Below are 72,089 nucleotides of genomic sequence, written 5' to 3'. Positions count from 1 at the left end.
GTAATACGTCATAACGTTATACCATATAACGTAATACGTTATAACGTTATACCATATTACGGTATACCATATAACGTATTACGTTATAACGTTATATCATATGACGTTATACCATATAACGTAATACGTTATAACGTTATACCATATAACGTAATACGTTATAACGTTACACCATATAACGTAATGCGTTATAACTTTATACCATATGACGTTACACCATATAACGTAATACGTTATAACGTTATACCATATAACTTAATACGTTATAACTTTATATCATATGACGTTATACCATATAACGTAATGCGTTATAACGTTATACCATATAGCGTAATACGTTATAACGTTATACCATATAACGTAATACGTTATAACGTTATACCATATAACGTAATACGTTATAACGTTATACCATATAACGTAACGCGTTATAACTTTATACCATATGACCTTATACCATATAACGTAATACGTTATAACGTTATACCATATTACAGTATACCATATAACGTAATACGTTATAACTTTATACCATATGACGTTATACCATATAACGTAATACGTTCTAACGTTACAGCATATAACGTAATACATTATAACGTTATACCATATATCGTAATACGTTATAACGTTATACCATATAACGTAATACGTTATAACGTTATATCATATAACGTAATACGTTATAACGTTATAAAATATTACGGTATACCATATAACGTAATACGTTATAACTTTATACCATATGACGTTATACCATATAACGTAATACGTTATAACGTTATCCCATATAACGTAATACGTTCTAACGTTATACCCTATAACGTAATACGTCATAACGTTATACCATATAACGTAATACGTTATAACGTTATACCATATTACGGTATACCATATAACATATTACGTTATAGCGTTATATCATATGACGTTATACCATATAACGTAATACGTTATAACGTTATACCATATAACGTAATACGTTATAACGTTACACCATATAACGTAATACGTTCTAACGTTACAGCATATAACGTAATACGTTCTAACGTTATACCATATAACGTAATACGTCATAACGTTATACCATATAACGTAATACGTTATAACGTTATACCATATTACGGTATACCATATAACGTATTACGTTATAACGTTATATCATATGACGTTATACCATATAACGTAATACGTTATAACGTTATACCATATAACGTAATACGTTATAACGTTACACCATATAACGTAATGCGTTATAACTTTATACCATATGACGTTACACCATATAACCTAATACGTTATAACGTTATACCATATAACTTAATACGTTATAACTTTATATCATATGACGTTATACCATATAACGTAATGCGTTATAACGTTATACCATATAGCGTAATACGTTATAACGTTATACCATATAACGTAATACGTTATAACGTTATACCATATAACGTAATACGTTATAACGTTATACCATATAACGTAATACGTTATAACGTTACACCATATAACGTAATGCGTTATAACTTTATACCATATGACGTTACACCATATAACGTAATACGTTATAACGTTATACCATATAACTTAATACGTTATAACTTTATATCATATGACGTTATACCATATAACGTAATGCGTTATAACGTTATACCATATAGCGTAATACGTTATAACGTTATACCATATAACGTAATACGTTATAACGTTATACCATATAACGTAATACGTTATAACGTTATACCATATAACGTAACGCGTTATAACTTTATACCATATGACGTTATACCATATAACGTAATACGTTATAACGTTATACCATATAACGTAATACGTTACAACGTTATAACATATTACGGTATACCATATAACGTATTACGTTATAACGTTATACCATATTACGGTATACCATATAACGTAATACGTTATAACGTTATACCATATAACGTAATACGTTATAACGTTATACCATATAACGTTATACGTTATAACGTTATACCATATAACGTAATACGTTATAACGTTATACCATATAACGTAATACGTTATAACGTTATACCATATTACAGTATACCATATAACGTAATACGTTATAACTTTATACCATATGACGTTATACCATATAACGTAATACGTTCTAACGTTACAGCATATAACGTAATACGTTATAACGTTATACCATATATCGTAATACGTTATAACGTTATACCATATAACGTAATACGTTATAACGTTATATCATATAACGTAATACGTTATAACGTTATAAAATATTACGGTATACCATATAACGTAATACGTTATAACTTTATACCATATGACGTTATACCATATAACGTAATACGTTATAACGTTATCCCATATAACGTAATACGTTCTAACGTTATACCCTATAACGTAATACGTCATAACGTTATACCATATAACGTAATACGTTATAACGTTATACCATATTACGGTATACCATATAACATATTACGTTATAACGTTATATCATATGACGTTATACCATATAACGTAATACGTTATAACGTTATACCATATAACGTAATACGTTATAACGTTACACCATATAACGTAATACGTTATAACTTTATTCCATATGACGTTACACCATATAACGTAATACGTTATAACGTTATACCATATAACTTAATACGTTATAACTTTATATCATATGACGTTATACCATATAACGTAATGCGTTATAACGTTATACCATATAGCGTAATACGTTATAACGTTATACCATATAACGTAATACGTTATAACGTTATACCATATAACGTAATACGTTATAACGTTATACCATATAACGTAACGCGTTATAACTTTATACCATATGACGTTATACCATATAACGTAATACGATATAACGTTATACCATATAACGTAATACGTTACAACGTTATACCATATTACGGTATACCATATAACGTAATACGTTATAACGTTATACCATATTACGGTATACCATATAACGTAATACGTTATAACGTTATACCATATAACGTAATACGTTATAACGTTATACCATATACCGTAATACGTTATAACGTTATACCATATGACGATATACCATATAACGTAATACGTTATAACGTCATACCATATAACGTAATACGTTATAACGTTATACCATATGACGTTATACCATATAACGTAATACGTTATAACGTTATACCATATAACGTAATACGTTATAACGTTACACCATATAACGTAATACGTCATAACGTTATACCATATAACTTAATACGTTATAACTTTATATCATATGACGTTATAGCATATAACGTAATACGTTATAACGTTATACCATATAACGTAATACGTCATAACGTTATACCATATAACGTAATACGTTATAACGTTATATCATATAACGTAATACGTTATAACGTTATACCATATTACGGTATACCATATAACGTAATACGTTATAACTTTATACCATATGACGTTATACCATATAACGTAATACGTTATAACGTTATCCCATATAACGTAATACGTTCTAACGTTATACCATATAACGTAATACGTCATAACGTTATACCATATAACGCAATACGTTATAACGTTATACCATATTACGGTATACCATATAACGTATTACGTTATAACGTTATATCATATGACGTTATACCATATAACGTAATACGTTATAACGTTATACCATATAACGTAATACGTTATAACGTTACACCATATAACGTAATACGTTATAACTTTATACCATATGACGTTACACCATATAACGTAATACGTTACAACGTTATACCATATTACGGTATACCATATAACGTAATACGTTATAACGTTATACCATATTACGGTATACCATATAACGTAATACGTTATAACGTTATACCATATAACGTAATACGTTATAACGTTATACCATATACCGTAATACGTTATAACGTTATACCATATGACGATATACCATATAACGTAATACGTTATAACGTCATACCATATAACGTAATACGTTATAACGTTATACCATATGACGTTATACCATATAACGTAATACGTTATAACGTTATACCATATAACGTAATACGTTATAACGTTACACCATATAACGTAATACGTCATAACGTTATACCATATAACTTAATACGTTATAACTTTATATCATATGACGTTATAGCATATAACGTAATACGTTATAACGTTATACCATATAACGTAATACGTTATAACGTTATACCATATAACGTAATACGTTATAACGTTATATCATATAACGTAATACGTTATAACGTTATACCATATTACGGTATACCATATAACGTAATACGTTATAACTTTATACCATATGACGTTATACCATATAACGTAATACGTTATAACGTTATCCCATATAACGTAATACGTTCTAACGCTATACCATATAACGTAATACGTCATAACGTTATACCATATAACGTAATACGTTATAAAGTTATACCATATTACGGTATACCATATAACGTAATACGTTATAACGTTATATCATATGACGTTATACCATATAGCGTAATACGTTATAACGTTATACCATATAACGTAATACGTTATAACGTTACACCATATAACGTAATACGTTATAACTTTATACCATATGACGTTACACCATATAACGTAATACGTTATAACGTTATACCATATAACTTAATACGTTATAACTTTATATCATATGACGTTATACCATATAACGTAATGCGTTATAACGTTATACCATATAGCGTAATACGTTATAACGTTATACCATATAACGTAATACGTTATAACGTTATACCATATAACGTCATACGTTATAACGTTATACCATATAACGTAACGCGTTATAACTTTATACCATATGACGTTATACCATATAACGTAATACGTTATAACGTTATACCATATAACGTAATACGTTACAACGTTATACCATATTACGGTATACCATATAACGTAATACGTTATAACGTTATACCATATTACGGTATACCATATAACGTTATACGTTATAACGTTATACCATATAACGTAATACGTTATAACGTTATGCCATATACCGTAATACGTTATAACGTTATACCATATAACGTAATACGTTATAACGTTATATCATATGACGTTACACCATATAACGTAATACGTTATAACGTTATACCTTATAACGTAATACGTTATAACGTTATACCATATAACGTAATACGTTATAACGTTATACCATATAACGTAATACGTTATAACGTTATACCATATTACGGTATACCATATAACGTAATACGTTATAACTTTATACCATATATCGTAATACGTTATAAAGTTATACCATATAACGTAATACGTTATAACGTTATATCATATAACGTAATACGTTATAACGTTATAAAATATTACGGTATACCATATAACGTAATACGTTATAACTTTATACCATATGACGTTATACCATATAACGTAGTACGTTATAACGTTATACCATATAACGTAATACGTTATAACGTTACACAATATAACGTAATACGTTATAACTTTATACCATATGACGTTACACCATATAACGTAATACGTTATAACGTTATACCATATAACTTAATACGTTATAACTTTATATCATATGACGTTATACCATATAACGTAATGCGTTATAACGTTATACCATATAGCGTAATACGTTATAACGTTATACCATATAACGTAATACATTATAACGTTATACCATATAACGTAATACGTTATAACGTTATACCATATTACGGTATACCATATAACGTAATACGTTATAACGTTATACCATATAACGTAATACGTTATAACGTTATACCATATTACGGTATACCATATAACGTAATACGTTATAACTTTATAGCATATGACGTTATACCATATAACGTAATACGTTCTAACGTTATACCATATAACGTAATACGTTATAACGTTATACCATATAACGTAATACGTTACAACGTTATACCATATTACGGTATACCATATAACGTAATACGTTATAACGTTATACCATATTACGGTATACCATATAACGTAATACGTTATAACGTTATACCATATAACGTAATACGTTATAACGTTATACCATATTACGGTATACCATATAACGTAATACGTTATAACTTTATAGCATATGACGTTATACCATATAACGTAATACGTTCTAACGTTATAGCATATAACGTAATACGTTATAACGTTATACCATATATCGTAATACGTTATAACGTTATACCATATAACGTAATACGTTATAACGTTATATCATATAACGTAATACGTTATAACGTTAAAAAATATTACGGTATACCATATAACGTAATACGTTATAACTTTATACCATATGACGTTATACCATATAACGTAATACGTTATAACGTTATCCCATATAACGTAATACGTTCTAACGTTATACCCTATAACGTAATACGTCATAACGTTATACCATATAACGTAATACGTTATAACGTTATACCATATTACGGTATACCATATAACGTATTACGTTATAACGTTATGTCATATGACGTTATACCATATAACGTAATACGTTATAACGTTATACCATATAACGTAATACGTTATAACGTTACACCATATAACGTAATACGTTATAACTTTATACCATATGATGTTACACCATATAACGTAATACGTTATAACGTTATACCATATAACTTAATACGTTATAACTTTATATCATATGACGTTATACCATATAACGTAATGCGTTATAACGTTATACCATATAGCGTAATACGTTATAACGTTATACCATATAACGTAATACGTTATAACGTTATACCATATAACGTAATACGTTATAACGTTATACCATATAACGTAACGCGTTATAACTTTATACCATATGACGTTATACCATATAACGTAATACGATATAACGTTATACCATATAACGTAATACGTTACAACGTTATACCATATTACGGTATACCATATAACGTAATACGTTATAACGTTATACCATATTACGGTATACCATATAACGTAATACGTTATAACGTTATACCATATAACGTAATACGTTATAACGTTATACCATATACCGTAATACGTTATAACGTTATACCATATGACGTTATACCATATAACGTAATACGTTATAACGTCATACGATATAACGTAATACGTTATAACGTTATACCATATGACGTTATACCATATAACGTAATACGTTATAACGTTATACCATATAACGTAATACGTTATAACGTTACACCATATAACGTAATACGTCATAACGTTATACCATATAACTTAATACGTTATAACTTTATATCATATGACGTTATAGCATATAACGTAATACGTTATAACGTTATACCATATAACGTAATACGTTATAACGTTATACCATATAACGTAATACGTTATAACGTTATATCATATAACGTAATACGTTATAACGTTATACCATATTACGGTATACCATATAACGTAATACGTTATAACTTTATACCATATGACGTTATACCATATAACGTAATACGTTATAACGTTATCCCATATAACGTAATACGTTCTAACGTTATACCATATAACGTAATACGTCATAACGTTATACCATATAACGTAATACGTTATAACGTTATACCATATTACGTTATAACGTTATATCATATGACGTTATACCATATAACGTAATACGTTATAACGTTATACCATATAACGTAATACGTTATAACGTTACACCATATAACGTAATACGTTATAACTTTATACCATATGACGTTACACCATATAACGTTATACGTTATAACGTTATACCATATAACTTAGTACGTTATAACTTTATATCATATGACGTTATACCATATAACGTAATGCGTTATAACGTTATACTATATAGCGTAATACGTTATAACGTTATACCATATAACGTAATACGTTATAACGTTATACCATATAACGTAATACGTTATAACGTTATACCATATAACGTAACGCGTTATAACTTTATACCATATGACGTTATACCATATAACGTAATACGTTATAACGTTATACCATATAACGTAATACGTTACAACGTTATACCATATTACGGTATACCATATAACGTAATACGTTATAACGTTATACCATATTACGGTATACCATATAACGTAATACGTTATAACGTTATACCATATAACGTAATACGTTATAACGTTATACCATATACCGTAATACGTTAGAACGTTATACCATATGACGATATACCATATAACGTAATACGTTATAACGTCATACCATATAACGTAATACGTTATAACGTTATACCATATGACGTTATACCATATAACGTAATACGTTATAACGTTATACCATATAACGTAATACGTTATAACGTTACACCATATAACGTAATACGTCATAACGTTATACCATATAACTTAATACGTTATAACTTTATATCATATGACGTTATAGCATATAACGTAATACGTTATAACGTTATACCATATTTCGTAATACGTTATAACGTTATACCATATAACGTAATACTTTATAACGTTATATCATATAACGTAATACGTTATAACGTTATACCATATTACGGTATACCATATAACGTAATACGTTATAACTTTATACCATATGACGTTATACCATATAACGTAATACGTTATAACGTTATCCCATATAACGTAATACGTTCTAACGCTATACCATATAACGTAATACGTCATAACGTTATACCATATAACGTAATACGTTATAACGTTATACCATATTACGGTATACCATATAACGTAATACGTTATAACGTTATATCATATGACGTTATACCATACAACGTAATACGTTATAACGTTATACCATATAACGTAATACGTTACAACGTTATACCATATTACGGTATACCATATAACGTAATACGTTATAACGTTATACCATATTACGGTATACCATATAACGTAATACGTTATAACGTTATACCATATAACGTAATACGTTATAACGTTATACCATATAACGTAATACGTTATAACGTTATACCATATAACGTAATACGTTATAACGTTATACCATATTACGTTATAACGTTATATCATATGACGTTATACCATATAATGTAATACGTTATAACGTTATACCATATAACGTAATACGTTATAACGTTACACCATATAACGTAATACGTTATAACTTTATACCATATGACGTTACACCATATAACGTAATACGTTATAACGTTATACCATATAACTTAGTACGTTATAACTTTATATCATATGACGTTATACCATATAACGTAATGCGTTATAACGTTATACTATATAGCGTAATACGTTATAACGTTATACCATATAACGTAATACGTTATAACGTTATACCATATAACGTAATACGTTATAACGTTATACCATATAACGTAACGCGTTATAACTTTATACCATATGACGTTATACCATATAACGTAATACGTTATAACGTTATACCATATAACGTAATACGTTACAACGTTATACCATATTACGGTATACCATATAACGTAATACGTTATAACGTTATACCATATTACGGTATACCATATAACGTAATACGTTATAACGTTATACCATATAACGTAATACGTTATAACGTTATACCATATACCGTAATACGTTATAACGTTATACCATATGACGATATACCATATAACGTAATACGTTATAACGTCATACCATATAACGTAATACGTTATAACGTTATACCATATGACGTTATACCATATAACGTAATACGTTATAACGTTATACCATATAACGTAATACGTTATAACGTTACAGCATATAACGTAATACGTCATAACGTTATACCATATAACTTAATACGTTATAACGTTATACCATATTTCGTAATACGTTATAACGTTATACCATATAACGTAATACGTTATAACGTTATATCATATAACGTAATACGTTATAACGTTATACCATATAACGTAATACGTTCTAACGCTATACCATATAACGTAATACGTCATAACGTTATACCATATAACGTAATACGTTATAACGTTATACCATATTACGGTATACCATATAACGTAATACGTTATAACGTTATATCATATGACGTTATACCATACAACGTAATACGTTATAACGTTATACCATATAACGTAATACGTTACAACGTTATACCATATTACGGTATACCATATAACGTAATACGTTATAACGTTATACCATATAACGTAATACGTTATAACGTTATACCATATAACGTAATACGTTATAACGTTATAAAATATTACGGTATACCATATAACGTAATACGTTATAACTTTATACCATATGACGTTATACCATATAACGTAATACGTTATAACGTTAGCCCATATAACGTAATACGTTCTAACGTTATACCATATAACGTAATACGTTATAACGTTATACCATATAACGTAATACGTTACAACGTTATACCATATTACGGTATACCATATAACGTAATACGTTATAACGTTATACCATATTACGGTATACCATATAACGTAATACGTTATAACGTTATACACTATTACGGTATACCATATAACGTAATACGTTATAACTTTATAGCATATGACGTTATACCATATAACGTAATACGTTCTAACGTTATAGCATATAACGTAATACGTTATAACGTTATACCATATATCCTAATACGTTATAACGTTATACCATATAACGTAATACGTTATAACGTTATATCATATAACGTAATACGTTATAACGTTAAAAAATATTACGGTATACCATATAACGTAATACGTTATAACTTTATACCATATGACGTTATACCATATAACGTAATACGTTATAACGTTATCCCATATAACGTAATACGTTCTAACGTTATACCCTATAACGTAATACGTCATAACGTTATACCATATAACGTAATACGTTATAACGTTATACCATATTACGGTATACCATATAACGTATTACGTTATAACGTTATATCATATGACGTTATACCATATAACGTAATACGTTATAACGTTATACCATATAACGTAATACGTTATAACGTTACACCATATAACGTAATACGTTATAACTTTATACCATATGACGTTACACCATATAACGTAATACGTTATAACGTTATACCATATAACTTAATACGTTATAACTTTATATCATATGACGTTATACCATATAACGTAATGCGTTATAACGTTATACCATATAGCGTAATACGTTATAACGTTATACCATATAACGTAATACGTTATAACGTTATACCATATAACGTAATACGTTATAACGTTATACCATATAACGTAACGCGTTATAACTTTATACCATATGACGTTATACCATATAACGTAATACGATATAACGTTATACCATATAACGTAATACGTTACAACGTTATACCATATTACGGTATACCATATAACGTAATACGTTATAACGTTATACCATATTACGGTATACCATATAACGTAATACGTTATAACGTTATACCATATAACGTAATACGTTATAACGTTATACCATATACCGTAATACGTTATAACATTATACCATATGACGTTATACCATATAACGTAATACGTTATAACGTCATACGATATAACGTAATACGTTATAACGTTATACCATATGACGTTATACCATATAACGTAATACGTTATAACGTTATACCATATAACGTAATACGTTATAACGTTACACCATATAACGTAATACGTCATAACGTTATACCATATAACTTAATACGTTATAACTTTATATCATATGACGTTATAGCATATAACGTAATACGTTATAACGTTATACCATATAACGTAATACGTTATAACGTTATACCATATAACGTAATACGTTATAACGTTATATCATATAACGTAATACGTTATAACGTTATACCATATTACGGTATACCATATAACGTAATACGTTATAACTTTATACCATATGACGTTATACCATATAACGTAATACGTTATAACGTTATCCCATATAACGTAATACGTTCTAACGTTATACCATATAACGTAATACGTCATAACGTTATACCATATAACGTAATACGTTATAACGTTATACCATATTACGTTATAACGTTATATCATATGACGTTATACCATATAACGTAATACGTTATAACGTTATACCATATAACGTAATACGTTATAACGTTACACCATATAACGTAATACGTTATAACTTTATACCATATGACGTTACACCATATAACGTAATACGTTATAACGTTATACCATATAACTTAGTACGTTATAACTTTATATCATATGACGTTATACCATATAACGTAATGCGTTATAACGTTATACTATATAGCGTAATACGTTATAACGTTATACCATATAACGTAATACGTTATAACGTTATACCATATAACGTAATACGTTGTAACGTTATACCATATTACGGTATACCATATAACGTAATACGTTATAACGTTATACCATATTACGGTATACCATATAACGTAATACGTTATAACGTTATACCACATAACGTAATACGTTATAACGTTATACCATATTACGGTATACCATATAACGTAATACGTTATAACTTTATAGCATATGACGTTATACCATATAACGTAATACGTTCTAACGTTATAGCATATAACGTAATACGTTATAACGTTATACCATATATCGTAATACGTTATAACGTTATACCATATAACGTAATACGTTATAACGTTATATCATATAACGTAATACGTTATAACGTTATACCATATTACGGTATACCATATAACGTATTACGTTATAACGTTATATCATATGACGTTATACCATATAACGTAATACGTTATAACGTTATACCATATAACGTAATACGTTATAACGTTATACCCTATAACGTAATACGTCATAACGTTATATCATATAACGTAATACGTTATAACGTTAAAAAATATTACGGTATACCATATAACGTAATACGTTATAACTTTATACCATATGACGTTATACCATATAACGTAATACGTTATAACGTTATACCATATTACGGTATACCATATAACGTATTACGTTATAACGTTATATCATATGACGTTATACCATATATCGTAATACGTTATAACGTTATACCATATAACGTAATACGTTATAACGTTATATCATATAACGTAATACGTTATAACGTTAAAAAATATTACGGTATACCATATAACGTAATACGTTATAACTTTATACCATATGACGTTATACCATATAACGTAATACGTTATAACGTTATCCCATATAACGTAATACGTTCTAACGTTATACCCTATAACGTAATACGTCATAACGTTATACCATATAACGTAATACGTTATAACGTTATACCATATTACGGTATACCATATAACGTATTACGTTATAACGTTATATCATATGACGTTATACCATATAACGTAATACGTTATAACGTTATACCATATAACGTAATACGTTATAACGTTACACCATATAACGTAATACGTTATAACTTTATACCATATGACGTTACACCATATAACGTAATACGTTATAACGTTATACCATATAACTTAATACGTTATAACTTTATATCATATGACGTTATACCATATAACGTAATGCGTTATAACGTTATACCATATAGCGTAATACGTTATAACGTTATACCATATAACGTAATACGTTATAACGTTATACCATATAACGTAATACGTTATAACGTTATACCATATAACGTAACGCGTTATAACTTTATACCATATGACGTTATACCATATAACGTAATACGATATAACGTTATACCATATAACGTAATACGTTACAACGTTATACCATATTACGGTATACCATATAACGTAATACGTTATAACGTTATACCATATGACGTTATACCATATAACGTAATACGTTATAACGTTATACCATATAACGTAATACGTTCTAACGTTATACCATATAACGTAATACGTCATAACGTTATACCATATAACGTAATACGTTATAACGTTATACCATATTACGTTATAACGTTATATCATATGACGTTATACCATATAACGTAATACGTTATAACGTTATACCATATAACGTAATACGTTATAACGTTACACCATATAACGTAATACGTTATAACTTTATACCATATGACGTTACACCATATAACGTAATACGTTATAACGTTATACCATATAACTTAGTACGTTATAACTTTATATCATATGACGTTATACCATATAACGTAATGCGTTATAACGTTATACTATATAGCGTAATACGTTATAACGTTATACCATATAACGTAATACGTTATAACGTTATACCATATAACGTAATACGTTATAACGTTATACCATATAACGTAACGCGTTATAACTTTATACCATATGACGTTATACCATATAACGTAATACGTTATAACGTTATACCATATAACGTAATACGTTACAACGTTATACCATATTACGGTATACCATATAACGTAATACGTTATAACGTTATACCATATTACGGTATACCATATAACGTAATACGTTATAACGTTATACCATATAACGTAATACGTTATAACGTTATACCATATACCGTAATACGTTATAACGTTATACCATATGACGATATACCATATAACGTAATACGTTATAACGTCATACCATATAACGTAATACGTTATAACGTTATACCATATGACGTTATACCATATAACGTAATACGTTATAACGTTATACCATATAACGTAATACGTTATAACGTTACACCATATAACGTAATACGTCATAACGTTATACCATATAACTTAATACGTTATAACTTTATATCATATGACGTTATAGCATATAACGTAATACGTTATAACGTTATACCATATTTCGTAATACGTTATAACGTTATACCATATAACGTAATACGTTATAACGTTATATCATATAACGTAATACGTTATAACGTTATACCATATTACGGTATACCATATAACGTAATACGTTATAACTTTATACCATATGACGTTATACCATATAACGTAATACGTTATAACGTTATCCCATATAACGTAATACGTTATAACGTTATACCATATAACGTAATACGTTACAACGTTATACCATATTACGGTATACCATATAACGTAATACGTTATAACGTTATACCATATTACGGTATACCATATAACGTAATACGTTATAACGTTATACCATATAACGTAATACGTTATAACGTTATACCATATAACGTAATACGTTATAACGTTATACCATATAACGTAACGCGTTATAACTTTATACCATATGACGTTATACCATATAACGTAATACGTTATAACGTTATACCATATAACGTAATACGTTACAACGTTATACCATATTACGGTATACCATATAACGTAATACGTTATAACGTTATACCATATTACGGTATACCATATAACGTAATACGTTATAACGTTATACCATATAACGTAATACGTTATAACGTTATACCATATACCGTAATACGTTATAACGTTATACCATATAACGTAATACGTTATAACGTTATATCATATGACGTTACACCATATAACGTAATACGTTATAACGTTATACCTTATAACGTAATACGTTATAACGTTATACCATATAACGTAATACGTTATAACGTTATATCATATAACGTAATACGTTATAACGTTATAAAATATTACGGTATACCATATAACGTAATACGTTATAACTTTATACCATATGACGTTATACCATATAACGTAGTACGTTATAACGTTATCCCATATAACGTAATACGTTCTAACGTTATACCATATAACGTAATACGTCATAACGTTATACCATATAACGTAATACGTCATAACGTTATACCATATAACGTAATACGTTATAACGTTATACCATATTACGGTATACCATATAACGTAATACGTTATAACTTTATAACATATGACGTTATACCATATAACGTAATACGTTCTAACGTTATAGCATATAACGTAATACGTCATAACGTTATACCATATATCGTAATACGTTATAACGTTATACCATATAACGTAATACGTTATAACGTTATATCATATAACGTAATACGTTATAACGTTATAAAATATTACGGTATACCATATAACGTAATACGTTATAACTTTATACCATATGACGTTATACCATATAACGTAGTACGTTATAACGTTATCCCATATAACGTAATACGTTCTAACGTTATACCATATAACGTAATACGTCATAACGTTATACCATATAACGTAATACGTTATAACGTTATACCATATTACGGTATACCATATAACGTATTACGTTATAACGTTATATCATATGACGTCATACCATATAACGTAATACGTTATAACGTTATACCATATAACGTAATACGTTATAACGTTACACCATATAACGTAATACGTTATAACTTTATAACATATGACGTTACACCATATAACGTAATACGTTATAACGTTATACCATATAACTTAATACGTTATAACTTTATATCATATGACGTTATACCATATAACGTAATGCGTTATAACGTTATACCATATAGCGTAATACGTTATAACGTTATACCATATAACGTAATACGTTATAACGTTATACCATATTACGGTATACCATATAACGTAATACGTCATAACGTTATACCATATAACGTAATACGTTATAACGTTATACCATATTACGGTATACCATATAACGTAATACGTTATAACGTTATATCATATGACGTTATACCATATAACGTAATACGTTATAACGTTATACCATATAACGTAATACGTTATAACGTTACACCATATAACGTAATACGTTATAACTTTATACCATATGACGTTACACCATATAACGTAATACGTTATAACGTTATACCATATAACTTAATACGTTATAACATTATATCATATGACGTTATACCATATAACGTAATACGTTATAACGTTATACCATATAACGTAATACGTTATAACGTTATACCATATAACGTAATACGTTATAATTATATACCATATGACGTTATACCATATAACGTAATACGTTATAACTATATACCATATGACGTTATACCATATAACGTAATACGTTATTACGATATACAATATAACGTAATACGTTATAACGTTATATCATATGACGTTATACCATATAACGTAATACGTTATAACGTTATACCATATAACGTAATACGTTCTAACGTTATAGCATATAACGTAATACGTTATAACGTTATACCATATATCGTAATACGTTATAACGTTATACCATATAACGTAATACGTTATAACGTTATATCATATAACGTAATACGTTATAACGTTATACCATATTACGGTATACCATATAACGTAATACGTTATAACGTTATACCATATTACGGTATACCATATAACGTAATACGTTATAACGTTATACCATATTACGGTATACCATATAACGTAATACGTTATAACGTTATACCATATAACGTAATACGTTATAACGTTATACCATATACCGTAATACGTTATAACGTTATACCATATGACGATATACCATATAACGTAATACGTTATAACGTCATACCATATAACGTAATACGTTATAACGTTATACCATATGACGTTATACCATATAACGTAATACGTTATAACGTTATACCATATAACGTAATACGTTATAACGTTACACCATATAACGTAATACGTCATAACGTTATACCATATAACTTAATACGTTATAACTTTATATCATATGACGTTACAGCATATAACGTAATACGTTATAACGTTATACCATATAACGTAATACGTTATAACGTTATACCATATAACGTAATACGTTATAACGTTATATCATATAACGTAATACGTTATAACGTTATACCATATTACGGTATACCATATAACGTAATACGTTATAACTTTATACCATATGACGTTATACCATATAACGTAATACGTTATAACGTTATACCATATAACGTAATACGTTATAACGTTACACCATATAACGTAATGCGTTATAACTTTATACCATATGACGTTACACCATATAACGTAATACGTTATAACGTTATACCATATAGCGTAATATGTTATAACGTTATACCATATAACGTAATACGTTATAACGTTATACCATATAACGTAATACGTTATAACGTTATACCATATAACGTAACGCGTTATAACTTTATACCATATGACGTTATACCATATAACGTAATACGTTATAACGTTATACCATATAACGTAATACGTTATAACGTTATACCATATACCGTAATACGTTATAACGTTATACCATATGACGATATACCATATAACGTAATACGTTATAACGTCATACCATATAACGTAATACGTTATAACGTTATACCATATGACGTTATACCATATAACGTAATACGTTATAACGTTGTACCATATAACGTAATACGTTATAACGTTACACCATATAACGTAATACGTCATAACGTTATACCATATAACTTAATACGTTATAACTTTATATCATATGACGTTACAGCATATAACGTAATACGTTATAACGTTATACCATATAACGTAATACGTTATAACGTTATACCATATAACGTAATACGTTATAACGTTATACCATATAACGTAACGCGTTATAACTTTATACCATATGACGTTATACCATATAACGTAATACGATATAACGTTATACCATATAACGTAATACGTCATAACGTTATACCATATAACTTAATACGTTATAACTTTATATCATATGACGTTATAGCATATAACGTAATACGTTATAACGTTATACCATATAACGTAATACGTTATAACGTTATACCATATAACGTAATACGTTATAACGTTATATCATATAACGTAATACGTTATAACGTTATACCATATTACCTTATACCATATAACGTAATACGTTATAACTTTATACCATATGACGTTATACCATATAACGTAATACGTTATAACGTTATCCCATATAACGTAATACGTTCTAACGTTATACCATATAACGTAATACGTCATAACGTTATACCATATAACGTAATACGTTATAACGTTATACCATATTACGTTATAACGTTATATCATATGACGTTATACCATATAACGTAATACGTTATAACGTTATACCATATAACGTAATACGTTATAACGTTACACCATATAACGTAATACGTTATAACTTTATACCATATGACGTTACACCATATAACGTAATACGTTATAACGTTATACCATATAACTTAGTACGTTATAACTTTATATCATATGACGTTATACCATATAACGTAATGCGTTATAACGTTATACTATATAGCGTAATACGTTATAACGTTATACCATATAACGTAATACGTTATAACGTTATACCATATAACGTAATACGTTATAACGTTATACCATATAACGTAACGCGTTATAACTTTATACCATATGACGTTATACCATATAACGTAATACGTTATAACGTTATACCATATAACGTAATACGTTACAACGTTATACCATATTACGGTATACCATATAACGTAATACGTTATAACGTTATACCATATTACGGTATACCATATAACGTAATACGTTATAACGTTATACCATATAACGTAATACGTTATAACGTTATACCATATACCGTAATACGTTATAACGTTATACCATATGACGATATACCATATAACGTAATACGTTATAACGTCATACCATATAACGTAATACGTTATAACGTTATACCATATGACGTTATACCATATAACGTAATACGTTATAACGTTATACCATATAACGTAATACGTTATAACGTTACACCATATAACGTAATACGTCATAACGTTATACCATATAACTTAATACGTTATAACTTTATATCATATGACGTTATAGCATATAACGTAATACGTTATAACGTTATACCATATTTCGTAATACGTTATAACGTTATACCATATAACGTAATACGTTATAACGTTATATCATATAACGTAATACGTTATAACGTTATACCATATTACGGTATACCATATAACGTAATACGTTATAACTTTATACCATATAACGTAATACGTTATAACGTTATACCATATTACGGTATACCATATAACGTAATACGTTATAACGTTATACCATATAACGTAATACGTTATAACGTTATACCATATAACGTAATACGTTATAACGTTATACCATATAACGTAACGCGTTATAACTTTATACCATATGACGTTATACCATATAACGTAATACGTTATAACGTTATACCATATAACGTAATACGTTACAACGTTATACCATATTACGGTATACCATATAACGTAATACGTTATAACGTTATACCATATTACGGTATACCATATAACGTAATACGTTATAACGTTATACCATATAACGTAATACGTTATAACGTTATACCATATACCGTAATACGTTATAACGTTATACCATATAACGTAATACGTTATAACGTTATATCATATGACGTTACACCATATAACGTAATACGTTATAACGTTATACCTTATAACGTAATACGTTATAACGTTATACCATATAACGTAATACGTTATAACGTTATATCATATAACGTAATACGTTATAACGTTATAAAATATTACGGTATACCATATAACGTAATACGTTATAACTTTATACCATATGACGTTATACCATATAACGTAGTACGTTATAACGTTATCCCATATAACGTAATACGTTCTAACGTTATACCATATAACGTAATACGTCATAACGTTATACCATATAACGTAATACGTCATAACGTTATACCATATAACGTAATACGTTATAACGTTATACCATATTACGGTATACCATATAACGTAATACGTTATAACTTTATAACATATGACGTTATACCATATAACGTAATACGTTCTAACGTTATAGCATATAACGTAATACGTTATAACGTTATACCATATATCGTAATACGTTATAACGTTATACCATATAACGTAATACGTTATAACGTTATATCATATAACGTAATACGTTATAACGTTATAAAATATTACGGTATACCATATAACGTAATACGTTATAACTTTATACCATATGACGTTATACCATATAACGTAGTACGTTATAACGTTATCCCATATAACGTAATACGTTCTAACGTTATACCATATAACGTAATACGTCATAACGTTATACCATATAACGTAATACGTTATAACGTTATACCATATTACGGTATACCATATAACGTATTACGTTATAACGTTATATCATATGACGTCATACCATATAACGTAATACGTTATAACGTTATACCATATAACGTAATACGTTATAACGTTACACCATATAACGTAATACGTTATAACTTTATAACATATGACGTTACACCATATAACGTAATACGTTATAACGTTATACCATATAACTTAATACGTTATAACTTTATATCATATGACGTTATACCATATAACGTAATGCGTTATAACGTTATACCATATAGCGTAATACGTTATAACGTTATACCATATAGCGTAATACGTTATAACGTTATACCATATAACTTAATACGTTATAACTTTATATCATATGACGTTATACCATATAACGTAATGCGTTATAACGTTATACCATATAGCGTAATACGTTATAACGTTATACCATATAACGTAATACGTTATAACGTTATACCATATTACGGTATACCATATAACGTAATACGTCATAACGTTATACCATATAACGTAATACGTTATAACGTTATACCATATTACGGTATACCATATAACGTAATACGTTATAACGTTATATCATATGACGTTATACCATATAACGTAATACGTTATAACGTTATACCATATAACGTAATACGTTATAACGTTATACCATATAACGTAATACGTTATAACGTTATACCATATAACGTAACGCGTTATAACTTTATACCATATGACGTTATACCATATAACGTAATACGTTATAACGTTATACCATATAACGTAATACGTTACAACGTTATACCATATTACGGTATACCATATAACGTAATACGTTATAACGTTATACCATATTACGGTATACCATATAACGTAATACGTTATAACGTTATACCATATAACGTAATACGTTATAACGTTATACCATATACCGTAATACGTTATAACGTTACACCATATAACGTAATACGTTATAACGTTATATCATATGACGTTACACCATATAACGTAATACGTTATAACGTTATACCTTATAACGTAATACGTTATAACGTTATACCATATAACGTAATACGTTATAACGTTATATCATATAACGTAATACGTTATAACGTTATAAAATATTACGGTATACCATATAACGTAATACGTTATAACTTTATACCATATGACGTTATACCATATAACGTAGTACGTTATAACGTTATCCCATATAACGTAATACGTTCTAACGTTATACCATATAACGTAATACGTCATAACGTTATACCATATAACGTAATACGTCATAACGTTATACCATATAACGTAATACGTTATAACGTTATACCATATTACGGTATACCATATAACGTAATACGTTATAACTTTATAACATATGACGTTATACCATATAACGTAATACGTTCTAACGTTATAGCATATAACGTAATACGTTATAACGTTATACCATATATCGTAATACGTTATAACGTTATACCATATAACGTAATACGTTATAACGTTATATCATATAACGTAATACGTTATAACGTTATAAAATATTACGGTATACCATATAACGTAATACGTTATAACTTTATACCATATGACGTTATACCATATAACGTAGTACGTTATAACGTTATCCCATATAACGTAATACGTTCTAACGTTATACCATATAACGTAATACGTCATAACGTTATACCATATAACGTAATACGTTATAACGTTATACCATATTACGGTATACCATATAACGTATTACGTTATAACGTTATATCATATGACGTCATACCATATAACGTAATACGTTATAACGTTATACCATATAACGTAATACGTTATAACGTTACGCCATATAACGTAATACGTTATAACTTTATAACATATGACGTTACACCATATAACGTAATACGTTATAACGTTATACCATATAACTTAATACGTTATAACTTTATATCATATGACGTTATACCATATAACGTAATGCGTTATAACGTTATACCATATAGCGTAATACGTTATAACGTTATACCATATAACGTAATACGTTATAACGTTATACCATATAACTTAATACGTTATAACTTTATATCATATGACGTTATACCATATAACGTAATGCGTTATAACGTTATACCATATAGCGTAATACGTTATAACGTTATACCATATAACGTAATACGTTATAACGTTATACCATATTACGGTATACCATATAACGTAATACGTCATAACGTTATACCATATAACGTAATACGTTATAACGTTATACCATATTACGGTATACCATATAACGTAATACGTTATAACGTTATATCATATGACGTTATACCATATAACGTAATACGTTATAACGTTATACCATATAACGTAATACGTTATAACGTTACACCATATAACGTAATACGTTATAACTTTATACCATATGACGTTACACCATATAACGTAATACGTTATAACGTTATACCATATAACTTAATACGTTATAACATTATATCATATGACGTTATACCATATAACGTAATACGTTATAACGTTATACCATATAACGTAATACGTTATAACGTTATACCATATAACGTAATACGTTATAATTATATACCATATGACGTTATACCATATAACGTAATACGTTATAACTATATACCATATGACGTTATACCATATAACGTAATACGTTATTACGATATACAATATAACGTAATACGTTATAACGTTATATCATATGACGTTATACCATATAACGTAATACGTTATAACGTTATACCATATAACGTAATACGTTCTAACGTTATAGCATATAACGTAATACGTTATAACGTTATACCATATATCGTAATACGTTATAACGTTATACCATATAACGTAATACGTTATAACGTTATATCATATAACGTAATACGTTATAACGTTATACCATATTACGGTATACCATATAACGTAATACGTTATAACGTTATACCATATTACGGTATACCATATAACGTAATACGTTATAACGTTATACCATATTACGGTATACCATATAACGTAATACGTTATAACGTTATACCATATAACGTAATACGTTATAACGTTATACCATATACCGTAATACGTTATAACGTTATACCATATGACGATATACCATATAACGTAATACGTTATAACGTCATACCATATAACGTAATACGTTATAACGTTATACCATATGACGTTATACCATATAACGTAATACGTTATAACGTTATACCATATAACGTAATACGTTATAACGTTACACCATATAACGTAATACGTCATAACGTTATACCATATAACTTAATACGTTATAACTTTATATCATATGACGTAACAGCATATAACGTAATACGTTATAACGTTATACCATATAACGTAATACGTTATAACGTTATACCATATAACGTAATACGTTATAACGTTATATCATATAACGTAATACGTTATAACGTTATACCATATTACGGTATACCATATAACGTAATACGTTATAACTTTATACCATATGACGTTATACCATATAACGTAATACGTTATAACGTTATACCATATAACGTAATACGTTATAACGTTACACCATATAACGTAATGCGTTATAACTTTATACCATATGACGTTACACCATATAACGTAATACGTTATAACGTTATACCATATAGCGTAATATGTTATAACGTTATACCATATAACGTAATGCGTTATAACGTTATACCATATAACGTAATACGTTATAACGTTATACCATATAACGTAACGCGTTATAACTTTATACCATATGACGTTATACCATATAACGTAATACGTTATAACGTTATACCATATAACGTAATACGTTACAACGTTATACCATATTACGGTATACCATATAACGTATTACGTTATAACGTTATACCATATTACGGTATACCATATAACGTAATACGTTATAACGTTACACCATATAACGTAATACGTCATAACGTTATACCATATAACTTAATACGTTATAACTTTATATCATATGACGTTACAGCATATAACGTAATACGTTATAACGTTATACCATATAACGTAATACGTTATAACGTTATACCATATAACGTAATACGTTATAACGTTATACCATATAACGTAATACGTTATAACGTTATACCATATAACGTAATACGTTATAACGTTATACCATATTACAGTATACCATATAACGTAATACGTTATAACTTTATACCATATGACGTTATACCATATAACGTAATACGTTATAACGTTATACCATATAACGTAATACGTTACAACGTTATACCATATTACGGTATACCATATAACGTATTACGTTATAACGTTATACCATATTACGGTATACCATATAACGTAATACGTTATAACGTTATACCATATAACGTAATACGTTATAACGTTATACCATATAACGTAATACGTTATAACGTTATACCATATACCGTAATACGTTATAACGTTATACCATATGACGATATACCATATAACGTAATACGTTATAACGTCATACCATATAACGTAATACGTTATAACGTTATACCATATGACGTTATACCATATAACGTAATACGTTATAACGTTATACCATATAACGTAATACGTTATAACGTTACACCATATAACGTAATACGTCATAACGTTATACCATATAACTTAATACGTTATAACTTTATATCATATGACGTTACAGCATATAACGTAATACGTTATAACGCTATACCATATAACGTAATACGTTATAACGTTATACCATATAACGTAATACGTTATAACGTTATACCATATAACGTAATACGTTATAACGTTATACCATATAACGTAATACGTTATAACGTTATACCATATTACAGTATACCATATAACGTAATACGTTATAACTTTATACCATATGACGTTATGCCATATAACGTAATACGTTCTAACGTTACAGCATATAACGTAATACGTTATAACGTTATACCATATATCGTAATACGTTATAACGTTATACCATATAACGTAATACGTTATAACGTTATATCATATAACGTAATACGTTATAACGTTATAAAATATTACGGTATACCATATAACGTAATACGTTATAACTCTATACCATATGACGTTATACCATATAACGTAATACGTTATAACGTTATCCCATATAACGTAATACGTTATAACGTTATACCATATAACGTGACGCGTTATAACTTTATACCATATGACGTTATACCATATAACGTAATACGTTATAACGTTATACCATATAACGTAATACGTTACAACGTTATACCATATTACGGTATACCATTGAACGTAATACGTTATAACGTTATACCATATTACGGTATACCATATAACGTAATACGTTATAACGTTATACCATATAACGTAATACGTTATAACGTTATACCATATACCGTAATACGTTATAACGTTATACCATATGACGATATACCATATAACGTAATACGTTATAACGTCATACCATATAACGTAATACGTTATAACGTTATACCATATGACGTTATTCCATATAACGTAATACGTTATAACGTTATACCATATAACGTAATACGTTATAACGTTACACCATATAACGTAATACGTCATAACGTTATACCATATAACTTAATACGTTATAACTTTATATCATATGACGTTACAGCATATAACGTAATACGTTATAACGTTATACCATATAACGTAATACGTTATAACGTTATACCATATAACGTAATACGTTCTAACGTTATATCATATAACGTAATACGTTATAACGTTATACCATATTACGGTATACCATATAACGTAATACGTTATAACTTTATACCATATGACGTTATACCATATAACGTAATACGTTATAACGTTATCCCATATAACGTAATACGTTCTAACGTTATACCATATAACGTAATACGTCATAACGTTATACCATATAACGTAATACGTTATAACGTTATACCATATTACGGTATACCATATAACGTATTACGTTATAACGTTATATCATATGACGTTATACCATATAACGTAATACGTTATAACGATATACCATATAACGTAATACGTTATAACGTTACACCATATAACGTAATGCGTTATAACTTTATACCATATGACGTTACACCATATAACCTAATACGTTATAACGTTATACCATATAACTTAATACGTTATAACTTTATATCATATGACGTTATACCATATAACGTAATGCGTTATAACGTTATACCATATAGCGTAATACGTTATAACGTTATACCATATAACGTAATACGTTATAACGTTATACCATATAACGTAATACGTTATAACGTTATACCATATAACGTAACGCGTTATAACTTTATACCATATGACGTTATACCATATAACGTAATACGTTATAACGTTATACCATATAACGTAATACGTTACAACGTTATACCATATTACGGTATACCATATAACGTATTACGTTATAACGTTATACCATATTACGGTATACCATATAACGTAATACGTTATAACGTTATACCATATAACGTAATACGTTATAACGTTATACCATATACCGTAATACGTTATAACGTTATACCATATGACGATATACCATATAACGTAATACGTTATAACGTCATACCATATAACGTAATACGTTATAACGTTATACCATATGACGTTATACCATATAACGTAATACGTTATAACGTTATACCATATAACGTAATACGTTATAACGTTACACCATATAACGTAATACGTCATAACGTTATACCATATAACTTAATACGTTATAACTTTATATCATATGACGTTACAGCATATAACGTAATACGTTATAACGTTATACCATATAACGTAATACGTTATAACGTTATACCATATAACGTAATACGTTATAACGTTATACCATATAACGTAATACGTTATAACGTTATACCATATAACGTAATACGTTATAACGTTATACCATATAACGTAATACGTTATAACGTTATATCATATAACGTAATACGTTATAACGTTATAAAATATTACGGTATACCATATAACGTAATACGTTATAACTTTATACCGTATGACGTTATACCATATAACGTAATACGTTATAACGTTATCCCATATAACGTAATACGTTCTAACGTTATACCCTATAACGTAATACGTTATAACGTTATACCATATAACGTAATACGTTATAACGTCATACCATACAACGTAATACGTTATAACGTTATACCATATAACTTAATACGTTATAACTTTATATCATATGACGTTACAGCATATAACGTAATACGTTATAACGTTATACCATATAACGTAATACGTTATAACGTTATACCATATAACGTAATACGTTATAACGTTACACCATATAACGTAATACGTCATAACGTTATACCATATAACTTAATACGTTATAACTTTATATCATATGAAGTTACAGCATATAACGTAATACGTTATAACGTTATACCATATAACGTAATACGTTATAACGTTATACCATATAACGTAATACGTTATAACGTTATATCATATAACGTAATACGTTATAACGTTATACCATATTACGGTATACCATATAACGTAATACGTTATAACTTTATACCATATGACGTTATACCATATAACGTAATACGTTATAACGTTATCCCATATAACGTAATACGTTCTAACGTTATACCATATAACGTAATACGTCATAACGTTATACCATATAACGTAATACGTTATAACGTTATACCATATTACGGTATACCATATAACGTATTACGTTATAACGTTATATCATATGACGTTATACCATATAACGTAATACGTTATAACGTTATACCATATAACGTAATACGTTATAACGTTACACCATATAACGTAATACGTTATAACGTTATACCATATAACGTAATACGTTACAACGTTATACCATATTACGGTATACCATATAACGTAATACGTTATAACGTTATACCATATAACGTAATACGTTATAACGTTATACCATATACCGTAATACGTTATAACGTTATACCATATGACGATATACCATATAACGTAATACGTTATAACGTCATACCATATAACGTAATACGTTATAACGTTATACCATATGACGTTATACCATATAACGTAATACGTTATAACGTTATACCATATAACGTAATACGTTATAACGTTACACCATATAACGTAATACGTCATAACGTTATACCATATAACTTCATACGTTATAACTTTATATCATATGACGTTACAGCATATAACGTAATACGTTATAACGTTATACCATATAACGTAATACGTTATAACGTTATACCATATATCGTAATACGTTATAACGTTATACCATATAACGTAATACGTTATAACGTTATATCATATAACGTAATACGTTATAACGTTATAAAATATTACGGTATACCATATAACGTAATACGTTATAACTTTATACCATATGACGTTATACCATATAACGTAATACGTTATAACGTTATCCCATATAACGTAATACGTTCTAACGTTATACCCTATAACGTAATACGTCATAATGTTATACCATATAACGTAATACGTTATAACGTTATACCATATTACGGTATACCATATAACATATTACGTTATAACGTTATATCATATGACGTTATACCATATAACGTAATACGTTATAACGTTATACCATATAACGTAATACGTTATAACGTTACACCATATAACGTAATACGTTCTAACGTTACAGCATATAACGTAATACGTTATAACGTTATACCATATAACGTAATACGTTATAACGTTATCCCATATAACGTAATACGTTCTAACGTTATACCATATAACGTAATACGTCATAACGTTATACCATATAACGTAATACGTTATAACGTTATACCATATTACGGTATACCATATAACGTATTACGTTATAACGTTATATCATATGACGTTATACCATATAACGTAATACGTTATAACGTTATACCATATAACGTAATACGTTATAACGTTACACCATATAACGTAATGCGTTATAACTTTATACCATATGACGTTACACCATATAACGTAATACGTTATAACGTTATACCATATAACTTAATACGTTATAACTTTATATCATATGACGTTATACCATATAACGTAATGCGTTATAACGTTATACCATATAGCGTAATACGTTATAACGTTATACCATATAACGTAATACGTTATAACGTTATACCATATAACGTAATACGTTATAACGTTATACCATATAACGTAACGCGTTATAACTTTATACCATATGACGTTATACCATATAACGTAATACGTTATAACGTTATACCATATAACGTAATACGTTACAACGTTATACCATATTACGGTATACCATATAACGTATTACGTTATAACGTTATACCATATTACGGTATACCATATAACGTAATACGTTATAACGTTATACCATATAACGTAATACGTTATAACGTTATACCATATACCGTAATACGTTATAACGTTATACCATATGACGATATACCATATAACGTAATACGTTATAACGTCATACCATATAACGTAATACGTTATAACGTTATACCATATGACGTTATACCATATAACGTAATACGTTATAACGTTATACCATATAACGTAATACGTTATAACGTTACACCATATAACGTAATACGTCATAACGTTATACCATATAACTTAATACGTTATAACTTTATATCATATGACGTTATAGCATATAACGTAATACGTTATAACGTTATACCATATAACGTAATACGTTATAACGTTATACCATATAACGTAATACGTTATAACGTTATATCATATAACGTAATACGTTATAACGTTATACCATATTACGGTATACCATATAACGTAATACGTTATAACTTTATACCATATGACGTTATACCATATAACGTAATACGTTATAACGTTATCCCATATAACGTAATACGTTCTAACGTTATACCATATAACGTAATACGTCATAACGTTATACCATATAACGCAATACGTTATAACGTTATACCATATTACGGTATACCATATAACGTAATACGTTATAACGTTATACCATATAACGTAATACGTTATAACGTTATACCATATACCGTAATACGTTATAACGTTATACCATATGACGATATACCATATAACGTAATACGTTATAACGTCATACCATATAACGTAATACGTTATAACGTTATACCATATGACGTTATACCATATAACGTAATACGTTATAACGTTATACCATATTACGGTATACCATATAACGTAATACGTTATAACGTTATACCATATAACGTAATACGTTATAACGTTATACCATATACCGTAATACGTTATAACGTTATACCATATGACGATACACCATATAACGTAATACGTTATAACGTCATACCATATAACGTAATACGTTATAACGTTATACCATATGACGTTATACCATATAACGTAATACGTTATAACGTTATACCATATAACGTAATACGTTATAACGTTACACCATATAACGTAATACGTCATAACGTTATACCATATAACTTAATAGGTTATAACTTTATATCATATGACGTTATAGCATATAACGTAATACGTTATAACGTTATACCATATAACGTAATACGTTATAACGTTATACCATATAACGTAATACGTTCTAACGTTATACCATATAACGTAATACGTCATAACGTTATACCATATAACGCAATACGTTATAACGTTATACCATATTACGGTATACCATATAACGTATTACGTTATAACGTTATATCATATGACGTTATACCATATAACGTAATACGTTATAACGTTATACCATATAACGTAATACGTTATAACGTTACACCATATAACGTAATACGTTATAACTTTATACCATATGACGTTACACCATATAACGTAATACGTTATAACGTTATACCATATAACTTAATACGTTATAACTTTATATCATATGACGTTATACCATATAACGTAATGCGTTATAACGTTATACCATATAGCGTAATACGTTATAACGTTATACCATATAACGTAATACGTTATAACGTTATACCATATAACGTAATACGTTATAACGTTATACCATATAACGTAACGCGTTATAACTTTATACCATATGACGTTATACCATATAACGTAATACGTTATAACGTTATACCATATAACGTAATACGTTACAACGTTATACCATATTACGGTATACCATATAACGTAATACGTTATAACGTTATACCATATTACGGTATACCATATAACGTAATACGTTATAACGTTATACCATATAACGTAATACGTTATAACGTTATACCATATACCGTAATACGTTATAACGTTATACCATATGACGATATACCATATAACGTAATACGTTATAACGTCATACCATATAACGTAATACGTTATAACGTTATACCATATGACGTTATACCATATAACGTAATACGTTATAACGTTATACCATATAACGTAATACGTTATAACGTTACACCATATAACGTAATACGTTATAACGTTATATCATATAACGTAATACGTTATAACGTTATACCATATTACGGTATACCATATAACGTAATACGTTATAACTTTATACCATATGACGTTATACCATATAACGTAATACGTTATAACGTTATCCCATATAACGTAATACGTTCTAACGCTATACCATATAACGTAATACATCATAACGTTATACCATATAACGTAATACGTTATAACGTTATAAAATATTACGGTATACCATATAACGTAATACGTTATAACGTTATATCATATGACGTTATACCATATAGCGTAATACGTTATAACGTTATACCATATAACGTAATACGTTATAACGTTACACCATATAACGTAATACGTTATAACTTTATACCATATGACGTTACACCATATAACGTAATACGTTATAACGTTATACCATATAACTTAATACGTTATAACATTATATCATATGACGTTATACCATATAACGTAATGCGTTATAACGTTATACCAGATAAAGTAACACGTTATAACGTTATACCATATAACGTAATACGTTATAACGTTATACCATATAACGTAATACGTTATAACGTTATACCATATAACGTAACGCGTTATAACTTTATACCATATGACGTTATACCATATAACGTAATACGTTATAACGTTATACCATATAACGTAATACGTTACAACGTTATACCATATTACGGTATACCATATAACGTAATACGATATAACGTTATACCATATTACGGTATACCATATAACGTTATACGTTATAACGTTATACCATATAACGTAATACCTTATAACGTTATACCATATACCGTAATACGTTATAACGTTATACCATATAACGTAATACGTTATAACGTTATATCATATGACGTTACACCATATAACGTAATACGTTATAACGTTATACCTTATAACGTAATACGTTATAACGTTATACCATATAACGTAATACGTTATAACGTTATACCATATAACGTAATACGTTATAACGTTATATCATATTACGGTATACCATATAACGTAATACGTTATAACTTTATACCATATATCGTAATACGTTATAAAGTTATACCATATAACGTAATACGTTATAACGTTATATCATATAACGTAATACGTTCTAACGTTATAAAATATTACGGTATACCATATAACGTAATACGTTATAACTTTATACCATATGACGTTATACCATATAACGTAGTACGTTATAACGTTATCCCATATAACGTAATACGTTCTAACGTTATACCATATAACGTAATACGTCATAACGTTATACCATATAACGTAATACGTTATAACGTTATACCATATTACGGTATACCATATAACGTATTACGTTATAACGTTATATCATATGACGTTATACCATATAACGTAATACGTTATAACGTTATACCATATAACGTAATACGTTATAACGTTACACCATATAACGTAATACGTTATAACTTTATACCATATGACGTTACACCATATAACGTAATACGTTATAACGTTATACCATATAACTTAATACGTTATAACTTTATATCATATGACGTTATACCATATAACGTAATGCGTTATAACGTTATACCATATAGCGTAATACGTTATAACGTTATACCATATAACGTAATACGTTATAACGTTATACCATATTACGGTATACCATATAACGTAATACGTTATAACGTTATACCATATTACGGTATACCATATAACGTAATACGTTATAACGTTATACCATATAACGTAATACGTTATAACGTTATACCATATAACGTAATACGTTATAACGTTATAAAATATTACGGTATACCATATAACGTAATACGTTATAACATTATACCATATGACGTTATACCATATAACGTAATACGTTATAACGTTATCCCATATAACGTAATACGTTCTAACTTTATACCATATTACGGTATACCATATAACGTAATACGTTATAACTTTATAGCATATGACGTTATACCATATAACGTAATACGTTCTAACGTTATAGCATATAACGTAATACGTTATAACGTTATACCATATATCGTAATACGTTATAACGTTATACCATATAACGTAATACGTTATAACGTTATATCATATAACGTAATACTTTATAACGTTAAAAAATATTACGGTATACCATATAACGTAATACGTTATAACTTTATACCATATGACGTTATACCATATAACGTAATACGTTATAACGTTATCCCATATAACGTAATACGTTCTAACGTTATACCCTATAACGTAATACGTCATAACGTTATACCATATAACGTAATACGTTATAACGTTATACCATATTACGGTATACCGTATAACGTATTACGTTATAACGTTATATCATATGACGTTATACCATATAACGTAATACGTTATAACGTTATACCATATAACGTAATACGTTATAACGTTACACCATATAACGTAATACGTTATAACTTTATACCATATGACGTTACACCATATAACGTAATACGTTATAACGTTATACCATATAACTTAATACGTTATAACTTTATATCATATGACGTTATACCATATAACGTAAGGCGTTATAACGTTATACCATATAGCGTAATACGTTATAACGTTATACCATATAACGTAATACGTTATAACGTTATACCATATAACGTAATACGTTATAACGCTATACCATATAACGTAACGCGTTATAACTTTATACCATATGACGTTATACCATATAACGTAATACGATATAACGTTATACCATATAACGTAATACGTTACAACGTTATACCATATTACGGTATACCATATAACGTAATACGTTATAACGTTATACCATATTACGGTATACCATATAACGTAATACGTTATAACGTTATACCATATAACGTAATACGTTATAACGTTATACCATATACGGTAATACGTTATAACGTTATACCATATGACGATATACCATATAACGTAATACGTTATAACGTCATACGATATAACGTAATACGTTATAACGTTATACCATATGACGTTATACCATATAACGTAATACGTTATAACGTTATACCATATAACGTAATACGTTATAATGTTACACCATATAACGTAATACGTCATAACGTTATACCATATAACTTAATACGTTATAACTTTATACCATATGACGTTATACCATATAACGTAATACGTTATAACGTTATCCCATATAACGTAATACGTTCTAACGTTATTCCATATAACGTAATACGTCATAACGTTATACCATATAACGTAATACGTTATAACGTTATACCATATTACGTTATAACGTTATATCATATGACGTTATACCATATAACGTAATACGTTATAACGTTATACCATATAACGTAATACGTTATAACGTTACACCATATAACGTAATACGTTATAACTTTATACCATATGACGTTGCACCATATAACGTAATACGTTATAACGTTATACCATATAACTTAGTACGTTATAACTTTATATCATATGACGTTATACCATATAACGTAATGCGTTATAACGTTATACTATATAGCGTAATACGTTATAACGTTATACCATATAACGTAATACGTTATAACGTTATACCATATAACGTAATACGTTATAACGTTATACCATATAACGTAACGCGTTATAACTTTATACCATATTACGGTATACCATATAACGTAATACGTTATAACGTTATACCATATTACGGTATACCATATAATGTAATACGTTATAACTTTATACCATATGACGTTATACCATATAACGTAATACGTTATAACGTTATCCCATATAACGTAATACGTTCTAACGTTATTCCATATAACGTAATACGTCATAACGTTATACCATATAACGTAATACGTTATAACGTTACACCATATAACGTAATACGTTATAACGTTATATCATATAACGTAATACGTTATAACGTTATACCATATTACGGTATACCATATAACGTAATACGTTATAACTTTATACCATATGACGTTATACCATATAACGTAATACGTTATAACGTTATCCCATATAACGTAATACGTTCTAACGCTATACCATATAACGTAATACGTCATAACGTTATACCATATAACGTAATACGTTATAGCGTTATACCATATTACGGTATACCATATAACGTAATACGTTATAACGTTATATCATATGACGTTATACCATATAACGTAATACGTTATAACGTTATACCATATAACGTAATACGTTACAACGTTATACCATATTACGGTATACCATATAACGTAATACGTTATAACGTTATACCATATTACGGTATACCATATAACGTAATACGTTATAACGTTATACCATATAACGTAATACGTTATAACGTTATACCATATAACGTAATACGTTATAACGTTATACCATATAACGTAACGCGTTATAACTTTATACCATATGACGTTATACCATATAACGTAATACGTTATAACGTTATACCATATAACGTAATACGTTACAACGTTATACCATATTACGGTATACCATATAACGTAATACGTTATAACGTTATACCATATTACGGTATACCATATAACGTAATACGTTATAACGTTATACCATATAACGTAATACGTTATAACGTTATACCATATACCGTAATACGTTATAACGTTATACCATATAACGTAATACGTTATAACGTTATACCATATAACGTAATACGTTATAACGTTATATCATATAACGTAATACGTTATAACGTTATACCATATTACGGTATACCATATAACGTAATACGTTATAACTTTATACCATATGACGTTATACCATATAACGTAATACGTTATAACGTTATCCCATATAACGTAATACGTTCTAACGCTATACCATATAACGTAATACGTCATAACGTTATACCATATAACGTAATACGTTATAACGTTATACCATATAACGTAATACGTTATAACGTTATACCATATAACGTAATACGTTATAACGTTTTATCATATAACGCAATACGTTATAACGTTATACCATATTACGGTATACCATATAACGTAATACGTCATAACGTTATACCATATAACGTAATACGTTATAACGTTATACCATATACCTTAATACGTTATAGCGATATACCATATAACGTAATACGTTATAACTTTATACTATATGACGTTACACCATATAACTTAATACGTTATAACGTTATACCATATAACGTAATACGTTATAACGTTATACCATATAACGTAATACGTTATAACGTTATACCATATAACGTAATACGTTATATCGTTATACCATATAACGTAATACGTTATAACGTTATAGCATATAACGTAATACGTTATAACGTTATAGCATATAACGTAATACGTTATAACGTTATACCATATAACGTAATACGTTATAACGTTATACCATATAACGTAATACGTTATAACGTTATATCATATAACGTAATACGTTATAACGTTATACCATATTACGGTATACCATATAACGTAATACGTTATAAGTTTATACCATATGACGTTATAACATATAACGTAATACATCATAACGTCATAGCATATAACGTAATACGTTATAACGTTATACCATATAACGTAATACGTTATAACGTTACACCATTTAACGTAATACGTAATAACGTTATATCATATAACGTAATACGTTATAACGTTATACCTTATTACGTAATACGTTCTAACGTTATACCATATAACGTAATACGTTATAACGTTATACCATATAACGTAATACGTTATAACGTTATACCATTTAACGTAATACGTAATAACGTTATATCATATAACGTAATACGTTATAACGTTATACCATATAACGTAATACGTTATAACGTTATCCCATATAACGTAATACGTTCTAACGTTATACCATATAACGTAATACGTCATATCGTTATACCATATAAGGTAATATGTTATAACGTTATACCATATAATGTAATACGTTATAACGTTACACCATATAACGTAATACGTTATAACTTTATACCATATGACGTTACACCATATAACGTAATACGTTATAACGTTATAACATATAACGTAATACGTTATAACGTTATACCATATAACGTAATACGTTATAACGTTATACCATATAACGTAATACGTTATAACGTTATACCATATAACGTAATACGTTATAACTATATACCATATGACGTTATACCATATAACGTAATACGTTATAACGATATACAATATAACGTAATACGTTATAACGTTATATCATATGACGTTATACCATATAACGTAATACGTTATAACGTTATACCATATAACGTAATACGTTATAACGTTATACCATATGACGTTATACCATATATCGTTATACGTTATAACGTTATACCATATCACGTTATACCATATAACGTAATACGTTATAACGTTATATCATATGACGTTACACCATATAACGTAATACGTTATAACTTTATACCATATGACGTTATACCATATATCGTTATACGTTATAACGTTATACCATATAACGTAATACGTTATAACGTTATACCATATGACGTTATACCATATGTCGTAATACCTTATAACGTTATACCATATTACGGTATACCATATAACGTAATACGTTATAACTTTATACCATATGACGTTATAACATATAACGTAATACGTCATAACGTTATAGCATATAACGTAATACGTTATAACGTTATACCATATAACGTAATACGTTATAACGTTATACCATTTAACGTAATACGTTATAACGTTATACCATATGACGTTATACCATATGTCGTAATACCTTATAACGTTATACCATATTACGGTATACCATATAACGTAATACGTTATAACTTTATACCATATGACGTTATAACATATAACGTAATACGTCATAACGTTATAGCATATAAGGTAATATGTTATAACGTTATACCATTTAACGTAATACGTTATAACGTTATACCATATAACGTAATACGTTATAACGTTATCCCATATAACGTAATACGTTCTAACGTTATACCATATAACGTAATACGTCATAACGTTATACCATATAAGGTAATATGTTATAACGTTATACCATATAATGTAATACGTTATAACGTTACACCATATAACGTAATACGTTATAACTTTATACCATATGACGTTACACCATATAACGTAATACGTTATAACGTTATAACATATAACGTAATACGTTATAACGTTATACCATATAACGTAATACGTTATAACGTTATACCATATAACGTAATACGTTATAACGTTATACCATATAACGTAATACGTTATAACGTTATATCATATAACGTAATACGTTATAACGTTATACCATATTACGGTATACCATATAACGTAATACGTTATAACTTTATACCATATGACGTTATACCATACAACGTAATACGTTATAACGTTATCCCATATAACGTAATACGTTCTAACGTTATACCATATAACGTAATACATCATAACGTTATACCATATAACGTAATACGTTATAACGTTATACCATATACCTTAATACGTTATAGCGATATACCATATAACGTAATACGTTATAACTTTATACTATATGACGTTACACCATATAACTTAATACGTTATAACGTTATACCATATAACGTAATACGTTATAACGTTATACCATATAACGTAATACGTTATAACGTTGTACCATATAACGTAATACGTTATATCGTTATACCATATAACGTAATACGTTATAACGTTATAGCATATAACGTAATACGTTATAACGTTATAGCATATAACGTAATACGTTATAACGTTATAGCATATAACGTAATACGTTATAACGTTATACCATATAACGTAATACGTTATAACGTTATATCATATAACGTAATACGTTATAACGTTATACCATATTACGGTATACCATATAACGTAATACGTTATAACTTTATACCATATGACGTTATAACATATAACGTAATACGTCATAACGTTATAGCATATAACGTAATACGTTATAACGTTATACCATATAACGTAATACGTTATAACGTTATACCATTTAACGTAATACGTAATAACGTTATATCATATAACGTAATACGTTATAACGTTATACCATATTACGTAATACGTTCTAACGTTATACCATATAACGTAATACGTTATAACGTTATACCATATAACGTAATACGTTATAACGTTATACCATATGACGTTATACCATATGTCGTAATACCTTATAACGTTATACCATATTACGGTATACCATATAACGTAATACGTTATAACTTTATACCATATGACGTTATAACATATAACGTAATACGTCATAACGTTATAGCATATAACGTAATACGTTCTAACGTTATACCATATAACGTAATACGTCATAACGTTATACCATATAAGGTAATATGTTATAACGTTATACCATATAATGTAATACGTTATAACGTTACACCATATAACGTAATACGTTATAACTTTATACCATATGACGTTACACCATATAACGTAATACGTTATAACGTTATAACATATAACGTAATACGTTATAACGTTATACCATATAACGTAATACGTTATAACGTTATACCATATAACGTAATACGTTATAACGTTATACCATATAACGTAATACGTTATAACTATATACCATATGACGTTATACCATATAACGTAATACGTTATAACGATATACAATATAACGTAATACGTTATAACGTTATATCATATGACGTTATACCATATAACGTAATACGTTATAACGTTATACCATATAACGTAATACGTTATAACGTTATACCATATAATGTAATACGTTATAACGTTATACCATATAACGTAATACGTTATAACGTTATACCACATCACGTAATACGTTATAACGTTATACCATATTACGGTATACCATAAAACGTAATACGTTATAACGTTATACCATATTACGGTATACCATATAACGTAATACGTTATAACGTTATACCATATAACGTAATACGTTATAACGTTATACCATATAACGTAATACGTTATAACGTTATACCATATTACGGTATACCATATAACGTAATACGTTATAACGTTATACCATATTACGGTATACCATATAACGTAATACGTTATAACTTTATACCATATGACGTTATACCATATAACGTAATACGTTATAACGTTATACCATATATCGTAATACGTTATAACGTTATACCATATTACGTAATACGTTCTAACGTTATACCATATAAGGTAATACGCCATAACGTTATACCATATAACGTAATACGTTATAACGTTATACCACATCACGTAATACGTTATAACGTTATACCATATTACGGTATACCATAAAACGTAATACGTTACAACGTTATACCATATTACGGTATACCATATAACGTAATACGTTATAACGTTATACCATATAACGTAATACGTTATAACGTTATATCATATAACGTAATACGTTATAACGTTATACCATATTACGGTATACCATATAACGTAATACGTTATAACGTTATACCATATGACGTTATACCATATATCGTTATACGTTATAACGTTATACCATATAACGTAATACGTTATAACGTTATACCATATGATGTTATACCATATGTCGTAATACCTTATAACGTTATACCATATAACGTTATACCATATAACGTAATACGTTATAACGTTATACCATATGACGTTATACCATATATCGTTATACGTTATAACGTTATACCATATCACGTTATACCATATAACGTAATACGTTATAACGTTATACCATATAACGTAATACGTTACAACGTTATACCACATCACGTAATACGTTATAACGTTATACCATATTACGGTATACCATAAAACGTAATACGTTATAACGTTATACCATATTACGGTATACCATATAACGTAATACGTTATAACGTTATACCATATAACGTAATACGTTATAACGTTATATCATATATCGTAATACGTTATAACGTTATACCATATTACGGTATACCATATAACGTAATACGTTATAACTTTATACCATATGACGTTATACCATATAACGTAATACGTTATAACGTTATCCCATATAACGTAATACGTCCTAACGCTATACCATATAACGAAATACGTCATAACGTTATACCATATAACGTAATACGTTATAACGTTATACCATATTACGGTATACCATATAACGTAATACGTTATAACGTTATATCATATAGCGTTATACCATATAACGTAATACGTTATAACGTTATACCATATAACGTAATACGTTATAACGTTACACCATATAACGTAATACGTTATAACTTTATACCATATGACGTTACACCATATAACGTAATACGTTATAACGTTATACCATATAACTTAATACGTTATAACATTATATCATATGACGTTATACCATATAACGTAATACGTTATAACGTTATACCATATAACGTAATACGTTATAACGTTATACCATATAACGTAATACGTTATAACGTTATACCATATAACGTAATACGTTATAACGTTATACCATATAACGTAACGCGTTATAACTTTATACCATATGACGTTATACCATATAACGTAATACGTTATAACGTTATACCATATAACGTAATACGTTACAACGTTATACCATATTACGGTATACCATATAACGTAATACGTTATAACGTTATACCATATTACGGTATACCATATAACGTAATACGTTATAACGTTATACCATATAACGTAATACGTTATAACGTTATACCATATACCGTAATACGTTATAACGTTATACCATATAACGTAATACGTTATAACGTTATATCATATGACGTTACACCATATAACGTAATACGTTATAACGTTATACCTTATAACGTAATACGTTATAACGTTATACCATATAACGTAATACGTTATAACGTTATACCATATAACGTAATACGTTATAACGTTATACCATATTACGGTATACCATATAACGTAATACGTTATAACTTTATACCATATGACGTTATACCATATAACGTAATACGTTCTAACGTTATAACATATAACGTAATACGTTATAACGTTATACCATATATCGTAATACGTTATAACGTTATACCATATAACGTAATACGTTATAACGTTATATCATATAACGTAATACGTTATAACGTTATAAAATATTACGGTATACCATATAACGTAATACGTTATAACTTTATACCATATGACGTTATACCATATAACGTAATACGTTATAACGTTATCCCATATAACGTAATACGTTCTAACGTTATACCATATAACGTAATACGTCATAACGTTATACCATATAACGTAATACGTTATAACGTTATACCATATTACGGTATACCATATAACGTATTACGTTATAACGTTATATCATATGACGTTATACCATATAACGTAATACGTTATAACGTTATACCATATAACGTAATACGTTATAACGTTACACCATATAACGTAATACGTTATAACTTTATACCATATGACGTTACACCATATAACGTAATACGTTATAACGTTATACCATATAACTTAATACGTTATAACTTTATATCATATGACGTTATACCATATAACGTAATACGTTCTAACGTTATACCATATAACGTAATACGTTATAACGTTATACCATATAACGTAATACGTTACAACGTTATACCATATTACGGTATACCATATAACGTAATACGTTATAACGTTATACCATATTACGGTATACCATATAACGTAATACGTTATAACGTTATACCATATAACGTAATACGTTATAACGTTATACCATATACCGTAATACGTTATAACGTTATACCATATGACGATATACCATATAACGTAATACGTTATAACGTCATACCATATAACGTAATACGTTATAACGTTATACCATATGACGTTATACCATATAACGTAATACGTTATAACGTTATACCATATAACGTAATACGTTATAACGTTATATCATATAACGTAATACGTTATAACGTTATACCATATTACGGTATACCATATAACGTAATACGTTATAACTTTATACCATATGGCGTTATACCATATAACGTAATACGTTATAACGTCATACCATATAACGTAATACGTTATAACGTTATACCATATGACGTTATACCATATAACGTAATACGTTATAACGTTATCCCATATAACGTAATACGTTCTAACGCTATACCATATAACGTAATACGTCATAACGTTATACCATATAACGTAATACGTTATAACGTTATACCATATTACGGTATACCATATAACGTAATACGTTATAACGTTATATCATATGACGTTATACCATATAACGTAATACGTTATAACGTTATACCATATAACGTAATACGTTATAACGTTACACCATATAACGTAATACGTTATAACTTTATACCATATGACGTTACACCATATAACGTAATACGTTATAACGTTATACCATATAACTTAATACGTTATAACATTATATCATATGACGTTATACCGTATAACGTAATACGTTATAACGTTATACCATATAACGTAATACGTTATAACGTTATAACATATAACGTAATACGTTATAACGTTATACCATATAACGTAATACGTTGTAACGTTATATCATATGACGTTACACCATATAACGTAATACGTTATAACGTTATACCATATAACGTAATACGTTATAACTATATACCATATGACGTTATACCATATAACGCAATACGTTATAACTATATACCATATGACGTTATACCATATAACGTAATACGTTATAACGATATACAATATAACGTAATACGTTATAACGTTATATCATATGACGTTATACCATATAACGTAATACGTTATAACGTTATACCATATAACGTAATACTTTATAACGTTATACCATATAACGTAATACGTTATAACGTTATATCATATGACGTTACACCATATAACGTAATACGTTATAACGTTATACCATATAACGTAATACGTTATAACGTTATACCATATAACGTAATACGTTATAACGTTATACCATATAACGTAATACGTTATAACGTTATACCATATTACGGTATACCATATAACGTAATACGTTATAACTTTATACCATATGACGTTATACCATATAACGTAATACGTTCTAACGTTATAACATATAACGTAATACGTTATAACGTTATACCATATATCGTAATACGTTATAACGTTATACCATATAACGTAATACGTTATAACGTTATATCATATAACGTAATACGTTATAACGTTATAAAATATTACGGTATACCATATAACGTAATACGTTATAACTTTATACCATATGACGTTATACCATATAACGTAATACGTTATAACGTTATCCCATATAACGTAATACGTTCTAACGTTATACCATATAACGTAATACGTCATAACGTTATACCATATAACGTAATACGTTATAACGTTATACCATATTACGGTATACCATATAACGTATTACGTTATAACGTTATATCATATGACGTTATACCATATAACGTAATACGTTATAACGTTATACCATATAACGTAATACGTTATAACGTTACACCATATAACGTAATACGTTATAACTTTATACCATATGACGTTACACCATATAACGTAATACGTTATAACGTTATACCATATAACTTAATACGTTATAACTTTATATCATATGACGTTATACCATATAACGTAATACGTTCTAACGTTATACCATATAACGTAATACGTTATAACGTTATACCATATAACGTAATACGTTACAACGTTATACCATATTACGGTATACCATATAACGTAATACGTTATAACGTTATACCATATTACGGTATACCATATAACGTAATACGTTATAACGTTATACCATATAACGTAATACGTTATAACGTTATACCATATACCGTAATACGTTATAACGTTATACCATATGACGATATACCATATAACGTAATACGTTATAACGTCATACCATATAACGTAATACGTTATAACGTTATACCATATGACGTTATACCATATAACGTAATACGTTATAACGTTATACCATATAACGTAATACGTTATAACGTTATATCATATAACGTAATACGTTATAACGTTATACCATATTACGGTATACCATATAACGTAATACGTTATAACTTTATACCATATGGCGTTATACCATATAACGTAATACGTTATAACGTCATACCATATAACGTAATACGTTATAACGTTATACCATATGACGTTATACCATATAACGTAATACGTTATAACGTTATCCCATATAACGTAATACGTTCTAACGCTATACCATATAACGTAATACGTCATAACGTTATACCATATAACGTAATACGTTATAACGTTATACCATATTACGGTATACCATATAACGTAATACGTTATAACGTTATATCATATGACGTTATACCATATAACGTAATACGTTATAACGTTATACCATATAACGTAATACGTTATAACGTTACACCATATAACGTAATACGTTATAACTTTATACCATATGACGTTACACCATATAACGTAATACGTTATAACGTTATACCATATAACTTAATACGTTATAACATTATATCATATGACGTTATACCGTATAACGTAATACGTTATAACGTTATACCATATAACGTAATACGTTATAACGTTATAACATATAACGTAATACGTTATAACGTTATACCATATAACGTAATACGTTGTAACGTTATATCATATGACGTTACACCATATAACGTAATACGTTATAACGTTATACCATATAACGTAATACGTTATAACTATATACCATATGACGTTATACCATATAACGCAATACGTTATAACTATATACCATATGACGTTATACCATATAACGTAATACGTTATAACGATATACAATATAACGTAATACGTTATAACGTTATATCATATGACGTTATACCATATAACGTAATACGTTATAACGTTATACCATATAACGTAATACGTTATAACGTTATACCATATAACGTAATACGTTATAACGTTATATCATATGACGTTACACCATATAACGTAATACGTTATAACGTTATACCATATAACGTAATACGTTATAACGTTATACCATATAACGTAATACGTTATAACGTTATACCATATAACGTAATACGTTATAACGTTATAGCATATAACGTAATACGTTATAGCGTTATAGCATATAACGTAATACGTTATAGCGTTATAGCATATAACGTAATACGTTATAGCGTTATAGCATATAACGTAATACGTTATAACGTTATACCATATTACGGTATACCATATAACGTAATACGTTATAACTTTATACCATATGACGTTATACCATATAACGTAATACGTTATAACGTTATAGCATATAACGTAATACGTTATAACGTTATACCATATAACGTAATACGTTATAACGTTATACCATATAACGTAATACGTTATAACGTTATATCATATAACGTAATACGTTATAACGTTATACCATATTACGGTATACCATATAACGTAATACGTTATAACTTTATACCATATGACGTTATACCATATATCGTTATACGTTATAACGTTATACCATATCACGTTATACCATATAACGTAATGCGTTATAACTTTATACCATATGACGTTATACCATATAACGTAATACGTTATAACGTTATACCATATAACGTAATACGTTATAACGTTATACCATATGACGTAATACGTTATAACGTTATACCATATAACGTAATACGTTATAACTATATACCATATGACGTTATACCATATAACGTAATACGTTATAACGATATACAATATAACGTAATACGTTATAACGTTATATCATATGACGTTATACCATATAACGTAATACGTTATAACGTTATACCATATAACGTAATACGATATAACGTTATACCATATAACGTAATACGTTGTAACGTTATATCATATGTCGTTACACCATATAACGTAATACGTTATAACGTTATACCATATAACGTAATACGTTATAACGTTATACCATATAACGTAATACGTTATAACGTTATACCATATAACGTAATACGTTATAACGTTATACCATATAACGTAATACGTTATAACGTTATACCATATAACGTAATACGTTATAACGATATACAATATAACGTAATACGTTATAACGTTATATCATATGACGTTATACCATATAACGTAATACGTTATAACGTTATACCATATAACGTAATACGATATAACGTTATACCATATAACGTAATACGTTGTAACGTTATATCATATGACGTTACACCATATAACGTAATACGTTATAACGTTATATCATATAACGTAATACGTTATAACGTTATACCATATTACGGTATACCATATAACGTAATACGTTATAACTTTATACCATATGACGTTATACCATATATCGTTATACGTTATAACGTTATACCATATCACGTTATACCATATAACGTAATACGTTATAACGTTATACCATATTACGGTATACCATATAACGTAATACGTTATAACTTTATACCATATGACGTTATACCATATAACGTAATACGTTATAACGTTATAGCATATAACGTAATACGTTATAACGTTATACCATATAACGTAATACGTTATAACGTTATACCATATAACGTAATACGTTATAACGTTATATCATATAACGTAATACGTTATAACGTTATACCATATTACGGTATACCATATAACGTAATACGTTATAACTTTATACCATATGACGTTATACCATATAACGTAATACGTTATAACGTTATCCCATATAACGTAATACGTTCTAACGTTATACCATATAACGTAATACGTCATAACGTTATACCATATAACGTAATACGTTATAACGTTATACCATATACCGTAATACGTTATAGCGATATACTATATGACGTTACACCATATAACGTAATACGTTATAACGTTATACCATATAACGTAATACGTTATAACGTTATACCATATAACGTAATACGTTATAACGTTATACCATATAACGTAATACGTTATATCGTTATACCATATTACGGTATACTATATAACGTAATACGTTATAACTTTATACCATATGACGTTATACCATATAACGTAATAAGTTATAACGTTATCCCATATAACGTAATACGTTCTAACGTTATACCATATAACGTAATACGTCATAACGTTATACCATATAACGTAATACGTTATAACGTTATACCATATACCGTAATACGTTATAGCGATATACCATATAACGTAATACGTTATAACTTTATACTATATGACGTTACACCATATAACGTAATACGTTATAACGTTATACCATATAACGTAATACGTTATAACGTTATACCATATAACGTAATACGTTATAACGTTATAGCATATAACGTAATACGTTATAACGTTATACCATATAACGTAATACGTTATAACGTTATAGCATATAACGTAATACGTTATAACGTTATACCATATAACGTAATACGTTATAACGTTATACCATATTACGGTATACCATATAACGTAATACGTTATAACTTTATACCATATGACGTTATACCATATAACGTAATACGTTATAACGTTATAGCATATAACGTAATACGTTATAACGTTATACCATATAACGTAATACGTTATAACGTTATACCATATAACGTAATACGTTATAACGTTATATCATATAACGTAATACGTTATAACGTTATACCATACTACGGTATACCATATAACGTAATACGTTATAACTTTATACCATATGACGTTATACCATACAACGTAATACGTTATAACGTTATCCCATATAACGTAATACGTTCTAACGTTATACCATATAACGTAATACGTCATAACGTTATACCATATAACGTAATACGTTATAACGTTATACCATATACCTTAATACGTTATAGCGATATACCATATAACGTAATACGTTATAACTTTATACTATATGACATTACACCATATAACTTAATACGTTATAACGTTATACCATATAACGTAATACGTTATAACGTTATACCATATAACGTAATACGATATAACGTTATACCATATAACGTAATACGTTGTAACGTTATATCATATGACGTTACACCATATAACGTAATACGTTATAACGTTATACCATATAACGTAATACGTTATAACGTTATACCATATAACGTAATACGTTATAACGTTATACCATATAACGTAATACGTTATAACGTTATACCATATAACGTAATACGTTATAACGATATACAATATAACGTAATACGTTATAACGTTATATCATATGACGTTATACCATATAACGTAATACGTTATAACGTTATACCATATAACGTAATAAGATATAACGTTATACCATGTAACGTAATACGTTGTAACGTTATATCATATGACGTTACACCATATCACGTAATACGTTATAACGTTATATCATATAACGTAATACGTTATAACGTTATACCATATTACGGTATACCATATAACGTAATACGTTATAACTTTATACCATATGACGTTATACCATATATCGTTATACGTTATAACGTTATACCATATCACGTTATACCATATAACGTAATACGTTATAACGTTATACCATATTACGGTATACCATATAACGTAATACGTTATAACTTTATACCATATGACGTTATACCATATAACGTAATACGTTATAACGTTATAGCATATAACGTAATACGTTATAACGTTATACCATATAACGTAATACGTTATAACGTTATACCATATAACGTAATACGTTATAACTTTATACCATATGACGTTATACCATATAACGTAATACGTTATAACGTTATAGCATATAACGTAATACGTTATAACGTTATACCATATAACGTAATACGTTATAACGTTATACCATATAACGTAATACGTTATAACGTTATATCATATAACGTAATACGTTATAACGTTATACCATATTACGGTATACCATATAACGTAATACGTTATAACTTTATACCATATGACGTTATACCATATAACGTAATACGTTATAACGTTATCCCATATAACGTAATACGTTCTAACGTTATACCATATAACGTAATACGTCATAACGTTATACCATATAACGTAATACGTTATAACGTTATACCATATACCGTAATACGTTATAGCGATATACCATATAACGTAATACGTTATAACTTTATACTATATGACGTTACACCATATAACGTAATACGTTATAACGTTATACCATATAACGTAATACGTTATAACGTTATACCATATAACGTAATACGTTATAACGTTATACCATATAACGTAATACGTTATATCGTTATACCATATAACGTAATACGTTATAACGTTATACCATATGACGTAACGCGTTATAACTTTATACCATATGACGTTATACCATATAACGTAAAACGTTATAACGTTATAGCACATAACGTAATACGTTTTAACGTTATACCATATAACGTAATACGTTATAACGTCATACCATATAACGTAATACGTTATAACGTTATACCATATGACGTTATACCATATAACGTAATACGTTATAACGTTATACCATATAACGTAATACGTTATAACGTTACACCATATAACGTAATACGTCATAACGTTATACCATATAACTTAATACGTTATAACTTTATATCATATGACGTTGTAGCATATAACGTAATACGTTATAACGTTATACCATATAACGTAATACGTTATAACGTTATACCATATAACGTAATACGTTATAACGTTATATCATATAACGTAATACGTTATAACGTTATATCATATTACGGTATACCATATAACGTAATACGTTATAACGTTATATCATATGACGTTATACCATATAACGTAATACGCTATAACGTTATACCATATAACGTAATACGTTATAACGTTACACCATATAACTTAATACGTTATAACTTTATATCATATGACGTTGTAGCATATAACGTAATACGTTATAACGTTATCCCATATAACGTAATACGTTCTAACGCTATACCATATAACGTAATACGTCATAACGTTATACCATATAACGTAATACGTTATAACGTTATACCATATTACGGTATACCATATAACGTAATACGTTATAACGTTATATCATATGACGTTATACCATATAACGTAATACGCTATAACGTTATACCATATAACGTAATACGTAATAACGTTATATCATATAACGTAATACGTTATAACGTTATACCATATTACGGTATACCATATAACGTAATACGTTATAACTTTATACCATATGACGTTATACCATATAACGTAATACGTTATAACCTTATACCATATAACGTAATACGTTCTAACGTTATACCATATAACGTAATACGTCATAACGTTATACCATATAAAGTAATACGTTATAACGTTATACCATATACCGTAATACGTTATAGCGATATACCATATAACGTAATACGTTATAACTTTATACTATATGACGTTACACCATATAACGTAATACGTTATAACGTTATACCATATAACGTAATACGTTATAACGTTATACCATATAACGTAATACGTTATAACGTTATACCATATAACGTAATACGTTATAACGTTATAGCATATAACGTAATACGTTATAACGTTATAGCATATAACGTAATACGTTATAACGTTATACCATATAACGTAATACGTCATAACGTTATACCATATAACGTAATACGTCATAACGTTATACCATATAACGTAATACGTTATAACGTTATACCATATTACGGTATACCATATAACGTATTACGTTATAACGTTATACCATATAACTTAATACGTTATAACTTTATATCATATGACGTTATACCATATAACGTAATGCGTTATAACGTTATACCATATAGCGTAATACGTTATAACGTTATACCATATAACGTAATACGTTATAACGTTATACCATATAACGTAATACGTTATAACGTTATACCATATAACGTAACGCGTTATCACTTTATACCATATGACGTTATACCATATAACGTAATACGTTATAACGTTATCCCATATAACGTAATACGTTCTAACGCTATACCATATAACGTAATACGTCATAACGTTATAGCATATAACGTAATACGTTATAACGTTATAGCATATAACGTAATACGTTATAACGTTATACCATATAACGTAATACGTCATAACGTTATACCATATAACGTAATACGTCATAACGTTATACCATATAACGTAATACGTTATAACGTTATACCATATTACGGTATACCATATAACGTAATACGTTATAACGTTATACCATATACCGTAATACGTTATAACGTTATACCATATGACGATATACCATATAACGTAATACGTTATAACGTCATACCATATAACGTAATACGTTATAACGTTATACCATATGACGTTATACCATATAACGTAATACGTTATAACGTTATCCCATATAACGTAATACGTTCTAACGCTATACCATATAACGTAATACGTCATAACGTTATACCATATAACGTAATACGTTATAACGTTATACCATTTTACGGTATACCATATAACGTAATACGTTATAACGTTATATCATATGACGTTATACCATATAACGTAATACGTTATAACGTTATACCATATAACGTAATACGTTATAACGTTAAACCATATAACGTAATACGTTATAACTTTATACCATATGACGTTACACCATATAACGTAATACGTTATAACGTTATACCATATAACTTAATACGTTATAACATTATATCATATGACGTTATACCATATAACGTAATACGTTATAACGTTATACCATATAACGTAATACGTTATAACGTTATACCATATAACGTAATACGTTATAACGTTATACCATATGACGTAATACGTTATAACGTTATACCATATAACGTAACGCGTTATAACTTTATACCATATGACGTTATACCATATAACGTAATACGTTATAACGTTATACCATATAACGTAATACGTTACAACGTTATACCATATTACGGTATACCATATAACGTAATACGTTATAACGTTATACCATATTACGGTATACCATATAACGTAATACGTTATAACGTTATACCATATAACGTAATACGTTATAACGTTATACCATATACCGTAATACGTTATAACGTTATACCATATGACGATATACCATATAACGTAATACGTTATAACGTCATACCATATAACGTAATACGTTATAACGTTATACCATATGTCGTTATACCATATAACGTAATACGTTATAACGTTATACCATATAACGTAATACGTTATAACGTTACACCATATAACGTAATACGTTATAACTTTATACCATATGACGTTACACCATATAACGTAATACGTTATAACGTTATACCATATAACGTAATACGTTATAACGTTATACCATATAACGTAATACGTTATAACGTTATACCATATAACGTAACGCGTTATAACTTTATACCATATGACGTTATACCATATAACGTAATACGTTATAACGTTATAGCATATAACGTAATACGTTTTAACGTTATACCATATAACGTAATACGTTATAACGTCATACCATATAACGTAATACGTTATAACGTTATACCATATGACGTTATACCATATAACGTAATACGTTATAACGTTATACCATATAACGTAATACGTTATAACGTTACACCATATAACGTAATACGTCATAACGTTATACCATATAACTTAATACGTTATAACTTTATATCATATGACGTTGTAGCATATAACGTAATACGTTATAACGTTATACCATATAACGTAATACGTTATAACGTTATACCATATAACGTAATACGTTATAACGTTATATCATATAACGTAATACGTTATAACGTTATACCATATTACGGTATACCATATAACGTAATACGTTATAACTTTATACCATATGACGTTATAAAATATAACGTAATACGTCTTAACGTTATAGCATATAACGTAATACGTTCTAACGCTATACCATATAACGTAATACGTTATAACGTTATACCATATAACGTAATACGTAATAACGTTATATCATATAACGTAATACGTTATAACGTTATACCATATTGCGGTATACCATATAACGTAATACGTTATAACTTTATACCATATGACGTTATACCATATAACGTAATACGTTATAACCTTATACCATATAACGTAATACGTTCTAACGTTATACCATATAACGTAATACGTCATAACGTTATACCATATAAAGTAATACGTTATAACGTTATACCATATACCGTAATACGTTATAGCGATATACCATATAACGTAATACGTTATAACTTTATACTATATGACGTTACACCATATAACGTAATACGTTATAACGTTATACCATATAACGTAATACGTTATAGCGTTATACCATATAACGTAATACGTTATAACGTTATACCATATAACGTAATACGTTATAACGTTATAGCATATAACGTAATACGTTATAACGTTATAGCATATAACGTAATACGTTATAACGTTATAGCATATAACGTAATACGTTATAACGTTATACCATATAACGTAATACGTTATAACGTTATAAAATATAATGTAATACGTTATAACGTTATACCATATAACGTAATACGTTATAACGTTATACCATATAACGTAATACGTTATAACGTTATACCATATAACGTAACGCGTTATAACTTTATACCATATGACGTTATACCATATAACGTAATACGTTGTAACGTTATACCATATAACGTAATACGTTACAACGTTATACCATATTACGGTATACCATATAACGTAATACGTTATAACGTTATACCATATTACGGTATACCATATAACGTAATACGTTATAACGTTATACCATATAACGTAATACGTTATAACGTTATACCATATACCGTAATACGTTATAACGTTATACCATATGACGATATACCATATAACGTAATACGTTATAACGTCATACCATATAACGTAATACGTTATAACGTTATACCATATGACGTTATACCATATAACGTAACACGTTATAACGTTATACCATATAACGTAATACGTTATAACGTTACACCATATAACGTAATACGTTATAATTTTATACCATATGACGTTACACCATATAACGTAATACGTTATAACGTTATACCATATAACTTAATACGTTATAACATTATATCATATGACGTTATACCATATAACGTAATACGTTATAACGTTATACCATATAACGTAATACTTTATAACGTTATACCATATAACGTAATACGTTATAACGTTATACCATATAACGTAATACGTTATAACGTTATACCATATAACGTTATACCATATAACGTAATACGTTATAACTTTATACCATATGACGTTATACCATATAACGTAATACGTTATAACGTTACACCATATAACGTAATACGTTATAACTTTATACCATATGACGTTACACCATATAACGTAATACGTTATAACGTTATACCATATAACGTAATACGTTATAACGTTATACCATATAACGTAATACGTTATAACGTTATACCATATAACGTAATACGTTATAACTATATACCATATAATACGTTATAACGTTATAACATATAACGTAATACGTTATAGCGTTATAGCATATAACGTAATACGTTATATCGTTATACCATATAACGTAATACGTTATAACGTTATACCATATAACGTATTACGTTATAACTATATACCATATGACGTTATACCATATAACGTAATACGTTATAACGATATACAATATAACGTAATACGTTATAACGTTATATCATATGACGTTATACCATATAACGTAATACGTTATAACGTTATATCATATGACGTTACACCATATAACGTAATACGTTATAACGCTATACCATATTACGGTATACCATATAACGTAATAAGTTATAACGTTATATCATATGACGTTATACCATATAACGTAATACGTTTTACCGTTATACCATATAACGTAATACGTTATAACTTTATACCATTTGACGTTACACCATATAACGTAATACGTTATAACGTTATTCCATATAACTTAATACGTTATAACTTTATACCATATGACGTTATACTATATAACGTAATACGTTCTAACGTTATACAATATAACGTAATACGTCATAACGTTATACCATATAACGTAATACATTATAACGTAATACGTTATAACTTTATTCCATATGACGTTATACCATATAACGTAATACGTAATAACGTTATATCATATAACGTAATACGTTATAACGTTATACCATATAACGTAATACGTTATAACGTTATAACATATAACGTAATACGTTATAGCGTTATAGCATATAACGTAATACGTTATATCGTTATACCATATAACGTAATACGTTATAACGTTATACCATATAACGTATTACGTTATAACTATATACCATATGACGTTATACCATATAACGTAATACGTTATAACGATATACAATATAACGTAATACGTTATAACGTTATATCATATGACGTTATACCATATAACGTAATACGTTATAACGTTATATCATATGACGTTACACCATATAACGTAATACGTTATAACGTTATACCATATTACGGTATACCATATAACGTAATACGTTATGACTTTATACCATATGATGGTTATACCATATAACGTAATACGTCATACCGTTATAGCATATAACGTAATACGTTATAACGTTATACCATATAACGTAATACGTTATAACGTTATACCATATAACGTAATACGTTATAACGTTATACAATATAACGTAATACGTCATAACGTTATACCATATAACGTAATACATTATAACGTAATACGTTATAACTTTATTCCATATGACGTTATACCATATAACGTAATACGTAATAACGTTATATCATATAACGTAATACGTTATAACGTTATACCATATAACGTAATACGTTATAACGTTATAACATATAACGTAATACGTTATAGCGTTATAGCATATAACGTAATACGTTATATCGTTATACCATATAACGTAATACGTTATAACGTTATACCATATAACGTATTACGTTATAACTATATACCATATGACGTTATACCATATAACGTAATACGTTATAACGATATACAATATAACGTAATACGTTATAACGTTATATCATATGACGTTATACCATATAACGTAATACGTTATAACGTTATATCATATGACGTTACACCATATAACGTAATACGTTATAACGCTATACCATATTACGGTATACCATATAACGTAATAAGTTATAACGTTATATCATATGACGTTATACCATATAACGTAATACGTTTTACCGTTATACCATATAACGTAATACGTTATAACTTTATACCATTTGACGTTACACCATATAACGTAATACGTTATAACGTTATTCCATATAACTTAATACGTTATAACTTTATACCATATGACGTTATACTATATAACGTAATACGTTCTAACGTTATACAATATAACGTAATACGTCATAACGTTATACCATATAACGTAATACATTATAACGTAATACGTTATAACTTTATTCCATATGACGTTATACCATATAACGTAATACGTAATAACGTTATATCATATAACGTAATACGTTATAACGTTATACCATATAACGTAATACGTTATAACGTTATAACATATAACGTAATACGTTATAGCGTTATAGCATATAACGTAATACGTTATATCGTTATACCATATAACGTAATACGTTATAACGTTATACCATATAACGTATTACGTTATAACTATATACCATATGACGTTATACCATATAACGTAATACGTTATAACGATATACAATATAACGTAATACGTTATAACGTTATATCATATGACGTTATACCATATAACGTAATACGTTATAACGTTATATCATATGACGTTACACCATATAACGTAATACGTTATAACGTTATACCATATTACGGTATACCATATAACGTAATACGTTATGACTTTATACCATATGATGGTTATACCATATAACGTAATACGTCATACCGTTATAGCATATAACGTAATACGTTATAACGTTATACCATATAACGTAATACGTTATAACGTTATACCATATAACGTAATACGTTATAACGTTATACAATATAACGTAATACGTAATAACGTTATATCATATAACGTAATACGTTATAACGTTATACCATATAACGTAATACGTTATAACGTTATAACATATAACGTAATACGTTATAGCGTTATAGCATATAACGTAATACGTTATATCGTTATACCATATAACGTAATACGTTATAACGTTATACCATATAACGTATTACGTTATAACTATATACCATATGACGTTATACCATATAACGTAATACGTTATAACGATATACAATATAACGTAATACGTTATAACGTTATATCATATGACGTTATACCATATAACGTAATACGTTATAATGTTATATCATATGACGTTACACCATATAACGTAATACGTTATAACGCTATACCATATTACGGTATACCATATAACGTAATAAGTTATAACGTTATATCATATGACGTTATACCATATAACGTAATACGTTTTACCGTTATACCATATAACGTAATACGTTATAACTTTATACCATTTGACGTTACACCATATAACGTAATACGTTATAACGTTATTCCATATAACTTAATACGTTATAACTTTATACCATATGACGTTATACTATATAACGTAATACGTTCTAACGTTATACAATATAACGTAATACGTCATAACGTTATACCATATAACGTAATACATTATAACGTAATACGTTATAACTTTATTCCATATGACGTTATACCATATAACGTAATACGTTATAACGTTATCCCATATAACGTAATACGTTCTAACGTTATACCATATAACGTAATACGTCATAACGTTATACCATATAACGTAATACGTTATAACGTTATACCATATTACGGTATACCATATAACGTAATAAGTTATAACGTTATATCATATGACGTTATACCATATAACGTAATACGTTTTAACGTTATACCATATAACGTAATACGTTATAACTTTATACCATTTGACGTTACACCATATAACGTAATACGTTATAACGTTATTCCATATAACTTAATACGTTATAACTTTATACCATATGACGTTATACTATATAACGTAATACGTTCTAACGTTATACCATATAACGTAATACGTCATAACGTTATACCATATAACGTAATACATTATAACGTCATACCATATAACGTAATACGTTATAACGTTATACCATATGACGTTATACCATATAACGTAATACGTTATAACGTTATACCATATAACGTAATACGTTATAACGTTATAGCATATAACGTAATACGTTATAGCGTTATAGCATATAACGTAATACGTTATAACGTTATACCATATAACGTAATACGTTATAACGTTATACCATATTACGGTATACCATATAACGTAATACGTTATAACTTTATACCATATGACGTTATACCATATAACGTAATACGTTATAACGTTATACCATATTACGGTATACCATATAACGTAATACGTTATAACTTTATACCATATGACGTTATACCATATAACGTAATACGTTATAACGTTATCCCATATAACGTAATACGTTCTAACGTTATACCATATAACGTAATACGTCATAACGTTATACCATATAACGTAATACGTTATAACTTTATACCATATGACGTTATACCATATAAGGTAATAAGTTATAACGTTATACCATATAACGTAATACGTTATAACGTTACACCATATAACGTAATACGTTATAACTTTATACCATATGACGTTACACCATATAACGTAATTCGTTATAACGTTATACCATATAACGTAATACGGTATAACGTTATACCATATAACGTAATACGTAATAACGTTATATCATATAACGTAATACGTTATAACGTTATACCATATAACGTAATACGTTATAACGTTATAGCATATAACGTAATACGTTATAGCGTTATAGCATATAACGTAATACGTTATAACGTTATAGCATATAACGTAATACGTTATAACGTTATACCATATAACGTAATACGTTATAACGTTATACCATATAACGTAATACGTTATAACGTTATATCATATAACGTAATACGTTATAACGTTATACCATATTACGGTATACCATATAACGTAATACGTTATAACTTTATACCATATGATAGTTATACCATATAACGTAATACGTCATACCGTTATAGCATATAACGTAATACGTTATAACGTTATACCATATAACGTAATACGTTATAACGTTATACCATATAACGTAATACGTTATAACGTTATACCATATAACGTAATACGTTATAACGTTATACCATATAACGTAATACGTTATAACGTTATACCATATAACGTAATACGTTATAACGTTATAACATATAACGTAATACGTTATAGCGTTATAGCATATAACGTAATACGTTATATCGTTATACCATATAACGTAATACGTTATAACGTTATACCATATGACGTTACACCATATAACGTAATACGTTATAACGTTATACCATATAACGTAATACGTAATAACGTTATATCATATAACGTAATACGTTATAACTTTATACCATATGATGGTTATACCATATAACGTAATACGTCATACCGTTATAGCATATAACGTAATACGTTATAACGTTATACCATATAACGTAATACGTTATAACGTTATACCATATAACGTAACGCGTTATAACTTTATACCATATGACGTTATACCATATAACGTAATACGTTATAACGTTATACCATATAACGTAATACGTTACAACGTTATACCATATTACGGTATACCATATAACGTAATACGTTATAACGTTATACCATATTACGGTATACCATATAACGTAATACGTTATAACGTTATACCATATAACGTAATACGTTCTAACGATATACCATATAACGTAATACGTTATATCGTTATACCATATAACGTATTACGTTATAACTATATACCATATGACGTTATACCATATAACGTAATACGTTATAACGATATACAATATAACGTAATACGTTATAACGTTATATCATATGACGTTATACCATATAACGTAATACGTTATAACGTTATACCATATGACGTAATACGTTATAACGTTATACCATATAACGTAATACGTTATAACGTTATATCATATGACGTTACACCATATAACGTAATACGTTATAACGCTATACCATATAAAGTAATACGTTATAACGTTATACCATATAACGTAATACGTTATAACGTTATACCATATAACGTAATACGTTATAACGTTATAGCATATAACGTAATACGTTATAGCGTTATAGCATATAACGTTATACCATATAACGTAATACGTTATAACGTTATACCATATTACGGTATACCATATAACGTAATACGTTATAACGTTATACCATATTACGGTATACCATATAACGTAATACGTTATAACTTTATTCCATATGACGTTATACCATATAACGTAATACGTTATAACGTTATCCCATATAACGTAATACGTTCTAACGTTGTACCATATAACGTAATACGTCATAACGTTATACCATATAACGTAATACGTTATAACGTTATACCATATTACGGTATATCATATAACGTAATAAGTTATAACGTTATATCGTATGACGTTATACCATATAACGTAATACGTTATAACATTATACCATATAACGTAATACGTTATAACGTTATAGCATATAACGTAATACGTTATAGCGTTATAGCATATAACGTAATACGTTATAACGTTATACCATATAACGTAATACGTTATAACGTTATACCATATTACGGTATACCATATAACGTAATACGTTATAACTTTATACCATATGACGTTATACCATATAACGTAATACGTTATAACGTTATACCATATTACGGTATACCATATAACGTAATACGTTATAACTTTATACCATATGACGTTATACCATATAACGTAATACGTTATAACGTTATCCCATATAACGTAATACGTTCTAGCGTTATACCATATAACGTAATACGTCATAACGTTATACCATATAAGGTAATCCGTTATAACGTTATACCATATTACGGTATACCATATAACGTAATACGTTATAACGTTATATCATATGACGTTATACCATATAACGTAATACTTTATAACGTTATACCATATAACGTAATACGTTATAACTTTATACCATATGACGTTATACCATATAAGGTAATAAGTTACAACGTTATACCATATAACGTAATACGTTATAACGTTACACCATATAACGTAATACGTTATAACTTTATACCATATGACGTTACACCATATAACGTAATTCGTTATAACGTTATACCATATAACGTAATACGGTATAACGTTATACCATATAACGTAATACGTAATAACGTTATATCATATAACGTAATACGTTATAACGTTATACCATATAACGTAATACGTTATAACGTTATAGCATATAACGTAATACGTTATAGCGTTATAGCATATAACGTAATACGTTATATCGTTATACCATATAACGTAATACGTTTTAACGTTATACCATATAACGTAATACGCTATAACGTTATACCATATAACGTAATACGTTATAACGTTATATCATATAACGTAATACGTTATAACGTTATACCATATTACGGTATACCATATAACGTAATACGTTATAACTTTATACCATATGACGTTATAAAATATAACGTAATACGTCATAACGTTATAGCATATAACGTAATACGTTATAACGTTATACCATATAACGTAATACGTTATAACGTTATACCATATAACGTAATACGTAATAACGTTATATCATATAACGTAATACGTTATAACGTTATACCATATTACGGTATACCATATAACGTAATACGTTATAACTTTATACCATATAACGTAATACGTTATAACGTTATACCATATGACGTTATACCATATAACGTAATACGTTATAACGTTATAGCATATAACGTAATACGTTTTAACGTTATACCATATAACGTAATACGCTATAACGTTATACCATATAACGTAATACGTTATAACGTTATATCATATAACGTAATACGTTATAACGTTATACCATATTACGGTATACCATATAACGTAATACGTTATAACTTTATACCATATGACGTTATAAAATATAACGTAATACGTCATAACGTTATAGCATATAACGTAATACGTTATAACGTTATACCATATAACGTAATACGTTATAACGTTATACCATATAACGTAATACGTAATAACGTTATATCATATAACGTAATACGTTATAACGTTATACCATATTACGGAATACCATATAACGTAATACGTTATAACTTTATACCATATGACGTTATACCATATAACGTAATACGTTATAACCTTATACCATATAACGTAATACGTTCTAACGTTATACCATATAACGTAATACGTCATAACCTTATACCATATAAAGTAATACGTTATAACGTTATACCATATACCGTATTACGTTATAGCGATATACCATATAACGTAATACGTTATAACTTTATACTATATGACGTTACACCATATAACGTAATACGTTATAACGTTATACCATATAACGTAATACGTTATAACGTTATACCATATAACGTAATACGTTATAACGATATACCATATAACGTAATACGTTATATCGTTATACCATATAACGTAATACGTTATAACGTTATAGCATATAACGTAATACGTTATAACGTTATAGCATATAACGTAATACGTTATAACGTTATACCATATAACGTAATACGTTATAACGTTATACCATATAACGTAATACGTTATAACGTTATACCATATAACGTAATACGTTATAACGTTATACCATATTACGGTATACCATATAACGTAATACGTTATAACTTTATACCATATGATGGTTGTACCATATAACGTAATACGTCATAACGTTATAGCATATAACGTAATACGTTATAACGTTATACCATATAACGTAATACGTTATAACGTTATACCATATAACGTAATACGTAATAACGTTATATCATATAACGTAATACGTTATAACGTTATACCATATAACGTAATACGTTATAACGTTATAGCATATAACGTAATACGTTATAGCGTTATAGCATATAACGTAATACGTTATATCGTTATACCATATAACGTAATACGTTATAACGTTATACCATATGACGTTACACCATATAACGTAATACGTTATAACGTTATACCATATAACGTAATACGTTATAACGTTATACCTTATAACGTAATACGTTATAACGTTATACCATATAACGTAATACGTTATAACGTTATACCATATAACGTAATACGTTATAACGTTATACCATATAACGTAATACGTTATAACTATATACCATACGACGTTATACCATATAACGTAATACGTTATAACGTTATACCATATACCGTAATACGTTATAACGTTATACCATATACCGTAATACGTTATAGCGATATACCATATAAAGTAATACGTTATAACTTTATACTATATGACGTGCACCATATAAAGTAATACGTTATAACGTTATACCATATAACGTAATACGTTATAACGTTATACCATATAACGTAATACGTTATATCGTTATACCATATAACGTAATACGTTATAACGTTATAGCATATAACGTAATACGTTATAACGTTATAGCATATAACGTAATACGTTATAACGTTATACCATATAACGTAATACGTTATAACGTTATACCATATAACGTAATACGTTATAACGTTATAGCATATAACGTAATACGTTATAGCGTTATAGCATATAACGTAATACGTTATAACGTTATACCATATAACGTAATACGTTATAACGTTATACCATATTACGGTATACCATATAACGTAATACGTTATAACTTTATACCACATGACGTTATACCATATAACGTAATACGTTATAACGTTATACCATATTACGGTATACCATATAACGTAATACGTTATAACTTTATACCATATGACGTTATACCATATAACGTAATACGTTATAACGTTATCCCATATAACGTAATACGTTCTAACGTTATACCATATAACGTAATACGTCATAACGTTATACCATATAACGTAATACGTTATAACGTTATACCATATTACGGTATACCATATAACGTAATACGTTATAACGTTATATCATATGACGTTATACCATATAACGTAATACGTTATAACGTTATACCATATAACGTAATACGTTATAACTTTATACCATATGACGTTATACCATATAAGGTAATAAGTTATAACGTTATACCATATAACGTAATACGTTATAACGTTACACCATATAACGTAATACGTTATAACTTTATACCATATGACGTTACACCATATAACGTAATTCGTTATAACGTTATACCATATAACGTAATACGGTATAACGTTATACCATATAACGTAATACGTAATAACGTTATATCATATAACGTAATACGTTATAACGTTATACCATATAACGTAATACGTTATAACGTTATAGCATATAACGTAATACGTTATAGCGTTATAGCATATAACGTAATACGTTATAACGTTATAGCATATAACGTAATACGTTATAACGTTATACCATATAACGTAATACGTTATAACGTTATACCATATAACGTAATACGTTATAACGTTATACCATATAACGTAATACGTTATAACGTTATACCATATAACGTAATACGTTATAACGTTATACCATATAACGTAATACGTTATAGCGTTATAGCATATAACGTAATACGTTATAGCGTTATAGCATATAACGTAATACGTTATATCGTTATACCATATAACGTAATACGTTATAACGTTATACCATATGACGTTACACCATATAACGTAATACGTTATAACGTTATACCATATAACGTAATACGTAATAACGTTATACCATATAACGTAACGCGTTATAACTTTATACCATATGACGTTATACCATATAACGTAATACGTTATAACGTTATACCATATAACGTAATACGTTACAACGTTATACCATATTACGGTATACCATATAACGTAATACGTTATAACGTTATACCATATTACGGTATACCATATAACGTAATACGTTATAACGTTATACCATATGACGTTACACCATATAACGTAATACGTTATAACGTTATACCATATTACGGTATACCATATAACGTAATACGTTATAACGTTATACCATATTACGCTATACCATATAACGTAATACGTTATAACGTTATACCATATGACGTTACACCATATAACGTAATACGTTATAACGTTATACCATATAACGTAATACGTTATAACGTTATACCTTATAACGTAATACGTTATAACGTTATACCATATAACGTAATACGTTATAACGTTATACCATATAACGTAATACGTTATAGCGTTATACCATATAACGTAATACGTTATAACTATATACCATATGACGTTATACCATATAACGTAATACGTTATAACGTTATACCATATACCGTAATACGTTATAACGTTATACCATATACCGTAATACGTTATAGCGATATACCATATAACGTAATACGTTATAACTTTATACTATATGACGTGCACCATATAAAGTAATACGTTATAACGTTATACCATATAACGTAATACGTTATAACGTTATACCATATAACGTAATACGTTATATCGTTATACCATATAACGTAATACGTTATAACGTTATAGCATATAACGTAATACGTTATAACGTTATAGCATATAACGTAATACGTTATAACGTTATACCATATAACGTAATACGTTATAACGTTATACCATATAACGTAATACGTTATAACGTTATAGCATATAACGTAATACGTTATAGCGTTATAGCATATAACGTAATACGTTATAACGTTATACCATATAACGTAATACGTTATAACGTTATACCATATTACGGTATACCATATAACGTAATACGTTATAACTTTATACCATATGACGTTATACCATATAACGTAATACGTTATAACGTTATACCATATTACGGTATACCATATAACGTAATACGTTATAACTTTATACCATATGACGTTATACCATATAACGTAATACGTTATAACGTTATCCCATATAACGTAATACGTTCTAACGTTATACCATATAACGTAATACGTCATAACGTTATACCATATAACGTAATACGTTATAACGTTATACCATATTACGGTATACCATATAACGTAATACGTTATAACGTTATATCATATGACGTTATACCATATAACGTAATACGTTATAACGTTATACCATATAACGTAATACGTTATAACTTTATACCATATGACGTTATACCATATAAGGTAATAAGTTATAACGTTATACCATATAACGTAATACGTTATAACGTTACACCATATAACGTAATACGTTATAACTTTATACCATATGACGTTACACCATATAACGTAATTCGTTATAACGTTATACCATATAACGTAATACGGTATAACGTTATACCATATAACGTAATACGTAATAACGTTATATCATATAACGTAATACGTTATAACGTTATACCATATATCGTAATACGTTATAACGTTATAGCATATGACGTAATACGTTATAGCGTTATAGCATATAACGTAATACGTTATAACGTTATAGCATATAACGTAATACGTTATAACGTTATACCATATAACGTAATACGTTATAACGTTATACCATATAACGTAATACGTTATAACGTTATATCATATAACGTAATACGTTATAACGTTATACCATATTACGGTATACCATATAACGTAATACGGTATAACGTTATACCATATAACGTAATACGTAATAACGTTATATCATATAACGTAATACGTTATAACGTTATACCATATAACGTAATACGTTATAACGTTATAGCATATAACGTAATACGTTATAGCGTTATAGCATATAACGTAATACGTTATATCGTTATACCATATAACGTAATACGTTTTAACGTTATACCATATAACGTAATACGCTATAACGTTATACCATATAACGTAATACGTTATAACGTTATATCATATAACGTAATACGTTATAACGTTATACCATATTACGGTATACCATATAACGTAATACGTTATAACTTTATACCATATGACGTTATAAAATATAACGTAATACGTCATAACGTTATAGCATATAACGTAATACGTTATAACGTTATACCATATAACGTAATACGTTATAACGTTATACCATATAACGTAATACGTAATAACGTTATATCATATAACGTAATACGTTATAACGTTATACCATATTACGGTATACCATATAACGTAATACGTCATAACGTTATACCATATAAGGTAATCCGTTATAACGTTATACCATATTACGGTATACCATATAACGTAATACGTTATAACGTTATATCATATGACGTTATACCATATAACGTAATACTTTATAACGTTATACCATATAACGTAATACGTTATAACTTTATACCATATGACGTTATACCATATAAGGTAATAAGTTACAACGTTATACCATATAACGTAATACGTTATAACGTTACACCATATAACGTAATACGTTATAACTTTATACCATATGACGTTACACCATATAACGTAATTCGTTATAACGTTATACCATATAACGTAATACGGTATAACGTTATACCATATAACGTAATACGTAATAACGTTATATCATATAACGTAATACGTTATAACGTTATACCATATAACGTAATACGTTATAACGTTATAGCATATAACGTAATATGTTATAGCGTTATAGCATATAACGTAATACGTTATATCGTTATACCATATTACGGTATACCATATAACGTAATACGTTATAACGTTATACCATATAACGTAATACGTTCTAACGATATACCATATAACGTAATACGTTATATCGTTATACCATATAACGTTATACCATATTACGGTATACCATATAACGTAATACGTTATAACTTTATACCATATGACGTTATAAAATATAACGTAATACGTCATAACGTTATAGCATATAACGTAATACGTTATAACGTTATACCATATAACGTAATACGTTATAACGTTATACCATATAACGTAATACGTAATAACGTTATATCATATAACGTAATACGTTATAACGTTATACCATATTACGGTATACCATATAACGTAATACGTTATAACTTTATACCATATAACGTAATACGTTATAACGTTATACCATATGACGTTATACCATATAACGTAATACGTTATAACGTTATAGCATATAACGTAATACGTTTTAACGTTATACCATATAACGTAATACGCTATAACGTTATACCATATAACGTAATACGTTATAACGTTATATCATATAACGTAATACGTTATAACGTTATACCATATTACGGTATACCATATAACGTAATACGTTATAACTTTATACCATATGACGTTATAAAATATAACGTAATACGTCATAACGTTATAGCATATAACGTAATACGTTATAACGTTATACCATATAACGTAATACGTTATAACGTTATACCATATAACGTAATACGTAATAACGTTATATCATATAACGTAATACGTTATAACGTTATACCATATTACGGAATACCATATAACGTAATACGTTATAACTTTATACCATATGACGTTATACCATATAACGTAATACGTTATAACCTTATACCATATAACGTAATACGTTCTAACGTTATACCATATAACGTAATACGTCATAACGTTATACCATATAAAGTAATACGTTATAACGTTATACCATATACCGTAATACGTTATAGCGATATACCATATAACGTAATACGTTATAACTTTATACTATATGACGTTACACCATATAACGTAATACGTTATAACGTTATACCATATAACGTAATACGTTATAACGTTATACCATATAACGTAATACGTTATAACGTTATACCATATAACGTAATACGTTATATCGTTATACCATATAACGTAATACGTTATAACGTTATAGCATATAACGTAATACGTTATAACGTTATAGCATATAACGTAATACGTTATAACGTTATACCATATAACGTAATACGTTATAACGTTATACCATATAACGTAATACGTTATAACGTTATATCATATAACGTAATACGTTATAACGTTATACCATATTACGGTATACCATATAACGTAATACGTTATAACTTTATACCATATGATGGTTGTACCATATAACGTAATACGTCATAACGTTATAGCATATAACGTAATACGTTATAACGTTATACCATATAACGTAATACGTTATAACGTTATACCATATAACGTAATACGTAATAACGTTATATCATATAACGTAATACGTTATAACGTTATACCATATAACGTAATACGTTATAACGTTATAGCATATAACGTAATACGTTATAGCGTTATAGCATATAACGTAATACGTTATATCGTTATACCATATAACGTAATACGTTATAACGTTATACCATATGACGTTACACCATATAACGTAATACGTTATAACGTTATACCATATAACGTAATACGTTAT

This window comes from Bombus huntii, chromosome 7 (genome assembly GCF_024542735.1).
Source record: "Bombus huntii isolate Logan2020A chromosome 7, iyBomHunt1.1, whole genome shotgun sequence".
Lineage (NCBI taxonomy): Eukaryota > Metazoa > Arthropoda > Insecta > Hymenoptera > Apidae > Bombus > Bombus huntii.
This window is presented reverse-complemented; position numbering follows the sequence as displayed.